Genomic DNA, 64,343 nt, shown 5'->3' with positions numbered 1-64,343 from the left:
ACGTCCCTCTCCCTACTCCACTCCCTCTACTCTCCCCCCAGGTGCTAAGCGGAAAAGTTTTGTCTCTGTCCCTTCTCCATCCTTCTCTCAATCTTCCCGGAACACACTGCCTGTTCACAAGATAACTGCTTGCAACGCACTTGCTATGGTACCCATCCTAGCTGCTTGGAGAATGTGTGTCTTTCTTAAAGCGTAGTCTCCCTTGAGTACTGGTCCGGCGTCCCCCTGAGTAAGTAGCTGTGTGGCTATTAATTGGGGATGGGAAGAACATTTCTTTGAAAACTTTCGAAATCCATAAGCATACGTACACATCACTTTAAAAGTCATAGGCTCTTACCCAATTCCAGGGCTCAGAGACCCTGGGGAACCCATTTAAGTGCACACACACAGGGAGAGAAGGAGTGAACCGTGGCGGTGCACAGCTGTCTGGGAGGATCCTTTACTTTCCAGCCGGGGATCTTCAGCCCCCGCCCCTCCCTGGGCGTGGCCAAGGGAAGGCACTTCCGGAGGCGCAGAGAAAGCTTGGCACCAGAGGGCGCTGTGGAGCCAGGAGGCCGCGGGCTGGTTTCTGGCCCCTCAGAAGAAAGTTTCTGCTACTGTCACTATTTAAGAGTTCGGAGATTCCCAGAGTGACTCAAGAGAGAGCCAAAATTTCGTGACCTGTGACCGAATATCTACTCTCGCCCACACCTCCACAAACCAGGCGCCATCACCCAAAATACTGTAATCCAGAGACTTCTACCTGGAGGGAAAAACACATCCTATATCCTCCCCGTTATCCTGCCCCCTGACCCTGGTAAATGTGAATTCGTTACGATTCAGACTAAAATCCAGACAGAAGGAAAGCCAGCTTCTCTTGCTTTGCTCTCCACATGAACATACAAAACATTCCCCCCTGAGATCTATAAAATGCGCAGCGTGATTTCCTTTTTTTTTTTTTTTTTTTTGTCTTTTTCGGTACCAGTGATTGAACTCACGACTGCCTGCTTGCAAGGCAGGCACTTATGCCGCTGAGCTAAATCCCCAGCCCCGTGTTTTCCTTTAGATTTCAGAAGGAAGCAGGGACTCTGGTTGAAGGGTAGACAAATGTCATAACCCCAGCTATGTTTCCTAGGAGGAGACTTCATCAGAAAAGCAAAGAAAAAGGCCCTTACAGACCTTGGGAACAGAATGAGCCATGGAGAAGTTATAAGCATTTGTTCTTGCTAGGATGTGAAGGTCTAGTCTGAGAACAAGCAGAAGGGAATGAGGTGGGAATAGATGTAGAGGTGGTGACAAGTTATGGAGCTCGGTCTTCATGCCAGGTGCCAAGGAGCTGGATGTCATGCATTTAAGTGGAGGACCAAATGTCAGGGTGACACTGTCAGACATGAATTTTTAAAACCCACACACATTGCAGAATAAAAACTGGATTGGAAGGTGAAAGAATTAAAAGCCAAAGTATCAATTTATAGCAATTACAATAATTATCATCGTCTTAGTCCATTTTGTGTTGCTACAACAGCATCCCTGAGACTGGGAGACTGTTGGCTCCCAATCTAGGCAGCTGGTGCTTCCAGGGCTGGGTGCTGGCATCTGGCAAGGGCCTCCTGGCTGCCTCCTCATATGGCAAAAAGGAAGAGTGCAGAGGGGTAACTGATTCCTGCAAGCTGTCTTTGAAAGGCATTAAGTCCCCCCTCCAAGGCTGGGCTGCATGGTCTGGTCACCCATGAAGCCCCCATGACACTAGTGCCTTGTCAATTACATTTCAACATGAGTTTCAGAAGGGCCATTCACCTGTAGCAATCATCGTCATCATCAAATATAACAAAAATAAGTATATATAACACACAAATATGTATAATAAAATCTAAAAAAAATTATAATAAGAAAAGTTGGTTGGGCTGGAGATGTAGTTCAATAGTAGAGAATTAATATAGCCCTGGGTTTATCCACAGGAGCACAAAGATAAATAATCTATGGAGTGCTAGGTCCAGGGGTGGCCAGCTCTCCACAACATGTATCACACCATGCCACTGCTCTGCTGAAAACACAGCTGCTAAACAAAGGCAAAGTTTAATATAACAAAAGACGGCTTATTTGGGGGAAAAGAAAGAGGAGACTACTATTGTGCATTGGTAACGGACTTTACAGCTCAAAGCCCAGGAGTTCTTATCTTTGGCTCCATTTACTGGGTTCTAGTATCTTTGTCATCCCTCAGGTGGGCACTGGTTGCTGTCTGATCTGTTCTCTTGATGGTCTTCTGGCCATTTGGTTTCTTCCTGTTTTTTGTAATGAATAAGTGAAGGTAAGGGGCTTACTAAGAAGGCAGCTTACTTAACGATGAAGTAAAGGGGACAAGTGTAATGTGTGTATCTGGTGTATATGCATAGGTGTGCTTTACATACCAAATAAGAGTTCTTAGAATGCTGTCTTTTATGGCCTTTGCTCAAGTGGGTGAGAGGAGCTGGCTTTCGGTAATTGTGTTGCCTGGTGCCTCTTCCAATCTAGCTAGCTTTTCCTTCGTTTGACTTTCTAATTATCCTAGTTGCAGAATCTACCTGTGAAGGCAGAAACTACTTTTAGTAAGTTTCTTTATTGATCTTAGTAAAGTTCAATGAGAGCTTTATCCTGTCTTTCCCTATCTACAGGGCTACCTGTCCCTACAGAAGGAGGACCTAAATTGGGCAGCAGCAAAAATGTAGGACAAAGGGGACAGATCCACTAGGCCACTAGGATAATCTTCAGCACAGGTCAAAGGACATAAAGCAGATACACAAAGGACCAAGAAGTACCTACAGATGCCCAATGCTCTAATCCTCAGAGATGCAAATCAAAACCACATAACAGTCACACTCGTGAGGACAGCCAGTATCTACACACAGGAAAGCTGGGCCCTGTGAAACATGCTTGGGCTCGCAGAACTCAGAAGGCCGAATTAAGAGCATTGTAAGTTGAAGGCCTAAGCTACATAGTGAGACCTTGTCTCAAAATAAAAAATAATAAATAAAAAAATTAAAAAGGATCTAAGAAACATTAGCCAGCCTATAGAGACATTGGAATGTTCATGCACTGCCCATGGAAATGTAAAATAATGATATAGGAGAATGAAACGCCCAATCTACTATGTCCACAAGTTCATATTCTCTAAAATTGAAGAATAAATTTTAGGAACAATGGAGATAAGAGTAGAATATATTTATTGAGAGAAAGAAAGCTTCTGTCTAAGAGACAAAAGAGGTCCTGAGCAGGTTGCCAAGGACTCTGTCTTTTCCAGGGACTTTTATAGAGTAAAGCCATGGATTCAAGATGGGGAGAAATTGGAAACTCACAAGGCAGACAGGGGAATAAGATGGGACATAACTATACTTAGCCAATAAGAGGAATAGTTCAGGTAAAATTGATTACATTAGGGACAAATGAAAAAACAAAGTAGGAAGCAGGCATTCTTAGAGCTATGACATTTCCCCAAGGGGGATGGAATGGTGACTCCAGAATGATAGGGAACTAATTATAATATCAGTCTTTAGGATGTAGATGCATTTGTTTGATCCTTTGTCTTGAGGCCTGGCCCACAGCAGAAGGTGTCTGTCTCCCCCACAGTTGCAAACTATCCGGGCTTCTGCACTGCCTCTTTGAGGACCTAGTCCTGTCTCACTGCCTATAATATTTCTGACCAACTTGGCTGCCTGCAACAGTAAGACTACCACTGTGGAAAATAGTATAGCATTTCCTCCAAAAGTAAAGGACAAAAGAAAAAAGTGAAGCACACAATTAGCGAGTGATCTAGAATTTCCCTTCTGGCTATGTACCCAAAAGATTGGAAACAAAGATCTTGAGATATCAGTACACAGGTTCACAGCACCAAGGCAGGAGCAACCAAGGGTCCATCAAGGATGAACCATGCACAGTGTGGTCTAGCATTGTGCCAGGACACCATGCAACAAGAGGGAGGAAACTCCAACCCAAGCTACTGTTATAACTCGGGCCCCAGTATAAAATCCAAGGAAGCAAGACACCAAAAATTTAGGTAGCAAAGGCTTTATTTTCAGGCCTGTCGACGAGTCTCCGGGAGCCAATTTGGAGACTGCCCCCAGAGACTGAAGGGAGGACTTTAAAAAGAGGCTGGAGGAAAAGTGGGCGGGGGGGACAAAGAAACCTGCAGAGCCATCAAACTTGTTGACCCGAATCTGGAAACTGTGTTGCTGTCCACTTAGCTCTGACAATCTCGGAAGTTCCTGGTGTTTCTCAAATTACTTCCATCCTACAGACTGACATTATCTTGGAGTGGCACATCTGCAGCAATATTTGGAGAAGAAAGTGGAGAGTTAATTATCCCAGGACAGCTCGTTTTCGCTAGTGGGTGCGAAGGGGTCAAGAGTTACAAGAAGCTGAAACTTAAGTTTTACAAAGATCTGTTATCTAACTCATTTGATGCATACAGAACAAAAGGAAAGCACCGATTGGGGTTTGGGCCATAGTATTTCCCGGTAATTTCTTTGAAGCTAAACAGTTCCTAAAATTGGGGCAGGCTCATTTTATGACAGATCGTCACCGGGTCGGGAAGAGGTCACCAGAAACCCTAATTCTTTATGGCCTAGATAGATAGGTGAGGGGAGAGGGAGGCAATAAGGCGCCATACAGAACAGAAAACGGCAGTTATGTTTTTTTTTTCTCTCTGGGAAGGGAATCAAGGTCAGGTAAAGGGTTAAACTCATAGCAAATCTGTCTGCACACAAGCAAGTTACTTCAAACAAGTGTAAATTAGTGGGCCATCCTAGTTTTCTTTAGCTCTTTAGCGGAGAATAGAGGTGCCTAACAGTGATTAACAACCCTTGTTAGCTTGTTTTAGCACAACTTCTGTAGTTTGTAGAGGGCAACAATGGTTAACATATCAATTAGGTGAGATTCTTGCAATTCTTTACAGAGGAGAGTATTGCTCAACATATCAATTAGGTCACTTAACATATCAGTTAGGGAAAAAGGATAAAAAAACACATTTAGTAAGCCATGTTGCAGGTTTGCTATAATACATGTATAAAAAAGCTATTTTCTTAGAGTACAACACTACCACATGGTGAACCCTGAGGTCATTGCAAAATAAGTCAGTCCCCAAAAGATAAATATTGTATGAGTCCATGAGAGCAGAGAGTAGGAAATGGGAAGTTGTTTAAAGGGTGCAGACCTTGGGTTTTGCCAGGTGAAGACCTCTGTGGATGATGGTGATAGTTACACAACAGTGTAACCACCTCTGAACCACGCACTTAAAATGGTGAAGATGGTAATTCTTGATGTGTGTAGCTTGTCTCAGTAAAAAATTAGTGAGCAGGAAAGAAAAAGTAGCAGTGACCAGATTGGCTCCAATAAGCAAAGGAATGTAGTTCCTGAGACAGGAAGGGAGATGTGAATGGGAGAAAGTGGGAATTTGTATTAATGAGGAGGTTAATGAAAGGATTTTGCCCTAGATAGGATACTACAGCAGTGGGAGGTGGAACCAAGGGGCTTTACCCGTGAGGTCTTCCCCGCCCCTAGGCAATTAACCTGTGGCTCGGAAATGAGTTCCAATCAGCTGCTGGTGCATCAGTAATGCCCCTTTAGGCACCACCCCAGATTAAAGCTCTAAGTATGCTCCCCACACCACGAGTCTGAGTCCTCTCTCTGCATCCTTAAAATAAAGGCCACTTTACTTTATATTCTGTCTTCTAACTGTGCAAAAAACTCTTTCAGATAAGAATATCCACATCTGGTCTGAGGGTTTAGTTCAGCAACATAAGTGCCTGCCTGGCAAGGGTGAGGTCATGAGTTCGACCCCCGGTACCAAAAAAAAAAGAGAAAAAGAAAGGGAAAAATATGCATATCCCAAAGGCCTTGACTCTCTCGGGGAAGAGACAGGTTAGCGTGTTTGCTGAAATGCAAGAAAGTGGGGTTGGGAGCAAGTGGATTGGGGTGTGAGAAGCCAGGGTCCTCACTCCGCGCATGCCTCTCTGGGTGCTGCCCTGGCCAAGAACAAGAGGAGGCAAGGCAGTGAGGGAAAGAAAACTTCACTGCTGAGATCCTAACCTCCAGGGATGGCAGCAAGAGGGGTGGCCTGTAATTAGGTCAGGAGGATAAGAAACCTCTTGCATGGGGTAGGTAGCCTAATAAAATGAGACATAAAAAATGATATTTCTCCTGACCATGTGAGGATATAACTGGAAGACGGCTAGAAGAAAGAGTCCTTCCCAGACAAGGAATCTGCCTGTGCCTTGGTCTTGGGCTTTGCAGCCTCCATACTATGAGGAGTCCGTGTTTGTTGTTTAAGCTTCTCTGCCTACGCAGTACTGTTACAGCAGCCCAAGTGACCAATAGGAGGAAAAGACAGGGAGATCTGCATGGCCCAAAGTCTGAGAGAAGCTAGGCCTGGTATGATGCTTGTAATCCCAGCATTTTGGGAAGCTGGGATAGGAGATTCTCAAGTTCAAGGACAAGAAATTCAAGTTCAAGGCCTGAGAAATTGATCAAGACCCTTTCTCAAAATTTAGAAAAATAAAGAGGGCAGGGGATGTAGTTTAATGCAAAGGTCCTAGGTTTAATCCCCAGCATTGCCCAAACACAGGAGAAGGAAGTCATCTCACTGGGAAGCTTTGAGTATTAGACAAATATTGGGGATTCATCCTACAGACAAAGACTTTCTTTGATTATTTAGGGGGATGCAGGATCAATGGATCTGACTTCCAGGAAGAGGTCTGTATGACTTGGAGCCAACACAGGTATAGGGAGGTAGGAGGAGCCAGGGTGATTCAGGGAGCTCCTGAGCCCTGGTCCCAGGCAGAGGCAGCTGAGGAGTGGGCGCTCAGATGTTTATCACTCACAGCTCTCTGCCAGTTTCCTTGGGGACTTCAATGTACTCATTCACACTTCAGTGTCAGTAGCCAGATGGGGCTGTTACTTTCCCTAGGGTATTATGTTGTAACAGGGAGAGCCCCACCGTGGAAAGACAATAGAAGCTAAGCCTTCCAACTGCTGCCAACACACTGGTTGACCTTGGGCCGATTACTTAGCCTCTGTGAACTTGAGGCTCAAGTCTGTACAATGGGCACCGTGATGCCATCAACACACGATTGTTGTGAGGACCTAATGGGTCACACCAGTGAGAAGAGCCTTTGTGAGTCATCAGAGCTCTGCTGTTCTTTAAGTAAAACCAAATGAATGAAGTGTTGGGGGTGGAATTTCCAGACAGAGGAAGAGAAACCCAGGCTGGTGCTGTTACTGTGTGTGCACATTCAGGAACCATATTCCCAGCCCTGTGGGGGATCCCAGGTCCTATACCAGACTAAGGGCTTCGAGAGATGGAGAGGTAGATTGAAGGCACATTCAGGACAGGCACATTCAAGCCCCAAGCCCCACTGTGAAGTAAGTACAGCTGATTTGTTATTGACAATAGATACCTTCTAGAAAGTCATCCTGAACAAGAATTAGCAAATTCTGACCCACAGCTCCCATGAGAAATACAGTGTTAGGTTCCTATGAGTCTCTGGTCCCAATCTTTTTTTCAACTAATCAGTTCATAATCTTGTGCTATGTGCATTTCGGTTCAAAGGCATCTTATTGAATATATATTATTGTTTTATTAACACTGAACTCACAGCCAGTTGCACTGTCATTCATACCTGCATGAAAATTACCTAACACATACATTACCCAACGCATACATTTTCTGTAAGCCACATTCCACACTGCTCACATTAGGGACACCAGGCAGCACCTCAGCAATCTGCTTAGTAGGAATTTGTAAAATCACTCACAAAAATCACAGAAGGATCCTTGCTTCCAGGATGAGAACTCGATTGAGAAGTCAGAGCACCACCTTGTCCAACCTCAGCTAATGAGTACTTCGGGCAAGTCCACTGTTCCTACACTAGCTGTCCACAAATGACTGCGGCCTCTGTGACAACTGATTTGAGGGCATTATGAAGAAACCTCCACATCTGGACCAATTCCCAAATACAGACTATGCTAGTAACAAGAGTCACAGGTATGATTGTCACCACTTTACAGTGAGGGAAACTGAGGCTTAAACAGCTGATGTCGAGCCAGTAAGTGGCAGAGCCAGGGTTCAGTGCTGTCATTTACTGTTCTCCAGGCCACACTCCTCGATGTACAGGTGAATTCCTGAGTCCAGGAAGGCTGCTGGATCACTGAAGACCACCCGGGTGCTGAGCCAGTCCAGGGGCTGAAGCCTGGGTCTCAGGAGGCTGTCGCTTTTTTCACAGCAGCAGCCGCCTTTCTATGAAGTCCCTGAATGGCCTGCATTATGCCTGCTCAGCCCCCACAGTCTCTTCTCTCCCTTCACCCAGGGCCTTGGGAACAGGATGGGATGTGGATTGGCTCAGATGTATCAACCTGCAGGACGTGGTCAGCCTGCTGTGTCAGCCAAGGCATCTGGGCAAGTGTTTGCATACTGAACCACCAGGGGGCTCCCCTCCCTCTCTGCACCCCATGCCCTTCGGCCCCACCCCCAACAGGCTCAGGGGGAGCCCTAACCAGCCTGAGTGGTCCAGAGCAAGGCAAAGGAACAATGAGGTAATTGACAAAAATGCACCATGAAAGACAAATTGTTCAGATGAAGCACATTCCGGGATCCTGCCAAACGCCCAGGGTGTGTGGAATTTCAAGGAAAAACTGAGTCGAGCTGGACTTGTCCGGCTGGGCCCCTGTGCCTCCCAAACCCAGCTTTCTGCCAGAGCCGCACCTTTCTTCCCTGGAACGCTGCAGGCTTGGCCTGAGTTCCCCAGGGCCTGCCGTGGCAGGTGGAGGAAGGAAGAGGGAGAGGATGGGCCAGGTGGGAGGAAGGGAAGGGGTCTCCGCTGGACACTGGCCTGGTGGACCCTGGTCCTCACCCCAGGTAGACCTGGCTTCCACTGTCCAGATGGGCTTAGGGCTCCTGGAACCAGAGCCTAAGTAGGCTTCTGTCACCCCCACCCATCCCCAGTGCCAACAGCAGGGTGATCCTAGAGCTTCCTCACACTCCCTAGTGGACTCAGGGAAAGCCTTCAGCCCTTTGAATCTCCGCCTGCTCATCTGTAAAATGTGGTAATGATCCGCCACATTCATCCCCACAAGTTGTGGTGACGATCAAATGAGAAAGGTCTGGAAACCTCAGCACCTCTGTTCCTTTCTCTCCAGATCAAGACCACTCTTGAAGCCCCACCAAAAGCCACCAATCTCCTTTGCTTCTCTCCTAGACTGCAGAGCCCAAAATGCATCACCCAACCCCACCCCTAGCTCCCTGGAGACCTCCAGGTGACCCTGGTCACAGATGCACAAGCTATCAGTTCCCCTCCCACCCAGGATCTGAACTTCCGACCACCCTCCAAGCCCAGGGAAGGAGGAGCAGGATCTGAAGCCCAGGCCAGCACAAGGGCTCCTTGTCCTGCCAGGCAGCCTGGCACCGGCTGTCCTGTCCCAAGGAGGCTCTCTGGGGCTTTTGTCTTTCTGTTGTGGCTTGGGGGAGGGGTAGATCAGGGTCCACCCTGGCCCACCAGGCTGGCATCTCCACCTGCCTCCTGGAAGGCCGGAACTGCAGGCCTTGCTCCCTTCCTCACACCCCACAATGGCGCAAGCATCTGCCAGTATTTCCTCTGTGCCATCACCCACCCTGTCTCCTCCTCACAGCACCTTCCTATCTTTGCTCCTTTGCTGGCTTGGTTAAAGGAATTATTACCAATTCATACCATGCATCTAGCAGGACTAACCACAATTAGCATTCAATAAATGTTACTGCCTCCACCCCATGACCCCAGGATGGAAAGCTCCTGAGAGCTTTTCTGGAGTCCTGCATTCCAGCTGCTGCTCCTATTACTCCTGCTGACTCCGCTTCTCCTCCTGGGCATCTGACCATCTTCCGGAAGCACCACCCAGGCCTGTTCTCCAGCCCCACAGATCTGAATGTTGGCGCCAGCTCCTGCACCACACAATTGCTGCATGATTTTAAGCACATTACTGAACCCCTCTGGATCTTCAGTTTTTTTGATCCATGGAGGGAAAAGAAATCATCTGTACTCTAAGCTACGGGGAGACCAGATAAGATAGTGTTCATGAAATATATTACCCCATGCAAATATATTACCAGGCCACACAGCAGAGAGATTGCTGCCACCACCCACATGATAATGATGGCCTTCCCACCTACCTGGAGATTAATATGTCCTGTTCCAACTTCTTGGAGACCCTAATAAAAACAATCCCTAGGTGTGTAATTGTCCTAACTTTACAAACATTTTTGCATCTTTCTAAGCATTATAACTTTCGAATAGATTCTATAACAGAAAAGAGAGGTGGGAAGAGAGCTGGAAACTTCCAGCATCCATTGAGTCATCTGCAAAGAATTTATATCTTACTGAGGTGGTGCACAACTATAATCCAACTACTCAGGAGACCGAGGCAGGAAGATCACAAGTTCAAGTGCTGGCTGGGCAATTTAATGAGAAAGCCCCATCTCAAAATTAAAAAAAAAAAAAAAAAAAAAAAAAGACTGAGATGTAACTTGGTAGTAGAGACAGCCTGGGTTCAATACACTAGTATTGCAATCAATAAAGCTAGGGATATGGCAGACCATCTCTTGTTTCAATCCGTAGAAGTAAAAAGAAAAAAAAATAGAGAGAACAAATTCTCTCCCAAAGATAAACAAAGCCCTGTCATCCTAAACATCTCTCAGCTGGGGAGGATTGAGCCAAGCAAATCACCAGCAGTCAGCAGCCCTGCCCCAGCCAGTGTGTGTATGTGCATTACTAGCTGGTCAGGATGCATCTGAGATCCCGCTATAGTCTGGTTCTGAACAAAGGCCTTTTGGATACTAGTGATGACCACAGAGGAGGCTCATGAGCCCAGACAACACCCTTCCTGCCGTGGCCCTTGCCAGCCATGCCAGAGTTTACCCAGCCGGAGCCCTTTCTGGCTTCTGCAGGATGGCAGTCTCAAGTACCCCCAATAAACAATCCTAGGGTCACTGGCTAGCATCCCATACAGGAGCAGAAGCCTTACTTGGACTCAGAGAGGCTTCAACTCCTCCCAGCTCAGCTCAAGAAGGGTCCACAGGCCTGGAAGGGGTTAAGTGCACAGGAAGTGCCTGGGACCCAGCTGTTTCCGTGGGCGGGTAGGGATTTACAGCTTCTCTCCCTCCCTGTGGGGCTGTCCAGCCTGTGCTGGGGAAAGATGCTGCTCTCTGCAGAGGAAGAGTCCTTGCTCTGTGGCCAGGCGCCCCTGTCACACAGCCAGGGCCTCCCACGCCGGCGCCAGTAGAAAGGAGGAAGCAAGACCAGGGAGCCAGGGGATCCAGGGAAAGCAGCCTGGGCTCTGGATGCCAAGATGAGCAAAGGCAGAACTGGCCCTGTCTGTCTGGAGCCTCAACTCCTTTAGGGACAGTAGTTAATGGCAGATAAGTGAATCAGTTTCCTATTGGCAACAGTTCCCAAAGGAAAATGTGATATGATGTTGTTCTGGCCTCAGTTTCTCCTCTCTGGGAACATCCTTTGAGAAAGCTTAATAATGGACCCCAAAACACCGGTGTCTGAATCTCCAGGACCTGAGAATATTCCCTTACATAGCAAGACTTTGTAAATGTGATTATTTTAAAGATTTTGAGAGGGTGAGGTGATTCTGGATGATCAAGACATCCAGAACATGATGTCCTGGCATCTAGACATGATGTCTGCATCATCCAGACATCATGATTGTCATCACTGTAAACATCATGACAAGCAGGAGGCACATGGAGATGATAGAAAAAAAGGCAATGTGACCTCAGAAACAAAGATTAAAAGTACCATCCCACATAATGGTTGTGCGCACCTATAATCCCAGACAGAGGACCACTGAGAATTTGAGGCCAGCCTGGGCTACATAGGGAGATCCTGTCTCCAACAAACAACACCCCACAAGCCAAGGACCCCCTGGAGCTACATGTATAGTTCAGTAAAAGAGCACCCCTTGGTTCTATCCATATTACCACCAAAAACAAGGAGAAAAATGAGCAAGGAGTGAGAAGAAGCAGGACAGAAATCCTAATCACAAGTGATGCCCATCCACTATTTTTTAATTTTTTTTATTTTAATGATAATGAAATCCAACAAAACAAAACAGAACAAAGTCAATCAAAAAAAGCAGCAAAATTGGTACAGAATTTTAAAGCAGGATGCTAGGAAAACAACAACAGCTACCATAGTATGTCTTGTTATCTTCTCGATAGTTGTCTATTACAATAGTGCAGCAAAATCAAACCAAAAACGAAACAGATAATACCAATCAAAACAGAATATTGAATAAAGCAAAACAGTGAGAACAATATTGGATTTCAAAGACAAGATAAAAGGAAATCCCCCATATTTGCTATACTGCATACTGTCATCCTCCCAAGAGATGCTCAGACTGCTGGCCCCAGGCCTGCAAAATCAACCAAACACTACAAGAATTTAATTGATTTATGTATCTTAGTTGCTATCAACTCAGCCTATTCTCCAAACCTACCAGTTGCTTATGGGTGTGGAGGGGCTCTCTCAACTTGCAGGCCAGGAGGCTCACAGGAGGTCTATCTGACTTTTCTCTTCCTGGAACCCATACAGCTTGTGTGGCTTACCAGAAAGGCTGGCTTGTTGGGTCCTCCCAGTCCTAGTGTGGCTGATCCTCAGGAAGTGCTGACTTTTCTCTTCCTCCATCCACTCTGTTGGTTAGGACAGTCCACTCTCCAGGGAGGCAGCTGATCAAAGGTGTGATCCCAGGAGGCAGAAACCCTTAGTGTCAACTGTCACCAAGACTCCAGAGCTGAGACTCAAAGTCGCAGTCAGGGAGACGGAGGGGGGGGGGGGGCAGAGACCAGCCCAGCGCCAAAGGCTCAGCAGGTTCCTGGGCTGCTGTTTGCTCCTTGTCACCTGCTGACTTCCACTGTGCCTTTGACCTTACTACTGCATCTGTCTTAGCCACTTTCCAGTCACTGGACATGATGTGTCCAGTCCTGACACACACAGCTCAAAGGAGTTCATTTGGCTCGTGGTTTCACCCCGTAGTTGGCTGGCCCCAAGACAGGCACAGAATGGCAGGGGGACATGGTGGAAGAAAAGGGGCTCAATCCATGGTGGTAAGAAAACTGAGAGAAGGGAGAGCCACAGCCCAGTGACCTGCTCCTTCCAGCCAGGTGCTACCGCTTAATGTGAGGCTTTAGGGGACATTTCACACCTAAACCATAAGAGAATTCCTGGGAGAAGGGAGGATTGTAGCTCCTAATCTACATTTATAAAAACTGAGATCCAAAATGTTAGCAGTCACTCAAAGGACGTTGTTTATTCTGGTAACAAGGAAAAAAGGATTTATTCAAATTTAGCTCCAAGATGACAAAAGAAGCTATTTCCTTCAAATAGCCATCTCACATGTACAGGAGCGTTGGGGTCTTAGAAAGACCTCATGTCCTCTGCTAGACGCATAGAACAGTGGGAAAGAACAGGATGAGACCACAGGCATGTCCAGGCTTGCGCCATTCTTCCAGGAAGGGCCTTTCCCTTCTTTGCCTAAGGCAATGAAATTAGGTCTGACCTTCTGGTGCCAGAACCTGCGGATTCTGTCCACTCATCTCAGCTGGGAGAGGTGCAGGTGGCAGTTAATGCTCTAGGCCTAAGGACATTTGGAGCAGCCACTTGTCTCCCAAGGAAAAAAAATCTTTAAGTTCCCATTTGAAGTGCTAGTTACAAAACCAGCAAGAATGCGGCCAGAGGCCACTTCACCCAGATCGTCTCCTCTCTGGGACATTTGGATACAGGCAGGACCTGACTGAAATCACATAAAGCACCCTAGGAGTCTGAGGAAGACACAGGAAATGGACACAGCAGATGCCCTTGCTGCTGCATGGACTCCCCGGGGCCATGGCATGTAAGCTTGCAGTGTGTGTGTGTGTGTGTCACTGTTCAGAAGGCTTCCTTCAATACATTTTCACCAAGCACCTGAGCCCTAAACCCTAAAGACAGGATAAGAGCCTTGATTTTTCTGCCCTCTGCACTCTTAATGAATATCACTGCCTATTAGAGATCACTGAGCTTGGTTTTCTTGGCCTGGGAGCTTCAAAATCACTACAGGAAATTACTAAAAATATGGATACCTGGACTCCAGCTCCAGAAGTTCTGGGCCAGTGTTCTGCTTTTGTTTGTTTCTTTTGGGTTGACAGTTTTTTGGGGAGGGGGTGTTTTGTTTTTGGTATTGATTTTTGGTTTTGGGGTTGTTGTTTTTGTTTTTGTTTTGGGCTGTATTGGGGATTAAACTCAGAGCCTTCTCACTGAGCTACATTTTAGTGAGGAAAAATGATATACTTCTGACTGGAATTAATTCTTTGTGAAAACCAATCCCAAACAAAACTAACTTCAAAAGTGTATATATAGGATCCTTTTTATTGGCCCGCCATCTGCCCAACCCAAGGATCCTTTTTAAATTTTTTATTTTGAGATAATATCTGGGTAAGGACTGAGGGACCAGATAATATCAGGCTAAGTCACTAAATTGTCCCAGCTAGGCTTGAACTTGTAATCCTCCTGACTTAGTCTCTCTGAGTGCTGGGGTTAGAGGCTGCCCCTACATATTGGGTTTCTGAGCTTTTGACAAGCACTCAGGAGCTCCTGTCCATTAGCTGGAGTGCTAACTTCTGACAAACATCTTTGCCTGGCAGGCAGCGGCTTACTTACCCAAAGTCATAGAGCTAGGTATGGCCTAACCCACATGAGGACCCAGAGTGCTGCCCCCAGCCTGTGTCCGCCCACACACAGAGGACCTGTGCCCTGAGTATTGGTCAGCTTGGGACCATTTACAGCACATGCATAACTTAAAAGAGAAGAGGTTTATTTTGGCTCACGCTTTCAAAGGTTCTGGCCCATGACTGGCTGCCAAGGCAGAAACTTCATAGAAGAAGAGCATGGTAGAGAGAATCCAGCAGCCCACACATATCATACAGCCAGAAAGAAGAGAGAAGTGGAAGAGCCAGAGAAGGGGCAAAGGACCAGTTATAGTCCCCACAGTCCTGCCATCATGCCACCAAACATACCACATGTATGCTCTGATCTGTGAGGCATCTCTCAAGCCAATCAAGCTGACAAGATTAACCATCACACCCTAGGAACCAGCAAGGCCCTGCCATACTACGAACACACATACACACACATGCACACACACCCTACACTCATAACTACATGTTCATTGCTTCCCCGAGTCTTTACTGAGTACTTGTTTAGCATTGGCCCAATGATCCAGCAGTTCCATTATAGCAGGGAGCTCTGTCCAGGGCTGAGATGAGTTCTGCCCAGGACCAGGAGCAGCTGAACAAAGGAACTGGGAGCTGGCTACTGAGCCAGCTGACCTCTCACAGGGTTATATGTGCAGGAGACCTGAGCTCAGGAAGCACTGTACCAGCAAAGTGGACCCACAGTCCCCTACATCTTCCTAAGAACTTTCTGGTATTCCCAGGGTCTCTTCTGTTGAAAACATCTTGGCCCAGTAATGAGTACTTGCAGTGGGTTCCAGAAGCCAACAGGACTTGCAGGCCAGCTTGCAGGCGACCCAGGAGTCCCCTGGGAGAAAGGGCTATGAGACATCCCCTTGTAAACTCCCATCTGGCCCACATGCATGCAGGCCACAGCCAAAGCATGGTGGGGGAACCCTTGTCTTTCTAATGCCACACTGGGAACAGGAACCCTGTTGGGTCAGGAACCCTGGCCCCTCCACGGCAAGGACACTTCCACCCACTTCATGTGGCTGTTGTGAAAATACACTAAGGTCCTATCTGAAGAATCTTTCACTCTGGGTAGGAACATAAAAGTGATGACGAACAGACAGGAAAGGGTCTCCCAGGGAGTATATATGCTGTCAAACTCCTATCTTTGGTTCCATGGAAGAAATCTGCTCTTCCAGGCAGGGGAGCCCCCCAATCTGTGTGAAACATTAATTGATTGTGTATATTTTAGAAATTGGTTAAGTAAGTGTAGGAGACCCTGATGTCTTCCTTTCAATAAATGGCTGAAAATTCCAACCCACAGCCCTGACCAATCCCACTCTCTTGCCGGAAGTATGTGAACTGTGAGTTAGAATCACCTGGTGCTGCTGGCTTTCTTTCCTTCCTTCTCACTTCCTTCCTTCTTTCCTTTCTAACAGTACTGGAGATCAAATTCAGGGGTGCACTACCACTAAGCTATGTCTATAGCACTTTTATTTTTAGACGAGGCTTTGCTAAATTTCTCAGTTTAACCTCAAACTTGTAATTCTCCTGCCTCAGCCTCCCAAGTGCTAGCATCACTGGTATGTACCAGTTCACCACTGGCCGTTGACAGCTACTTTCTGAGCTGTTTGTCTCTATTGCCTTGGTAGTGTACAGGCCACCTCTGCCCCCACACACTCAACAGGGAGTCAGCCAAGGGTCGCTTAGGGCCTAACTTGTACCTTCTCCTTCTGTCTTGGTTGGCGACCTGCACTGTGAACTCAAACAAGTTGTGCAACTTGCCCTCTATTCCCTGGCAGGGAGACAGAGGTGCAGAGCCCTGAGTCACTGCAATGGAGTCCTGGGAGCAGTGCTGGTGTAGAGCCAGAGAAGGGGCAAAGGGCCAGCTATAGTCCCCAGCCACCATGATACCAAACACACCACATGTATGCTCTGATCTCCGAGGTGACAGGTGGTACAATCTGCTGATAAAAGAACCTTGATAGAGCCATGCCTGCTCTCCATCCTCACTTCAAGTCAAAAAATTCAAATGCCAGGGAGACAAGTGAGGAAATGGGAAGGCTCACATAGATAGCATCTGAATCAGAATCCACTGTGGGCTACCATCTGTGTGTGGCTGGGGAATCTCAGACAACTTAACTTCCTTGGATATCAGGTTCCCCATGCGTAAGATGGGGATGCTTGCCTTGAAGGAAGGTGATTCTAGCACTAAGTCTGAAATATGGGGCTTGGTATTAGGTGAAAGTACTCAGTAACTGTTACTAATTTAAGTTGTTAATTACATGTAGTTTTCTAAATGGGGATTAGGCAAAGTCAGGTTGCTGGGAGGATTATTATACTATACTATACAAACAAACATTTTAAGTGCACTATCTGTGTGCTTTATCTGCTTTACAGGCATCCTCTCAATTACTGCTCATAAGGATCCTAGAAAGCAGGGCTATAATCATCACCATTTTAATGGGGTGCCAAGTGACCTGCCTGAGTCCCAGGGCCAGTATGAGACTCTGGGAAGTCACACTCAAGGCCATGATTGGAGCTCACATTTTTCACACTGCTGAAGTGCCTCCCTGTGGGTGACACAAGGTGCTTTAGTACCCACCCTGCAGCAGTCACTTACAAGCTGGTCTTGGTCCTATCACTGCTTCCCACCTCCCCTTTCATTCCCACCACTGAATGCCCTGCTCCCAAGGCCTCTCCTCTCCATCCTAATGGACTCCACTGCCCTCCATCCTAAGCACTTGCTCAGCACAGCCCTGTGCTCCCCACAAGGGTCCTGGCTTCTCATCATTGCTGCCTTCTATACTATGGAGGAAAAACTGAACCGACACCAAGGCTACTTGTACTTCCTGCTGCACCTCCCCTCTTCGTGTCAGGGAGTTTTGTAGCGGTCATGTCTTCCACCTGGCATGGTCCTCACCCGTCATGGTAAGGATCCTAAACTTCCTTCAAAGGACCCGTCTAGTGTCCCTGCACTCTGCGCTTATTTTTCATGGTCCTGTTCATATCTTTCTTTTGCTGCTATCTTGTCTCACCCACCTTGAGGCTCCTTGAGGCAAGGCCTCTGTGGGTGCTGTGAACACACTGAACACACAGTGCTAAGTGCTGAGCTCCACTGAATTGCACTGAGGAGAAGCAGTGGCCTGCAGACACATGCGAAGCAGTTAGAGGAGCCCACAAAAGACACTGGCAGCTTCTGGCCAGTCTCCTCTGCCATGCAGGAAACACTGCCAGGGCCTGCACCAGTGTGAGTGATGCCCCTGGGCTGGAGCACTGTTGTCCACAGGCTTGGACACTTTGTCTGGAGCACTACTGGCTGCTGAGATCAAGGGGGAGGGGTGTGTGACTTCCATCTCTGGGGAAGAGTCAGTGACCAGGGTCCCACAGTGTCCAGCAGAAAAGGCCTTCACAGTGTGTGGCACTTTCAACAGCAATGTTGGAGAGTCCTCTGCAAATTGGGCTGATGGCTCACGAAGCAGGGAATGAGGGCTGGGTCTACACCTCTGGAACCAGAGCTGCTGCCACAGGGTCACGGCTACAGAACCCTGTGTTTTGCATGCTGGGGTGACCCTGAGTCCAGATCTTGAGACAAACAGTGTCTCAGACCAGTACAGGTACATTTTGAGCCTCCAATCTCATTGGGTCCTGTAAAGTCCTCATGCTCCTTTCTAACCGGAGTCCCTACATTCTCCCAGGCCACCCCTGCCTGGGCTGTGGTCCTGTGGTACCCAGGTCCCCCAACACATAACGCAGGTCCGCTTCCATTATTTCACTCATGCTTCTCTCCATTCCCCAACCCACAGATGGTCCTTTCTCTGTCCTTACATGGTTGCCACTCTTCAGTGCTTACTCCCAGCCAGCTCATCTCTGAGCTCCTTTCTCAGCAAAACTCACTTATGCTGTAAGAATGAATCTTTTGGTGTTGGATTGATAACATCTGCCTACAGACCTACTGTGACCAAATCGGTTCCTGGCCCCACAACCTAACTGCCGTGTGACTGAACAAAATGTCATTTCTCTGCACTCCTAGGTCTTAATATAAAACATGGGTGTAATAACACTACTACCTGCTTCACAGAGTGCTGGAGTGTAACATGAATTAACACTGCGTACACAATTACAGCTCTCGGACCAATGCCTGACACAGAGAAAACTTACATGCTTTTGCTGTGATGATGATTATTATTAGGAATCTACCATATAGTTGAGCACGATGGCACATACCTGTAATCCCAGCACTCTGGGAGGCTGAAGCAAGAGGATCACAAGTTCATGCCCAAACTGGGCAATTTAGTTACTTAGGAAGACTCTATCTCAAACTAAAAAATAAGTAATAATAAAAAATAAATAAAAGGGTTGAGGGTTAGCTCAGTGCAAAGGCTCTGCATTTAATCCCTAGTGCCAGAAAAACAAAACAAAACAAAAAACCCTTCCATGTGCCGGATACTCTGGGGCACTAGGAATACACAAATGACAAGTCCAAGAAATCGGCAACTGCAAGGAAGCGTGACTAATGGGGAAGGTATGACCACACACAGCAGAGCCCAGTTACTCAACCAGCCTGCAGGAAGGGCCGGCAGGGGGGCTTCTAAGAGGCTGTGACATGAGAAAGCAGAGCCAGTGCCCAAAAAATATGCAGAATTGGGGTACAAAGACCTAGTAGTGTGAGGTGGCCCTTGCCAGTCCTGGGATGGGGCAGCTGCTTGCAGGGTATGGGGTGTGGGGAGTATGCAGACAGACAACTAGTGAGAGACCCACCACCGCGGCCACCGCCACCACCGAAGAGAGCAGCAGGGAAGCCACAGGAAGGCAGTTTTAGGGGAGTGAGTTGCACTCTGGACGGATTGCTGAGGTGGGCTGTGATGTGCAGGCTGCAGCAGAGACTGAGAGCCAAGCCAGGTCTCTGCAGCCTTGGGGCAGCCTGGCATCTAGCCAAGCATGGTTTGCCAGGGCCACAGTTCCTGGTCCCAGTGGGATAGCTGCCCACAGTACTTAGATGACAGTCCACCCCACCCTATAGGTCCACCCTCGGTCTCTGCTGCTGTACTTCCAGCCCACCAACCAGCATCTGGCTGTCCCTGCTCATCTCTTCTCAACCCAGCAACAGGCTTGCTCTTGCACAGCCTCAGTCCCAGCCCCGGCTCACCCTGGGCAGCCAAGCCCATCCCTTCCCCCTTGGCCTTTCCACCCCTCCCATTGTCAGCCACCCAGCTGCTCCGCTCGGACTTGCCTGGATCATCTTCCCATCAGTGACTCATGTATTAGGCGGGGGTGAGGCTGGAGCTGCCAGAGCTGAAGGAAGAGTTGGTGGCAACAGCCCCTCCCTGGCCTCTCAGCACCCAACTGAGCAAAGTTTTTCCATCTCCTACGTGTCTGCTGGCAGTGTTAGGCCTGTTTGTGCCCCCAAAGGGGACCTGACCCCACTCTGTGGTCCAGCCAAGCATCTAAGGGTGAGAATCTTTGCTCCTTCTTCGAAATTCAGAGTCATGTAACTCAGAGCACTGAGGACACCCTTGAATCCAGGAAACCGGGTGCCCTCTTCTCCATGGGGGGGCAGAGAGTCTTAAAAGGGTCACCATCTTTGGGGAAAAAACCCTATATAAAAGCCGCTGGGTTAAGTGACCAGTAGTAGCTCCCACCCCAGCCCACTCCTATGGTACATAGGAAGCCTTCAGCATCCCAGGGTCTGTGAGCATCTCACAGCAGTGCACTTCAGAAAGCCTGTGACTCTCTTAGTGAGGGGAGAAACCAAAGCACACTTGGCATCTTTTTTTTTTTTTTGAGACAGAGTCTAGGTATGCAGTCTAGGTTGACCTTGAACTCTATGTAGCCAAGGGTAGCTTGAAACTAGTGGTGATCCTCCTGCCTCGGTCTCCAGAATGCTGAGATTACAGGAGTCACCATGTCCAGCTCCAAAGCACACCTGGAAGCAATAGGGTTGCATGTTTCAAAAAAAATACAGAGTGCCAGAAACCATAGCTGGCCTCCCGTCCACCTGCCCCTCCCCCATTGACCTTTGCAGTCAAGCTCCAGGAATGATCCCTCCCACTGCATGGAGGCCAACACAGTGCTGCACAGAGGAAGTGTTGCCCAACTCTCCCTTGGATCCTTTTTTTTGTACAGGAATCGAACTCATGTGCCAGGTAGATGCTGTGCCTGACAAGCTATATGCCTGGCCATTCCCTTGGGTCCTCATAGGCAGGTCCATTAGCACCAGCTGGCAATGCTCCATCTCCACAGTAGGCTCTGAGCTTCCCGGGCCAGGGACTGGAAGCCTATTTTTGTCTCCACATCTCCAGAATGGAACACATTGCTCGGACCTCTAGTGGGTTTGACTGAAAGAGCAAGGGTTTACGGAAGGACGAAGTTAATCCTTTCCCATTAACACAGCTTGAACCAAGGCAGAGGTAGCAACCATCCTACCCTCACCTCGTAAGTACTACCATTCTTCCCATCTTTATCCTAAAACCCACGACAGACATCACAAATGGATCACAGCACCCTGGCTGAGCCCAGATCTTTCTCGGCACTGATTCAGGTCGATAGGTAAGGTGATGCTTATTTGCCATGATGGGATTCAGCTATTTATGTCGTGGTGTTCAGCCTAACAGGATCACAAATAGGATGTTTATAAAAGTTTCTTTGTAGTTTGTAAATTTTCATGCAGTCATGAAAAAAAAGTGTGTTACTTCTAAGAACCAAGGGACTGAGACAGGGGACAGGAAAGTTTTGATTGGAAGACAAGAGAAAAATAGGCTGGGTGCACAAAGAGGTGATTAAAGAGTCTTCAAATTGTCAGAGGGGGCTCTTCAGCTTTGCTTTTTCCAGAGACTGGAGGAGGCTGCTGCTCTGCAACATGAAAGGTCAGGAAGCCAGGAGAATGGCTGGCTTTGAGGCTCAACAGCTACTATATAATTCAGGGCAGTGGCCCTCAAGTAGAAATTACTTCTTTTAAACCATTCAGTAAGACACAATGTATAAATGGATAAGTCTAAACAGTAGGGGTAAGTCCTGCCCAGAAATCTGAGCCACCTCCCAAGATAGCAGGGAAAAGGAGTCTCTTCCTACCCAGGCTAGAGGTTTCAGGATGGGCTGTGCAAGGTGGAGGTAGGGAGACATGCTCCAAGCCCTGGTTCTTATGGGTTAAGAATTCACTCGGCAGACAGTGTGGTTACTACCCTTTGCAGGGCATCTTCATTCTGGAATAGGCATGAAATGGTAATGGCCAAACCTTACCCACACCCCCTCCAGGCCCAGCACCACAAGAGGGAACATGGGTAGAGGTGGGGAAAGAAGTGTGCAAAGAGAGGACCTGGATGGTGGGGGTCTCAAAAGGACCTAAGCAGCAGGAGACCCCCAGGTGTGAGTCTCAGGCCCAGCAGCTCCCTCTCCTCAAGATGAGTCCGAGGCTGTCCCAAGGTGGTGCATCTTCTGGATACCAAGCTGGCCTCTTGAGTCCTGAGCTGTTGGCTTAGCATCCCATGGGAGTGTACCCTCTTCCAGCCATAGAGCAAGGCCAGGGGCCAACAGCAGTCTGCAGAACTGATGGAAGGGCCACAGCTGGCAGAGAATTTGATGCCAGCTCACATCACAATACCGGGGGCCAGGCCTATGGTGAGAAGGCTGAGCTGATTATGTCCTGACAGTCTGTTTAGGAGCTGAATCTTCATCTTCAGCGCCTCACAGCTTTCTACTCTCCTTCCTTGGTCTGTCATTCCTTCAGCTCTGATGCCTCCTCCATATCCACGGCTTCTGCCTCAGACACGTGGAGCACAGTTATGACCCCCACCAGTGAAGGGATGCAAGGCAGCTGGTGAGAAAAACTGCAGTTAGTACAGTGTGTCCCAGTGTTGGGCGCCTTCCTATCCATCTCTCATCAGGACAAACAGAAAGGAACACAGCCATTCCTCATTACCCACTGAGGATTGCACCTACATGTTCAATATTTCATACAAAATGACACACTTTACCTAACACCTATGCACATGTCCAGGATACTTCAAGTCATTTCTTCTTATACTTCATACAATGCAAATTTATATAAATAGATGTTATACTGGATCCATGAACAAATACTGACAAAGGAAGCCCACACATGCTCAATATAACCTAGTTTGTTTTCCAATTATTTTCCATCAAGTATTGGTTGAATCCATAGACATGGAACCTGCAGACACAGGAGTGTGATCATATAACACACTGTGGCCAGTGGCATCTGCCTTCTCTCAGAGCTACCTATATCCCAGGCCTGAGGGAGCCATGCAGATTCATTCTCAGCACAGCAGGTCTGCTTTGTACCTGGCCTTTCTGCCAACACTCACTGCACCATGAGAGGGAGGTGACAATCAATCAGAGGGGCCATGGCACTGAGGGCCCCAGGCTCACTGGGACTCTACTGCTGAGGCAGCACATGAGGTAGATTAGGAGGGTACATAGGTTTCCACCAGCAAAGTTAGCCCGAGAGTGGCATAAACCCTTCCTCAACCCCGCTCCTAGTTCCCATGGGGAGGGAGTGCTATCTGGGGAAGAGGGCATGGGGCTGTGTGCCAGGGCTTCTAGGTTCTATTCCTGTTTGCTTCCCTGAGCCTGACCACTAATTCTCCCCCACCCCCGCCCGACTGCTCAAGGATTAAGACATCACAGATAACTCATGATCCTGCACCCACCCACAAACCCTGCTCCAGTGCCCCATCTCCCCCTCCCTCCAGCTTCTCCTCCTCTGGCCCATGTGGGTACTCACAGGACGGCAGACAGGCCCATCCTCCAGAATCAGTACCCCAGCTCAACCTGCCTCACTGCTCCTTCAGCTCTCTTGTACTCCCAACAGCTTGGTTTTAGAGCCCCAAATTCACTGTCCACAATGGACAACAGGAGTCCTCAGACCAGACCAACCAGCCCGCTGAGGAGCTTTGCTAACTAAAAGATCCTGTCTTTGTACATCAATTCAACGTTCACACTCTGTGACCAGCATTCCTCCTAGTAGGAGGTGGGTCTCCATCCTTCATCCCACCCCTCTTTCTCCTGCATAGTCCAGGAGTCCTGCCCTACCTTGAGGCCCAGTGGCCTGAGGCAGGGTCCCTATAGCTGATCAGGGTTCAACCAACTGTTGAGCAGGCTTGGCCTGGCTCCCCAACCCAGGGCTCCCATCTTCCTCTCAAGACACCTGAATCACAGTCAGACCCTCCTATTTGGAGCCAGAAGGAAAAAGCCAACCCTGCTCATTTTGGCCACCATCGCAGTCCTTCTATACGCAGTCTCCTGAGCGCCTATTCTCTCTTGGCCTCAGGAACCCTCCCAAGGTCTGCTTGGCTTTGAAGCTCAATGCTAGTCCCTGATTCCCTCGGTATAGGACAGAGAAGGGAAAGGAGAAAAAGAGGGCTCAGTCTGGACAGGGGCTCACCTGGCATGAACTCTGGATACCATAGAGGCAGGGGGCATGATAGTAAGATGGCAGCCTGTGGTTTTAGGACACGAGGGTTCCAGTCCCGAGGCTCTGCCGAGCTCTCACTGTCTGGATGGCCTGCTGGTTCTTGAACTTGACCAGCCCCAGGGTGATCTGGGCGTTCCAGCCCGGGTCTTCGAGGGGGCAGCGGAAGTCGATCTCACCACCGCCCTCGGTCACCAGCGTGAAGTAGATGTGGCGCCCTGTGCTCTCCACGCACTCCACGGCTTTGATGCGGGCGAAGCTGAGCTCCTTGGGCCGGCCGCCCGTGCCCTTGGCCTCGAAGAGCTGCAGCCCGCGCTCGGTGAGCACGCAGCGTTTGCGCTTCCACAGCTGCAGCAGCCCTCCGCTGCGCTTCTCCAGCACGCCCTCTTTGAGCACGGTCGCCGCCGCCGTCATGGGCAAACCGAGGTCCCGAGCAAGCGACGAGGCTGCAGCTGATGTGGCGCCTCTTCCGGGTGTGCGGCGCCGGCCAGCGCCCAGGCCCGAATGGCCGCGCGCCTTGCCCACCTGCGCCCGACTGTCCGGTGCGCCCGCCTGCGCGGACACAGCTGCCTGGGCAGAGCGTGCCGGTGCCCCTCGAGCGCCCTACGCCCGCCCGCCGCTTAGACCACCGCGCTCCTCCGCCTCGCTAGAGCCGCCTCGTGCGCCTCTTCCAGTACCCCGCGCTTGCCGGCCCGCACGCCCGCCCGCAGCCCTCCTGAACTCCGTCTGCGCGCTGGGCTGCAGCTCGCGGGATGTGCCCTTACATGTTCCACCGCTCACCGCCTGCGCCGCCGCGCATTCCTGCGCCGCCGCTCCCCGTCTCCTCCCCGCCCCTCCGCACAGAGCACCCGCCCCTTGAGAGCCCTCGGGGGCGGGGCGCTGCGGGGCTTCACCACCCCTGGCCAGAGCCGGCTGCAGCGCTGGGACGCAGTGCAGCTGGGGGTGGGGTGCGTGTTACCTAACAGACCGAGCCACCGGCCAGCGGTCTGCTGCTGGTTGGAACAAAAGCCCCCCAATTCTACCCCGCGGCCTTAGAGGGAGGAGAGGATGGGGGCGGAGGGAGGAGCATCTTTAAATTGGAGATAGTGGGCAGTGTCACTGGTTGCGGTTACATGGTGGGCTTCGGCCAGCTACAGGCACCTTCCAGGCTACAGGAGACCTGCTCCCCATCTCCATCCTCTGCCTCATACCCATGTTGAGTTCCTCCCTCGCTTATTTGTGCAGGGCCAAGAAATGCTGTCCCCAAATATCCCCAATTGAGACAATCCATCCCCTCTTTTATCCCTAGACTTTTACCCTGCTACAGAAGAACAGTGGAAAGAAAAGCACATTAGGGTCCCTCGTGGCCTCTCTCTCTCTTTAGTGCCCCCCCCCACCCCCCGTGACCAGGGGCTGTCACTATCTAAGTCCCCTTCCTGGCACACACTTACAGATGGCTGAGTGCATCCCCAGGCCCAGAGGTGCCCTTGTCTGCAGCCAGGTCCAGCTCCAGCTGCAGCTTTCTCTCCTTCCCTTCACTCCAACAGGACAGGCTTCTCCCCCATGAGGAGCTGAAAGCAGGACAGAAAGGAAAAGGTTGTTCTTTCCTGCCTAAAGAACGTTGTGTGGAGACTAGAGGAGAGGTTCCTCCTTGGTTGTATGTCCTGGCACCTCCTTCCACTTCCAAGTCTGTCAGAGGGGACAGTTCATTTCTTCTCATCCCATGGGGTTGTTGCAATGGATAAGTTTGGAACATCTGTGAAAGGGAGGCCTAGAGGAAAGGCTTGGCACTTGCAGAGATATCCCTCTCCTCTGGACAAGGGGCCTGAGATGAGGTCAGGCACTGGACCATGGCTGTCCTTAGTTCTCATCTGTCCCATCTTGGTCACCTCCTCTAGTCTAAGGTTTCCTAAAAGTCCATTTGTCAACAAGTTAATAATAGATTGTTCTGGGAATAATGATACTTGATAATGGCAGTCAGAAGACCTGTTTGTACCACACCCTGTTTCTACCCCTTGCCAATGAGCAGAAACTAACGGGCATGGGGAGGGTTCCATTGTGAATGAGGGGGTGCCTTTCCTGACAGCACAGCATCCAAGCCAAGCCAGGACCAGGCAAGGAAGACAGCCATAGCTTCGCCTAGCCACAGCGGGTACACACACACACACACACACACACCAGCTTAGACTGACTCACTGCTTCCAGGAGAGGGAAGGGACTGAGCTATAAGAGGAGCAACGAGACAAGTGTCACCCGAGGCCCAGAACACAGCACCCAAGCAGAGCTTGAATGACCACAGTCCTGCCTTAGGGAGCCCTGTCTGCCTTCTTGTGAGTCTTCCTTCCCTCATCCCTCAGTAGGCGGCTCCTGAGTACATGGTTGGGGGCACTCAGAAATCTCTCCTTAAGGAAATGGGCCATGGATCAGGCTTGCCCCCTAACTCTGCCCCATCTCTTTCTTTCTGCAAACTGGGCCGAGACTCATTCCTATTCTCTCCAGCTTCAAACTGACTCATGATGCAGACTTTCAAAGTTTACAGAGCCTTTGCACATCTTTTGGAGTCTCATGACAGGTAAGTATTATTAATACTATTATTGTGCTCGTTTTTTGACAAAAAAATAAGGCAGAGACATCACACAACTTTGTAAAGACTAAAACCAGGGTGAGAAGGTATGGTGAGTAACAGGATGCAGAATCCTTTGATGATCCCACCTGCCTTTACATAAGCATCTGAAAATCTTTAGACATGACCCAAATGTCCATGCTTTTCTCTTCAGTTGCTGGATGGAGGCTGTTAAGCTTTTGGACACAGGAGAAAGGGAAGAGATCAAGCAGGTGGAGAGCAGCTCAGTGGTGGAGTGCATGCCTAGCATGTGCAAGGGCCTGAGTTCAATTTCCCGCCAGGGAAGGATGGAAATGAGGGGTGGATAGTGAGCGGGCAAAGTGAGAAGGAAAGTTGGTAGGGTGACTCTACTGCTGGAAAGTTCTTTGCCCACCAGTCACTCAGTTCCTAACACCCACCTCTTCCTAGTAGCCTGAGTGTGTCCTTGGAACACGGAAGTCCAGTCCTCTAGTTTCATGACTTCCTGGGATAGGAGGTGATGATTCATTTTGTTACAATTGGCTTCTTGCCTGGGATCCCACTTGAACCCAGATTGGAGGCAGCTTTCAAGAGCTGGCAGTGGGGGACGTTGGCAGGTACCAGGGTAACCCTGCCCCTCCAAAGGAGCTAAAGCTCCCATTTAGTGTTCTCGGGGCACTTGGCTAGATAGTGCTGGGCGCTGGAGAATTCTACCCAATTCTTATTGACTTGACTCCATATCAGATAGATGGGTGGAATGTCCCCTGATTAGCTCCTCCCTCTGCCCAGCCCAAGGAGAAAGCTGATCTGCTTTGCCAGTCAATCCCAATCCAGCCAGAACCCGGTAGACTGTAAATGGTCCAAAGGAAGAGTGGGCTGGGAATGGCTCTATCTAGGTCTGTGCCACCCTATCCTGTGTAGAGAGGAAAGAGATCATGTGGAGGAGTGGGTCCCTTCGGGACCTCTGGTCTACCACCCTAGTCAAAGGGGAAAGAAAGATGCAGACAGAGAGACAAACGGGCCCCAGAGAGGGGCAAAATAATAAAGCTGTTTTCTATATCCTCTGACTAATATAAAATATGTTTAGGGGTAATAAATTGTTAGAAAAACTAAAGAAGAAGCATTGAAGATAACTTTACTAACAAAACAGGATTCTCTTAACACTAAAAAATTGAACTGAACTGGGCATGGTAGCACATGCCTGTGATCCCAGCATTTGGGAGGATGAGGCAAGAGGATCACTGCAAATTCAAAGCCAATCTGGGCTATATAGTGATTTCAAGGTCAGCCTGAAGTACATAGTGGGACCCCATCGAAAGAGAGAGAGAGAGAAAGACTGAGACTGAAGTTTAGCAAGACCGTGCCTCAAAATAATTACTACAAATAAATGGGCTAGGGAGCTAAGGGTGTATTTCAACGCAAAGGCTGTGAGTTCAGCCACCAGTACTACCAAAAACAAAAAATAAGTTTCACTCCTCTGCTCAAAATCTACCGGAGTCTCAGCCTCCTTTAAGTTAACTGTTAGTGATTCTGTCTTTGAGGTCCTCAGAGACAGGCCCTCTGAGACCTACCCAGTACTCTCGGACCCTGCCTCCACATCCTGAGCCCTGCCATATCCTCTCTACCAGTGTCCTGGTCAGGACCTGTGACCTGCTCTTCCATGGCACCCGCTGGTCTGCTTCTTTACCCCACGCAGCTCTTGGCCCAGGCAATCTCTTTGAGGTCTCCCCACACCCTGCTTCAAACCCCAACCCCTCTCCACAGCCAGAGGCATTTCCTCTTTGCATATGTTATCATCAGCAACTCTGTTTTCCATATTTACCACCTCTTTCCCACGCTGCACTGTAGGCTGGATGTCCTGGGGAGTTTTATCAGTTTTCTTGACCCATGTAGCTCCTGCACCTACAGCATTGCCCAACACTTAGGAGCACCTTTATAAATAATTTCTGAATGAGTGAATGAGATGGCAAGATACCTGACAAAATCAGGAAGTGGAACACAATGATGCAACCATTTCCTCTTCTTTTATTATGGAGAGTCAATAAATGCTATTGAGAGTCAATGAACTCATACAAAGAGGTCTAAGTATATTATTTTAAATGGTCATAGGAACCATACTTGGTTATAGGAGATGTTTAGGGTGGTGAGATTAGCCCCTACCACACTATAATGGCAGACATGACTTTAGGCATTTGTCAAAGCCCATAGAACTGAACAACGTGAAAAGAAAATAATATAAACTATAGACTTTAATTAATAATAAATTATTATTGCCAGGCATGGTGGCACATTCCTCACTTGGGAGGCTGAGTCAGGAGGATTGCTGTGAGTTTGAGGCCAACCTGAGCTACATAGTGAGTTCAGGGCCCTGTCTCAAAAAAACACCAGTATTGATATTATTAGCATTGGTTCATTAATTGTAGCAATATATCACACTAATATAAGATGTTAGGAATAGGAAAAAAGGAAAGAGAGAGGCCATGCCGGAATACTGTACTATCTGCTTTATTTGTAATACAGATGTAAGACTATTACAAAATTAAGTACATTAATTTTTTTTAAATTTTATTTAAGGAGAAAAAGAAAAAAAAACAGAAAAAGCGTACAAGTTATACAGAATTAAAAAAATAAACAGTAGGAAATCACTAGTTAATAGATTACATATTGTCATCTTAGAAATAGTTGTTCAAGTTATAAAATTAAAGCATATAAAGTGGACATTCAAACAGTGAGACTGCAAACAGTTCTGTTCAATGATCCAACAAAAACTCAGTAATATGGTTATCTATCTTATACACTTAAGTATACATGCAGTTATATCCTATAGAGTACTTTCTTTTCCTCTCTTTTTTACAATGACAATTACACATTTTGGGTTTATTACTAAGTACATTAATTAAAAAAACAAAAAGTTAGTAGATTATAGTAGTCCTTCTAGGGAAGGATGACAAAAGGAGGTAATTTTTCTTCCTCATTCTATACTGCTAAATGTTTAAAATATTATGCCTGCATTACTTCTGTTAAAAATATACTGAAGGCCAGGGGTGGTGGTACACACCTATAATCCTGACCACTCAAGAGGCTAAGGGAGGAGGCTCACAAATTCCAGGCAAGCTAGGAGAAACTTAGCAAGACATTGTGTCAAAATAAAAAAGGGCTAGGGATATAGCTGAGTGGTGAAGTGTCCCTTCACCACTGTCCAGTACCATGCACAGACACACACATTAGTCAAGTCTCCAGGCATGGCGGCATGCACCTGAAGTTCTAGTCTTCAACAGGTTGCAGTGGGAAGATCACTTGAGACCAGGAGTTTCAGATCAGCCTAAGCAGCACAGCAAGACAACTTCTCAAAAAAAAAAAAATCTGGAAAACACAATGGATCAACCCTCGTGCAGTGAAGCATATAAAAATAATGAAACAGGTCTGGGGATATAGATCAGAGGCACAGTGTCTGCCTGGCAAGCATAAGGTCCTGAGTCGATTTCCGGTACCAAAAATAAAGGAAGGAAGGAAAGAAGGAAGGGAGGAAGGAAGAGATCTATGGGTCTTCCTAGGGAGAGCTGTCTGGAATATGTGCTTTTGCACGAAACATTTCAGTAAGCAAGTATAACATGCAGTGTAGCATGAGCTCACACAAAGGACAGGCTGCATTTGTCCTGCAGGTTCTCTCTGAAGGATTCACACTGATCACTGATCTATGACAGTGGATGAACAGCAAGAGGATGCCTGTCACTTTATAAGCATGCTGCTGGATGGTTTGGAGAGCACACTCACATATTACACACATGCATTTTAAAAATACAACTTGAAACAAAAGAGATGACTTGAGAGAAGGTATTGATTTGGAGACAAGGATGCCAGCTGCTGGCCCAGGGTAATCATGAGACACCCAGGGGTGGGCACTGTAGAGCCTTCTGATGTGGGATGTAGGCATCTTGCCAGGCAGATCGCAGGGGTGAGCCTGTTATATCGCTAATGCTTCTCACACACACCCCAATCTCAGGATACAGAAAGGAGACAGGGCCCCAACTGGCCCTTGTACATCCATCTCATTGTCCCCTGGCAACTGAGGTCCAAAGCCCAGTCTACACAGTGGGGATATAACCCCCCAGGCCAGAAGTGGTGTATAGCATGGACCAGTGCTTCTCAGACTGCAATGTACAAATAGATACCTGGGAATATTATACAAGCAGGTTATGATTCCTTAGGTCCAGGGTGGGACCTGAGGCTCTGAATTTCAGAAGCTGCCCAGTACCCCTGTTGCTGCTAGGCCACAGACTTCGGATAACAAAAGTTAAAGCAGAGGTGCTCAAAGTGTCATCAGGACCAGCAGAAACAGAAAGGCAAATTCTACTGAGTCAGAGACCTTGGGTTTGGGGCCCAACAATCTATAAAGAGCAATCTGTCACAGTCCTTAACCAGCTCTCTCATGACAATGAGAGGCCCATATAAATGTGTGAGCCACTGGTGTAGGAGAAGGAGACAGGACCCTTTGGCCCCAACTTGGTGACATCTTGGATAATCACTTCCCTGCTCTGCCTCAGTTCCCTCATCTGTAAAATAAAGGCCATCAATTTCTGCCTTGAAAATTGTGTACAGATTGCTAAGAAAGCCCAGCTACTTCTTAGGGGCTAAGCAGTTCCCCACATAGACAGAAAAGAGCATGGCTACTTCCGCCTTAGCTAACCTACATTCCTGACTCATCAGGCGGGGCAGTCCCTCCGCACTCAGATGGGCCAGGAAAATTGGCCTGCTCACAACCCCGCTCCGTCCTCCCTTGTGCTGCTTCTCAACTTTTGCACCTTCCTTTCAGGCCAGGGGTCCCTCTTTGCTTTCCTTTCCCACCCCTCCCAATGACCCCTTCATGTGACTTCTGACCTTTTCGTACCCCTTTGATGAAACACCCTTTGTTGGAAGGCTTTGAGGTGCCCTCCAATCTCTGATTTTCTGAAAACCAACCAAGGTTTCAAATCTCTAATAACTTGAGTTTTATGAGCACCATTGCGACACATCTCAAGTGGGCAGCAACCCTGCTGCCAACCCGCCCAGGCTTGCTCCTGGGCCTGGCTCTCTCGGTGGAAATCCCCTCCCACGCTTAGCCTTTAATCACTTTCCAGCCCAGTAACTTCTCTGATTCACCAGGGATCCCTTTCGTCTTGCAAGCACCCACACTGCCCCTCTCTGATGGGGCTGAGTCTGGACTTGAAGACATTTGATCCCGCTTGGGTCTGACAAAGTTTGGATTTGTGGGTTCGGGGTTCAGGTTAGGGCCTGCAGAATTTTCCTTTTCCCATACCACTTTTGCATCTGGGTGTTCATGTCTCAGCAACAAAGGGATGCCCTGGAATGACCCTCAGGGACACTGAACCAAAAAAATGAACCTAGAGGAAACCAACTGATGCCCAGGGAATTGCAGTAATATCCTTCACCAGTCTTCCAGCCAGGGCCATGCAATTCCCAACACACCAACTGCTTTCTGTTGCATAGCTTTCTCTTTTCTTTTAATCATACTAATGTGCTTTAATATGCAGCCACATATTGCTTAAGGACAGGAACACATTCCTCGTGCATTGTTATATGACTTTGTCCTCCTGAAAGGGCACTGTTAGGTGATTCTGTCATCCTACAAACACCACAGAGCATACTTATATCACCTTGAATGGTGTAAATTAATCAGGGGACATAGCCACTCCCTGCAATCAAGAGCCACAGTGAACAAGGCTGAGTGAACACAACATGGCTGAGGCTGCTACTGGTGTAACACAGTACACTGTTTAACAGCACATTTTTTATTTATTGGTACCAGGGATCAAACTCATGACTGTGTGCTTGCAAGGCAGGTGCTTATGCCACTGAGCTGAATCCCCAGCCCCCAGCACTTTTTTTTTTTTTTTTTTTTTTTTGTCTTTTGCTTTTTTATCGGTACTGGGAATCAAACTCACGACTGCCTGCTTCCAAGGCAAGTGCTTATGCCACTGAGCTAAACCTCCAGCCCCACATTTTTTTTTTTTTATAAGTGGAAAGAGCACAGTCTAAAATCAAAATAGGGCTAGGAGGGTAGCTCAGTGGCACAATGCCTGCCTGGCAAACAGGTCCTAAGTTTGATTCCTGATACAAAAAACCAAAAAGCACACACCAAAAAGTATAATGTAATAAATACATAGATCAGTAACATGATCATGTACTGCACATAACTGTAAGTGCTATGCTTTTGTAAACTCAGTAGGTTTGAAGAAACCAGGTAACAGATATACAGCTCCATCTAATTTTTTTTAAAGGCAGGGTCTCACTTTGTAGTTAGGCTGGGCTTAAGTTCACTATTTTGCTCAGGCTGACCTTGAACTCATGGTGATTCTCCTGTCTCAGCCTCAGTGCTAGAATTACAGACATGTGCCACCACAGCTGAGATTATTGACTTTATACATCTGATATGTAGTTCAACACTGACTGACCAGTGGCTATGTGGTACATGACTACATCTGAATGCACTTCTATTGCAAAAGATTGAAAACATGACAGTATCTTTATAGCACTTATCTATCCCCAGGACCAATAATCACTTATCTTGCTGTGGGCCTTTCTAGACATTTATCTTTATTTTTATTTACCCAGAATGACATAAAGCAGCATTCTTACTGGAGACATAAGGTTGGCTGAAGGATTCACAAATCTCCTTCTAGCTCTGACATTCTGCATATGAGTTTGGTTCTTTCTTCTTCTAAAGAGCAGTCTTTCATAGGATCACCCTAAAATTACAGGGGTAGAGGTATATCATGGAAAGAAATCAGGAGGAAAGAGAATAATGTCAATAAGCAGTTCCTTCTAAGTGAAATTACAGAGGATTTTTTTCTCTGCCTCTGATTTTCAAATGTTTCATAGTGAAAACTATGAAGAATCTTTTTTTCTTCCCTTCTTTTTTATTTTTTTATTTTTAGATAAGATCATGCTATGTAGTCCAGAACAGCTTTGATTTCACTATGTAATCCTGGCTGACCATGAACTTCAGATCCTCCAGCCTCAGTCTCTTGAGTACTGAGATTACATGCATGGACCACCATCCCAGCTTGTGAGAACTATGAATTCTTACATGTTACTTTGGTCATAGGGAAGTTCTTATGCAGTGGCATTCTCAAGGTCAGGCAGAGAAGGAGGCTGTGACTCACCCAGCCTGAGAACAGGGTCAAAGAGAAAGGAACAGGTGAGAAGAGGAGGAAGGCTCACAGTGCACCCTCAGACACGAATGACAGGAAGACCCGTGGACAGGGACTTCAGAGCACGTCCTATCATGCGCACTAAGCATTCTGCAAGCCAGGGTTGGGGCCAGGCTCTAAATGAATGGTGGAAACAAGTTCCCTTCATGGGGACCAGAAGGACAGGGAAAATTGGGGTTCATACCCTCAGGGGATCCCCCTCTGCCCTCAGCAAGATGTTCCCACCTATGGAAGAAGGATTCAGAGGTAAGACTTGGATCCTTGACATCCACAGTCCTGATGTGGCATAAAGATGGGTTCCAGCACTGGACACTGATGAGCCAAGGTAACATATTCAGGTCATGGCTGACACTGGTACAAACACTGCCAGGATGAGCTGGGCTCTGCTACATGGATGAACTCCCTGAAACCAATGCTATCCCACTCATCCCCTGCAAGGCCCTGGGCTGGCAGGGGAGGCTCTGCATAGTGTGATACACACTGATCGAGGCTGATGGAGGCTCCATCCTGACACCTACTTCTGCCCTCCTGCAAGGGGAAAAGGGAATATGAGGACTTATATGGTAGCTCTTAAAGAGTTCTGTACAAACTGACATGAGTCACTTTGATCTCAATTTAGACACCACAGCAAGCCATGTGTCCCCATCTAACTTCAAAGAAGGAGGAGAAACTTAACCCTACTCTGTGCCCATAAGATGGGAATATATGTGAAGAGTTCTCTAGGACCACTGTGGCTGCCTGGGGACTAGCTGGTGCCCCTAGGAGGCAGGGGCATGGGGACTTCACTCTTCTAAGGAGGCAACAACTCCCCTTGGCTCAGGACCAAGCCTCTGAAGCTTCTGGAGGTCAGGCTGAGGTCAATAGGTTGGAAACAGCAGGCTCAGGGGCAGGTGCTTCAGAAGAGGCATCCAGGGCTTGTCTGGGCACAGAAAATGCCCACTAAAAGCTTTGTTCACACTAATCTGCTTCCTGGGTTTTCATGGCCTTTGGGGCGACTCTTCCTGGGCCCATAAACTCAGAACATCAGAGTTGGGTGGGTCTTCCAGAGTCTGGTTGCTCCAGTGTGGTCCCAAGATCCGCAGCATCAGCACCACCTTCCCTGGGAGCTTGTGAGAGCCATCCAGTCTCAGGCACCACCCAAACTACTGAACCAGGATCTGCACTTTATGAGATCCCCACATGTGAACGCTCATTACAGCTTGAGAAGCACTTCCCCAGAACTAATTGAGGCCAACATTCTCATTGCACAAATGAGGAGCTGACACCCAGAGGGGAAGAGGCTGGCTCAGAGTCCCACAGCTGGTTCCCATCCCAGCTCAGTCACTTGCCAGTGACTTTGCACCAGTCACAGTCACTGAAGCTGTTTCCTCTTCTGTGATAAAGGGGATTGTAACTATTTCTGAGTGCTTATGTGTCCACCATATACCATATGTTTAAAAAGTGTTAGCTACTGCAATGAGGGCCTAGCTCACTGTCCCAGAGCCACTCCTGTATCCCTCCTAGTACATGGCAGTTTCTTGACAGTGTTAAGTACAGCAGGGCAGGGATGCCTCATGGGCCAGCGGCTACTGCAGATCCTGCTGTGCTATTTGACCTAAAGTTAGTTCCTGAATTGTTCTTGGTTCCTAGATTTAGTTTGATCATTTGTAAAGTTAGTTATGTCCTTGCTTTGTTGGGTTATTGTGAAGATCAAATGAATCCATATAGTAAGATATTTGCACAGTTTCTGGTACCAAGTAATCCTACTAGACGAAAAAATGTCCAAAACAAGGAGGCAAGGGTGGAGAATGCAGGGTGTAGGTCTTTCCCAGATGGAGCTGCTTCTGCTCTGCCCTACTTACAAATCCACAGTCTTTGCTGTACCACTGAGCTACAGCCCCACCTTCCCAATCTCCTTTTTCTTCCCCAAATAATACAAAGGACTCTCTGGGCTCCTGGGGAGCCACTGAGATGCCAGCAGGTGTTGGATGTTCATGCTGAGAACAGCCTCAGGCTGGAGGCAGCTGTCTGCAAATCGTTGAAGCCTGTCACCCGGGACAGGGATTAGACCTGTCTTGGATGACTCGAGGGGACAGAAATAGGAAGTTCTGAGAAGTCCTCTGGAATCATTAGAACTGTTCCCTGCAGCCCTAGGGGCCAGGTGGGGGCTAAGCTGAGCATCCCTAGTGGTTATCCCTTCAGGCAGGTGAGCTTCGGGGTGGGAGTGGGGGTCTCCCTGGGTGAGAGGCTGCAGGAGCCCACAGATTCTCAAGCCTGACCGAGTTTGAATGTCAGAATCACCTTAGGAATTTTCAAATACAGATTTCCAAATCTAGATTTCCAGGCCAACCTGATCAGAATCTACGGGTGGAGTTAGGGGATCCTTTTTTTTTTTTTAAATCAGGAACAGGACTCAGGACTTTGCGCTTGCCAGTCGGGCGCTTATGACAATGAGTTATACTTCCGGCCCTGAGAATCCATTTTAAAAGATTCCTCTCCCTCAAGGACTCTAGAAGGGAGTGGGTTTGGAGTCAAGGCCAGGAGATAGGGTGGGAGAGAGGGCATGTGTAGAGGTGGGGAGTGTCCAGAGGAGCGCGGGGGCGCAGGGGGGGGGGCGTTACTAGGGGAGAGGACCAAGGGGGCAGAACCATCCAGGGAGGAATCCCTCAGGGCTCCTCACCCCTCTCTTCTGACTACCACACCCTCAACAGGTCTAGCTGTGGGGTCTCTGGCCTCTTTGGGTTTCTACCCCAGCCGAAAGTTTCTGTGCTGCTGATTAGGACATTACTCACCTGATAGCAGCTATAACACCCAGATCCCTCCTCCATCTCTGTCCTTACCCTGCAGTCAGGCTCCTACTGGGAATCCCTATTCCTCCCCCAGCCTCTCAGGTGACCCAAAGAGATTGCTAAGGCTCTTGGAGGAGGCAGAGGGCTGGGCCCGCCACTCATCAAGAGGGACAGAGCTTTCTCATCACACCCTAGAAGCTCAGAGCCACTGCCGCACCTGGGCGTTGCTACCACCATGCGTTCCCTTCAAGGCGCCCTGACGGAGGCCCTGCTCCGAGACACAAGAACCCGAAAGGAAACCCACATGGACGTCAAGATCTTTGCTCGCTCTCTTCCTCTGGGTCAGTCCATAGGTGAGCAGCGGGCTACGAGAGCGCGCACAGCCTTAGGGAGCAGGCGCCTCCGGGACGCGCGCGCTAGTGCGCCACAGCAGAGTCCTGCGGACCCTGGGGCGAGCAGGAACGCGTGGATGCGTGGACAGCGCGCGGCCTCGCGCGTCGGTCCCACAGCGCCACCTGGTGTTTGGGCCCAGCGCGGGCGCGGCGCTCTCGGATCCCAAGCCTTTTTCCTTTTCCTCCTCCTCTTCCTCGCGGCGCACCCTCCGCCCCGCTCCGCCCCCAGCCGCCCAGCCCTTCCGTGCCTGGCGGACGCTTCCCGGCCCAGAAGCCTGTGACGCTGGCCTTGGCTTCACTCCTTGGAGCCGCAGGCTGGCCCTTTTTCCACCGAGGGGCCGGGCTGGGAGGGCAGAGGTCCCACAGTGGGACCGCAAGAGGAGCCGAGGCTGGAAAGGGGACTGGACCTGTTGCCCGCGGAGCAGCCAGCAGAGGGCTGCCCGACTCCACCTTGGGCCCAGAGGCGCCCGCGGTTGGTCACTTCTGTGGGCCCCTCCCGGAACGGAAGAATTTTTCTGACTTTTGGAAACCACTGATTCTCTTGGGCTTACTGACTTCTCGCACAGCCCTCCGTGGGTCGGATCCACTGATAGGATGAAGGTGAGGAAGATGCCCAAGTTCAAGGAGACCTTGAGCCCCCTTCTGGGACTCCAGCTTTCACTTGTCACCTTGCGCTTTGCTACTGCTCTGCGCCATTGGCTGATCTCACAGGTGTGTGTTCATTCCTAGAGGAGGGCAGGGTTCTGTCAAAGCCACTATTGATCTGGTCAGCTGGACAGGGTGCCCACGAAGGCTTCCTGGAAAATCCACAGCGTGGACACACTTTCAAGGACTGAAGCAAAGAGGTCCTGCCTCAAGGCATCAGCCAAGTGCTGGTAGAACAAAGGACACTGCTACTGCTGCCTGTTCGATGGGGCTGTTTCGGAAAAGTCTGACCTTCTGTGGACTGAGGAGGGGGGTGTCACAGTGCAACACGCTGAACTAGGCCCTCCACCCCTAGCCTCTTAGGCAGAAGCGAGCTTTCCGGATTTGATGTGAAAGTTCCTCTGGTCGAGTTTCCATTTCACACTGGGACTTTCCTAGCTGGGAGATATAAGCAGAGTTTGACTGAGACCCTTTATTGCCAATGTGTAAACAATTCCCATGTCCAGATATGTGTGAAGCCAGACAAAGCAAGGCACTGTTGTGCTGTTGCTGGGGTCCCTTCATTAGTACTGCTACTGAAAAGCAAGGTGTCCTTAGAAAAAGCAGGAGCAAGCTGGGCCTGGTGATAAACATCTGTAGTAACAGCAGTTGAGAGACTGAAGCAGGAGGATCATGAGTTGAAGACCAGTTTGGATTATAGAGTGAGCTCAAATGCAGCCAGAACCACAAAAAGGAGAAAATCCCCTTTGATTCATTTTCCTAGGCCTCCTTCGGATGTGACTGCTGGAATTCAGTTTCCTGCTCATCCCCCAGTGTGTGGCCGTGCTCCACAGACAGAGACATCAGAGTTTGAAACAGCTTTATTAACCAGATGATAAATCAGCTTGAGTACAGCCCATGCCTGTGGCCCTTGCAGTTGATAGCTACAGTATTGACCTTTTAGCCACTGGGAGAATACAGACCAGGTCCCTCCTTCCACCTGCTGCTCCTGACCAGGGTCTTGTAAGGAAGAAGGGCCTTGTTGCTAGAGAGGCTCCCCAAAGAAGAATGGGGTAGAAGGGGCAGAGTCCAGGCTATGGGGGAGGTCCCCATGATTGGAGAAGGAAAGGGGTATTAGAAGGTGAAGGGTAAGTCTGCCTCCTTCCACATCTGAGGAATATTCTATCAGGCATGGCTAGAGCAGAGCACTGATCTGGGCTGCACTGAAACAGGGACAGGGAGGAGCTGTTCCTGTAGCTTCAGATCCAAGGTTAGGGCCAGGCTATGGACCTAGGCTTTGGACCACTAATAAACACACATGTAAATCATTCTGATCTCTCTCCATCAAACAGGGAACTAGATGACTGAGGAGGTCAGGCAACTTCCTGTCTTGGGTCCCCACACCTGGAATGTTCTCCAAAACATTCCAGAGGGATGGACAAAAGGGAGGACACCAGTTCCACAGTAACTCAAAGGCAAAAGCCTAGAGAAGCAAGTGGCTTTTTCTGTGCCCCATGATGGAGTGACTTCTAAGCTAGGACTGCTCAGGCTTTTTCTGAGAGGCACCAAGGAACCCACCCCCTTTCCCACAGAGAAGCATCTCTGGGATCTAGTAAACCATGACCTCCTCTCGTCCCATCTCAGCCCTGCTTCCCTCCTCCTCGGGCCAGTCTGTTACTGCTGTCTGTTCCTCTGGGTTTCAACGTGGGGACTCAGGAGTCCTGGCCAGCTGAGGACATGGAAGAGGCTGGGGTCTGTGCAGTGTGGTGTGGGGAGAGAGCCTGGTCCCATTTAAGACTACAGAGACAGATGTCTCCAACTGGTGATGGTGTCAGATGCCAGCAGGGGAGAGCTCCTTAGTGGGACTGGAGCTCAGGCAGACCCCCAAACCAAAGGGAGCCAGAGGCCAAGTTCAAGTCATTAGTGATGTGCAGCAGGGCTGAGTGAGAGAATCCTGGTGGCAGAATCCACGGCAGCTGGAAGGAAATGGCGCTGGAAAGCACAGGAGCAGGCGGGTGCAGCAGGCAGTGGTGGGAAGCCTCACTCAGAGTGGACCAAGGCCCCAGCTCCTTGTCCAAAGCCAAAGCCCTTGGGCCCGAAGTTTTTAGCATAGCATCCTGCAGAGAGAAGAGAAGGGTAAGGATATTTGCTCAATCCTGCAGGTATTCCTGCCACACCCATGCCAGGTCTCTGGAGACGGGAGGTCCACTAGTGCCCCCCGCCTATTCTCAGCAGGCAGTAGACTCTTGACTCCACCCTATGCCCATTGCCCCTGCATAGAACTGAGGGAAGGAGCATTATCTGCTGAAGAGCACTGGACTGAAACTCAGGAGCCCAAACCATAGCCCTGCCCCACCCTAATTTTTCATTTGACTCTGCCCTAGTTGCTTCCTCCTTTGGACTCCCTTTCCCACCTGTGATGTGAAGGAGTCAGGCTAGATGCTGTGACTTCTAGATTCCAAGGCTAGAAACTGGTTCAGATTCGGCAAAGGACTAAATGCTTAGTTCCCTTGTCACCTCAGACTTCCAGATCTTCAACCAGAAGTGAAACTACCCACCTTTGCAGTAAATCTCACCATCCTTGTCTGCCAGAGTGGTGGATTCGAGGCCTTTGCCACACTTGGCACATCGGAAGCAGGATTTATGCCAAGACTAGGTAAAGAAGGAGAGAGTTAAAGCTGCGGCCCACCAGCGATTACAACAACCCACACTCCAGCCCACGCCCCTTGATAGATCCATGGTGGAAGGGCACTTCTGAAGTCTGCTGGGCTAGGGTTGCTTCTGGGCTAGGGTTGCTAGGGTTGCATGGTGATGGGCCATGAGGGGAGCAGGCTGGGGACCAAGCCCAAAATGCCTCACACTGCCTTCCATGGTATATTGCAACAAAGCTTCACAGTGGTTAGTAGCACCAGCTATACTGCAAAGGCAGCTGCTAGCCCGGAGATAAGACCAGACAAGCCCATTCTAGCTGCAGATTAGTGGTGTCATCCAGGACTCTGTATTTGTCCTGGCACTGCCACACACTAGGGGAACAGCCTCCCTGATGTCCTCTGGGACACCTCTTTGTCCACTGAGCAGTATGGATATGTGGACTCAGTACTTCAACATCAGGTGCCTGGCTGCAAAGCCAGGGGGTGTCCTGCACCAGCCTGGCCCCTGGAACCCTAGAACTGGGAGCCTCATTGGACAGTAGGGGGCCATAACTAGGTAGCTGTCAAAGTTAAGTGACTGGACTAGTGTTGTTTCACCCACAGGGCCAGGCATAGGAGAAGCCCTGAGTCAGTGCTGCCCAGTATGACCCTGGAAGGGTCATGGGTCTGTGCAATGCACTGAACTTGGCAGGAACAGGCCCAAGGAATGTAGCTTCTCAGGGGCCCAGAAGGCCCTTTGGGGTTCTAAGAGGTGTCCCAAGGTCACACAGGACAGTCTCCCAGGGAAAAAGGTACAGCCCAGGTTTGTTCAGTGCTTGGACTCCACAGAGAATGCAGCTTCTCCACAGCTGGCTTCCATCAGCAGCTGCTCAGCAGGCCACAAGGCTGATGTGTAGACAGCTCTGCTAACTCAGGGAAAGTAAGAAGCAGGCAGCAGCCAGATAGGGCAAAACAATGCCTTTTAAGGGCAGCAAAACCTCCTCAGAACAACTACCCAGTGTGCTGGAGCTACCCAGACTAGAGGATGAGAAAGCAAGCTGATCTCTTTGGGGTTCCTGGTCACTTGACCTTGTCTACTGCCTCCTCCTTATGTGTTCAAGGGACAGCAGAGAGGTTCAGGGAGCTGGGGGGAAGCCTGGGTCTTAGACTTCCCTTCCCTGTGTGGTTTCAACAGTCAACCAGCTTTCACTTCCTCTATCTGGAGAAATTACTACCTAGCCACTTCCTCTATCAGGCAGAGACCACTACCCAACTCTCCAGTCTGGAGGAGACCTGACTTAGCTGCTTCCTAGATAGATGATCTGGGCCAGTTATTCAATCCTGCTGAGTCTGTGAGACAGGGATAATAATTCCCATCTCCAACTGTGATTGTGCGGGTTGAGATCCCACTACGGTCTAGTCTTAGCTTAAGTGTTAGCTTTTTGTCCCATTCTTCCTAATCACCTTCTTTAAGGTCAAAAACTTTGAAAGCAGGGCCAGGCATATAGCTCAGCAATATAGTGTCTGCCTGGCAAGTGCAAGGTCATGAGTTTGAATCCTAGTACAAAAAAAAAAAAAAAAAAAAAAAAAAAAAAACCCACAAAAGCCAAGGCTCAATTCCAGGGAGCTAGAGATAGATTCAAAGACCATCTGGGCTATCGGCTTGCTGAGTGATCTTGGCCACGTCACTCCTCCATTTGAGGCCTGGTGTGATCAACAAGCCTTCTCTGGCCACAGTTTATTAAAGATACTTCTTCTGTGATGTTCATAGAGGTCTGAGACTATGAACCCTTAAAACATGTATTCTGTGCCTTCTCTGCTGCAGCCTACATGAAGGATGTAATGGCTATTGTTTACAATAGTCAAGTTGCTATGGTGATTCTTAATGTGCATTGGTGATTGGGGGCCGCTATCAGAATATCATGGAGGAAGGGCAGGTATGGCAATTATAAACAGCATAAAAATTCTCCCTGGGAGCTCTAACAGGCCTAAACCTTGAAAAATTTCGGCCCTGGGGTTGTATGGATATGTTTCTGGGGGAACCCATCCTTTGAAACAGAAAATATATTTTTGAGTAATTTTGGGGGTCTAAAAATCTGATGAGAGCTGTGTATCTTCTGAAAGAGACACCTGCAAAACTTTGCAAGTAACTTGAGGGACTTTGCAGACCCTCTGCAACTATTTCAACACACCTTAAGCTCTGCTCTAGAGAACAGACTGATCTTTGCAACTTCCTGTGAACTGTCTATAGACAATCCAACAATGTTGGAGGTATAACTATTCATCAGTAATAGGAGCTTCTTGGAAACTTGGATAAGTAACCCTCAGGAACAGAGTTACACCTTCTCCAGATGGAAGGATAAATTTCAGTGCTCAGGCAGAATTCCAGAGTCCACAAGTTAGGAAGGTCTCTCCCCTCTCCCCTTGTGCCCAGTAGCACCTTACCTTCCCAGCCCCGATCACCTTCTCTGCAGCATAGACTGCCTGGCTACACCGAGGGCAGCGCTCAGAGCCACCAATCTTCTGGGCAAACTTGGATGCATTGGGGTTGGTGGTGGGCCTGTGGCCAGGGGCTCTGCATTGGAAACGGCGTGAGGTGAGATGACATACTCACAAATACCACAAGCCGGCACTGCAAAGACACCACCCCAACTCCACCATGCCAGGGCTGGGGGCAGCTTTCCAGAGTCACAAAATCTAGGCCACCAGGGAGTCCTGCCTGGGTCATTCTCCTACATTACCAATGGACAGATTAAGGCTTAGCACAATATCAGCTTCACTGAAGAAGCACACTTCTCAACTCATTTAATACCCCATTTGTTAAAAATCACCCTCCCTGACCCCTCATTTCTGCAGCTGGTCTGTTATCAGATGCTTTCTTGGAGAAATGCGCTGACCAAGCATTCCCAAGGGGCAATGATCTTGGCTGAAACTAGGTAAATGGCCCAAAATTCCATCCATCCCCCAAGAGACAAGGAGCTGGCCAGGCTTTCTGAGCCTAGAATGTATCCATTATGGGGGGAGTGGGAATTCAAGGAAGAAAAACCAAGAAAAGGTGGTAGACGATCTTGTACTCACTCCTCATGCTTGATGCCCAGTGACTCCCCCTTGTCAGTGCTCAGTGTGCCTGCGCCCTGCCCATAGCCATAGCCTTTTGGCCCATACTTCTTCCCATAGCAGGACTTGCAGTATATCTCTTCTCCATGCACGGCCACAGTGGTGCTGTCCAGATTCTTCTTGCAGACCACTGTGAAGAGAACATTGGAATAGCAAGATGCAGCTGGGAGGAGCAGCTTGCTCCCTGGGTGCCCTGCAGCTGGAGCTCTCCTAGCACTTTATATATGTACTACCCTGAAACCTTGAGGAAGGGATGTGGAAATGGCATCCAGTTGCATAATCAAAGAGCTGGAGGACAGAGGAGTGGGATCTGTGTCCTTGATTCTAGGTGGCCAACCCCACTTCCACGAATCTGTGTGTCTCCTTCAGTCCTCCCCCCAAGCTGTGGGACACCCCAGAATTCAGAGGCAATGGCCTTCGCTGACTCCAAGCCACAGGATGCCAAATGAAGCTCTGCCCTCTGCCCTTGATAAAGAGACCATATGTTCTAATAGGAGCGGAGAAAACAGAAAGGAAGGAAAAAGGGCAGGGCTTTCCTGCCTCCAACAATGGAAATGACAGGAGGTGATCTGTGATCTGTGTATGCCAATGGAAATAGGGCGGGGCGTGTGCCCTGGAAAGAAGTTCAGCATGTGTGAGGTTCCCAACTCAGTGCGCTTTGTAGGGAGGTGCAGGTCAATCTAATGACAACTAGATTTGAAGTTTCTTCTTTCTCTATCCTCCCCTAGTTGTCTTTCCCCTCCTTCTCCTCTTCTCAATGGTCCAGGGTACTGGCAACCACCTAGGGAGACCTGAGCTACATCTCCAGCTCTTTATTTTTTCTAATTTTGAGACAGGGTTTCACTAAATTGTCCAGGCTGGCCTCAAACTCATGACCATCTTTCCTTAGCCCCCTCACTAGCTGGGATTATAGGTGTAAATCAGCATATCCAGAAGCATTTGGAATATCTAACTTTAGAAATCACCTGGCCATCTAAAGGAATGAGGTTGGATACAAGGAAGAATCTCCTGACTCCTGGGGTAAGAGAGATGGGATAGGCAGATGAGCAAGAAAAATTTGTGGACCTCAGATCTCAGGGGAGCTGTGTCAGACGTCATGCATAGAAAGGTCAAGTTCCAGCTCACTCTCTGTCCCTAAGTGTGGCTTTGGGCTAGTTAGTTTGTCTTTCCAGCCTCCATGTCCTCATTTGTAAATGCAATTAATAACATCTGCCCAAAAAGGTGGTTGAGAATCAAATAAGAACTTACACATGACATACTTAGCACAGTGCCCTGCACATAATAGGTGTATAATATACGTTTGCTATTTTTCTTAGTATTATATGAAGTTGTTACCACAGAAGGGGAAGGGCAGGCTAGGCCTCACAGGATCATATGCCAGCTACTCTACTGGGACAATTTTAAGCCATTTATTTTGCCTTCTTCCTACACTCCCAGTTAGGTTCTATGATATCCCTTAAAGTTGGTGTGCCCAATTGGACTGTGTCCTCAAACACCTCCTTCTGAAGTCTTCTCCAGAAGTCTAGAGACACCACTGAAGAAGCCGCGCCTCTCACCTTCCTCAGAGAAGACTCTAGGCTGGATCCTTGCAGTCTGGCATTATCTTGCCTTTAAAGGGTCCTTGGCCAGCTCTTCTTCCCCTAAGCCCCAGGTTGGAGACTTCAGGCTAAATAAGGACCCTCTTGTCCTGCCCTTGTCTCCACCCCATTCCAGAACTCTGGGTCACCCAAATAAGGAACCTCCCACTACCTCCCCTGGGCTCCTGAGAAGGAGGGTGAGGGAACAAGAAGCCACTGGCTCCAACATTCCCTTCTAGGGCAGGAAGTCAGGAATTAGCCTGAAATTGTTTCCCCAAAGACCTAAATTGAACTAGGAATTCCAAGACCAGAGGCAAGACAGAAAGCAAAGATAAGAGTGGTTGGGGGAACAAGGCCTCTTTTGACTAATTCTTCAACAAGAGGCCCAGAACCAGCCCAGTGGAAACCCATAAGTTGATACCCTCCAGGTGGTGCTCCTGCTTTACTGGTCACAGCCTCCCCACTATGGCCCTCTTTCCAGCCCACACAGAGACCCTCTATCCTTCCACCTCCATCCAAGTGATGTAGTGGGGACCTCAGCTCATTTGTAAGGTTCTCCAAGGATTCAATCAAGGGGAATTTCAAATAAATCTTTTATTTGAGGAAGAACTGAATACATTTCTATCAAATTATGTTAAGAGAAAAAGAAATGAGGGAGTGCACTGGTGGAAAAATATACTTCAAATACAAAGAGGCAGCTCCCCCAAACAAGCAGGGGGTGATTCTCTCTGCTTCTGCAAGAAAAATGCAGGCCACCCAAAAAACTCAAGAGTTAGCCAGAAGCAGGGCAGGCCAGACCCAGTTCCTCACATCCAGACTTGGTTTTCTGCAGGCCATAGCTCCTCTAGAATATGCCAAGCATGGGAGGCCCAGGGCAAAAGGGTAAAAGCTGACTTCAACCTTCAGCTTAAGGATCAGCAAGTGTGCAAGACTTCGAGGCTTTCTCTGTGCTCCTGACTCTTGTGAACAGCCTGGGACAAGCCTGCAGCCTTTGGTCTATCAGTCACTGCCACAGGGATAGAACAGACTGGACCTACTTTTCCCTAGACTGGCTGCCCACTTTCACTGTAGCCGAGAGCCAGGCACGGTCTCAGGGTAGCTCCTACCTTGGCTGGGCTCTCCTTCCAGACTCTGAACTCTGCTAACTGGAACTGGCTGCCCTGTTGAGACTACCACATGTACTGCTAGGGCCTCTGGATGCTGGTTCCAGGCTAAAGGTAAATCTAGGAGGAGGTGGTTCCTGCCTGATGTTGCCTCTTACATTAATCCCAGCCTTCCTCTTGCTCTTCCCCCACCCCAAATTTGGAAAGAGAGTATTAGTGCCACTCAGAGGTGAACTCGGATATGCTCAAAAGAATTTCTTATAGGGACCTACATGGGCCGGGCCAGTAAGGAGGGGCCACTCAGATCTGGACCCTCAGAGGTTACTTTCTGTGGGTTACCCTGAAATCAAGCTGGGCACATGACTCACTTGACTTAAAAAAGGAAACTACATTCCTTCCATGCCTCAACAAGTCTTCGTGGAGAACCTACCACGCACTAACACTGCTCCAGGCACTAGGAATGAGCATGTGGGGTGATGCCACATAATGCTGACACAGACGGTACTACCTGGCCCATTTGGGATTTGATACCCAAGCACTGACCAGGCACTAAGACCCCAGAGACTCATGACTGTTCCCTACGGATGCCAGGTACATAACCATGGCCACACTGTTCCCCAGCCTGACTCTTTGCAACTGTTTCTAATCCCTGGCACCACCCTGTGCCCCAGGCCCTGCTCTTTCCTTCCAATGCTGCTCCCTGAATTCCTGACTTGCCCCCACACCTGACCAACAACTACTCTTCCCCAGCAGGCATGCAAGTAGGCTCCAGCTGACCCCTTTTAGTCCATGGTTAAGCAATATTTGAGAGCAAAGAGACGGGCCCTTCTAATCCCAGCATCCTGGACCCTCTTCCCAGCCAGCACCAATCTCTTCTCTTACTCCCTCTCAAAAAAGAATCTCCCTAAGTGCAGATAACAGGATACTGCTGTGCGCTGCTGCCTTTTCAGGCTGGAAGCCAGCAAAGTTCCACAGAAGCTTGTTGACTCCCCATTCATCAGAAGAGCTCTGGGACTGTCACTCCTAAGACCTGGGTGGTGTACAGACCCTGCTGCCCTGCACTGAGTGGCTTTAGACTGCCCTGCCCTGCAGGAGGTAGGGAGCTGGGGAACATCTGGTGAACAGGTGGCCTTTGGTCTATCTGGATCCTATTTTGGAGGTCAGAACACCTGGGAACAAAGGAATATCACATCTCCCGACTGACCTCATGGGAGGCACTGTTTCCTAGATCTCCCAGGTGGGCTGGGTCTTCAACCCCTGAGAGCTCCTTCATAACACACTATCTTGTTGCAGGCCCCTTAGCAATGAGCATACATATGTGTATGTGCATATACAAACATACATGCATAATGTGCCTCCCGGGGAAACCCAGACATCCCACTGCCTCCACTTGGCCTACTCTCAAGGAAACACATCTTGTCTAAGTTGCACCCCCTTCTAGAACAGTCTCCTGCTCTGATCACAATGAACATCACTTAGGAATCTCAGGACAGGCTTTTCCAATTGCCAAGGTACCAGCCAGTGCAGCACCAGAGTCAGGGTCCCAGGGTCCACCTGACTTCTCTCAGCTGCTGGGTGTCTTGTGCTTGTGACTGCAGCATCCCCTTTCCAGATTGGTAAGAGCGGAGAACAGTGAAGTCTGTACCCCATCCTCCTCCTTTGCAGCTGAGAGTGGTGCCAAGTGAGAGACAGCCGGTGGCCTGGACAGGGTTGAGGAAGGAGAGGCCTCTCTCCTCCTCCCCACTGACCTGCACCATAAGGTTGTGACCTCCTCTGCTGTTTAGTAAGGGATAATTTTGGCTTAAAACTAGTGAAACTTTGGGCCAAAAGTGCGTTCCTCTGAAATCACAGGACCATAGCTCAGAAAGGGGGTGGGGATAGGGGGTGGGGGTGGCGGGGGAGTGTATCAGGGAGCCCAGTGGAAAGTTTTCAGAACCAGATCTTTCCAATTTGGCTCTCAGCCCCTGCACACCCGCCACCCCCACCAGCTCAACAACTTCACCCCTCAGAAAGCAGCTTCTGAAGGGAACAAAGAGGCCCTTAAGTGTTTCCCTTCCCAGCTTGCGCTTCAGCCAAATATCAGGCTATTTACATCCCATGGGACCAGTTCCCTGGGGTGTCCACAGCCCCAGCGTGTAGGGGCAGCGACAGGCTGGGTCCTTGTCTTCCTGGGAGTAACAGCAGCCACAGGCAATACTCACTGCACAGGAAGCAGGATTTATGGAAGCTGTTGCCCTCGCACTGGACCTCTTCGGCAAAATAAACCGTCTTCTGGCACACCCCACATTTCTTGCCTCCTCCCCAGTTCGGCATTCTGAAAAGGGACACAGAAAAGGGAATTAAGTTCAGAGAAACACAGACTGCCCATGAAAGAAGAGGCAGAGACAGTGGTACAGGCAAAAGGCAGGACTCCCATGTAGACTGCCAGTCCTGGTGGATCACTTCCTACTTGTACTCAGCATCCTCCAGCTACTTAGGGGTCCGTCTCCCAGTTCATTCTGGTTACCAAGCAGCTGCTAGGTTATCAGCCCCAAGGTAGGCACTCCCAAGGGTCTGACTGAGCATGTGATCCAGGCTTTATGGAGGACGCTGCAGAGTGATGCCACTGAGCCATCTGTCACAACCTACATCAATGTGGTGCACCTCACAAAGAAAAAGGACCAAACAAACAAAAAAGCAAAGAGAGTGGACACAAAACAGGCTGATCAACCAGAGTTCCTGAGACACAAATCCATTTGTGCAGTGTTCACGCATGAGGACAACTCCTGTTGCTGCGGGGAGCAAAGGTATTACAGAAAAGCAAGGGAATGATCACCTCTCTAAGATGTGTGGTGGGGGTCACTGGGGATGCTGTGGAGGTGCTGGTTGAGTTCTTTCTCTTAACTTGGGTGGTTGTCACACGCAGATTTCCTTTACAATTACTCTTTGAACTCTACCTGTAGGTCATGTACATTCTTTCATATGCCTGATACAGCTTTAAAAAAGATTTCAGAAAAAAAAAAAAAAACACAGAAGACAAGGCACTACTCAGACTTTAGGGTACCTTAGGATTGGCTGTAGAGTTTTGAGAAACCAGATTTTGTAATGCCACCCCAAATCTGATGAATCGTAAGTTCTGAGAATGAGACACAGAAATCTGAATTTTTAATAAAGCACCCCAGGTGAATCCAAAGCAGGTGGCCTCAACTAACTTGGTGATTCTCTATGTACTGGTTCAGAACTGGGGTCCTGGTATCAGACAGTTTGGCCCCATCTTGATTCAACCACTCATTAGATGTGTGATGCTAGGCAAGGTATTCTGCCCTTCCATACTTTTGACTTCTGTATCTGCAAAATGGAGATGAAAATAGAAGCCACTTCATAAAGTACTTTTGAGGATTAAGTGAGGTATGATATATCAGAGGCCTGAAATACAGTGACTAGTAATTATTAACATATAAGTCAATGACTATAAGACAGGTGATAACCACAGGTCAGTGCCTGATTTGGCAAAAAGTAGCACAGAATGTAAATGCCACAGGAAAAAAAATAGGAAGTGTATAAGCTGAAGGGATCTACTCCTCTCCAACACACTTATGACTGAAGAGGAAAACAACCCTTCCAGCTCTTTCCACAGAAACTCATGAAGGGAAGGGCACTACCACCAAAATCAGAGGGCAGGAGGTGGGTACTGTGGCATCCCATGATATGGTGAGTGGGTTGTGCAGCGCACTAGGAAAGGGACTTGCCCCAAAAGGCAGAGGCTTAAGGAGAAGGCTCCCCAGACATGCAGCAGTCAACGTCAAAGGTGCACGACTCTCCACTGGAGAGCTTCCCATCTGACATGGGCCTCAGCTTGGGAAGAGAGGCCAGGTTGTCCTCTATGATCTGCCAAGCAGCTGACACACAGGTGTTGAATAAATAGCTGAGGAGTGAATGAAGGAGGTCTTGCTACTGAGAGCAGGTGTGTCTCTACAGAGTCTGGAACCTAAGAGAGATGACTGGTGAGTGTGTACAGACTGAGAACAGCTGTAAGGTCTAGTGGTGGTACTGGTGATGCCAGTTCACTGCTTGCTATTGGGGCCATTACCAAGGGAATAGGAGTCTTCAGCAAGATTTCACTGGAGCAGAGGAGAGATACATTTCCACTTCAATTTTTTTTTTTTTTTTTGTCTTTTTCTTTTTTATCGGTACCAGGGATCGAACTCACGACCGCCTGCTTGCAAGGCAGGTGTTTATGCCACTGAGCTAAATCCCAGCCCCTCCACTTCAATTTTTAGAATGTGGAAGTTCCCTCCAGTCCTGGCCCCTCCCCAGTCTCCTACTGTCACCCCCATGAGGACCCATGTGTCAATGGCCTTATCCTCTACTCTAAGCCTAAACTCACATTTGCAATCTCAGGTGCCTTGATTCACATAAGAGCCCTCCAGACTTGCTTCCTTTCTCTACCTTGTTCTTTCTCCTGATTTCTGCATTTCTGCATGTGACCATCATCTCCCTCACTAAGGATTCTCACCTCAGGCCTAGAACCAAGAAGGGCCAGTTAGCCTCCCGTAGCTATATCCCACTGTGTTCCCCTTCAACATCACCCCAAAGCCCCACACTGAGCCAAGCCCTTGGGTTTACCAGCTGTTAGGCACCTCTCCTCCCTATTCCTCTTCCACTGCCCTCTACCAGCTTGATGGCCTCTTGCCTTTCCCCAGGTGGTTGTAACAACCTCTTGCCGAGGATTCTACCACATTCTCCTTTCTTTTGGGGACTAGTCTCCTTTCAGCTATGGTTCTGGCCTGGGCCTAATCCAGTTAGTCAGGGTTATGGGCTCCTGGTTGTGTAAGGCCAGAGGGAGAGGAGAAGGGACTTCCAAGAATGCTGGAATGGAAGCAAAAGCATCCTGTCTTCTGGGAGAGCTTCCTGGGAGCCAGTACCCTCCCCCAACTCCAAGCAGACAGAGATGTACAAAGGGCTCTGGGGTTGTTGCCATGGCGGGGTGAGACAGACAATCCTGGCATGAAGCTGATCACCAAAAGACAAGGAAAACTGAGTCTTAAGGACATGGGCTTAATTAACTTAAACCCAGATTTGATCTATTTCTGACCTCTAGTTAGCCAATGTGACAAACTCCCTCTACTGTTTAGGCCTGTTACTTTATAGCTGCATGGGACACACACAGAGCGACAACCTGGAGCCAGACCTCGCTGGAAGGTTCTCCTAGTCCATCCTCACACAGCTGCTGCCAGATCTTCCTCAAGGAGCTCAGAACCCACCAGGGACCCCACTGCCTGATAACAACCCCACTGCCCCCGGGTCCCTGCTTGCTGTTCCTCGACCTTGGTTCCTAGACTGGTGACTTAATACCTGTGTTCTGCCCCTGACTGCCCAGCTCAGGGTGAGGCACATAGGAAGCCTGAAGTCACTGCCATGACAGAACTAGGGAGGCCACACTGAGGTCGAGTCACACTGTCCTTCCCTGCAGGAACTGGAGGAACCATTGTCCACTGCAGCAGCCCTGTTTTCCCCTTTCCATATCCTGAGCTGACCGACTTCAGCTCACATACAGGCAAGATTTCTCTAATCACAGGCAATATCCTGTAATTTGGGGCCAGTCCCCATTCCCAGCCTCTGATGTCCTGAGCACTCCAGGGGCTAGCTGTCCTTGCCAAGCAGAACTACATGTGATGTGGGAAGCGATTCAAGAGGAGCACCAATGTGTGTTACTATCTATTTGGCCATCAGCCACCACTCCCTTCTGCAGGAACCTCCATTCTACTCAGGTGGCCACTCCCTAAGTGACTCAGTGCCACACCCCTAAATCTAGGGACAGAGCCTGAGCCACGGAGGCCAACCACAGGGACCATATAACATCCTGCTAGTGGCTGATTAAGGAATGGGCAGAACCAATTCTAGCCAGTGAGACATGAGGGCAGGGCAGCTTTGCTTAGGAACTGTGAGAAAGTACACTCGGTCACATAGGTTTTCTTCCCCCTATAAGGTGCCTGGACAGAGCTACTATAGCCAAGATGCCAGCAATTCCTATTATGCACCAATATATCTACATTATTCCATTTCATTTTCATTTGCTGAAGATGGTGAATATATACCTGCTTTACAGCTAAGGAAAATAAGGCTCAGAGAGGTTAGGTAACTGGCTTGTTATCACATAGATGGAGGAGTCAGAAGTAGATTCTGATGCAGGTGTCCTGAGTCCCAGTCACTATCTGGGAGCTGTGTTCCATTAAAAACAGCTTCACATGGCAGGCACACAGCTCGCTGATGCTGCTTCTCTTTCTGGCCTCCCTTTCCATCACCCTGAACAAGCAGGGGCACACTCATGCCCCTAGGGACACCCCTAAGAGAGGAAAGTTCCCCAACCACGTGGTGGGAGCTAGTTCCAAGCAGTATTTTATTCCCAGAAACAAAAGCCCTTCTCCCTCTGGGGGAGACCCACAGCTCTGCACAGGCCTCCCCTTGTTCTCCCTGGTCCCACGTCAGGGGCCCACATCCAGCAGGGGCCCCAGGGAATTGGGAACATGGGCGGAGAGATGGGTAAAGCCCAAGGAACTGTCAGTGGGCAAATCTGCTCAGGATGCTTCCTGGCTGGGTCACTGTTCCCGTGAGCCTGGCGTCTGGTTGGGGGCCTCTCTTGGGAGTGTGGCGACAGGCAAGGCCTCTAGGCCTCCAGATAAGAAGCAGAAACACTGTCCACAGCTAGGAAGAGGTTCGCAGGCTCTGAAGATGGGCTTCGTGCTCCCTCTGCCAGATGAGGATCCTCCAGGGCACCCACTTATGGAGGACAGTCCCAGCTGTCCCTTCCCACCCCACTCCTGCCTAGCCCCTTTTTTCTGACAGCTAAATTCTGCCTGTGAAGAGGCTGAACTGCCTTAAAAGGAAAGCTGTTCCTCAGTGTTTGGAAAGCCTACAGGGATGCTTGACTCCTTTGAAGTTCTGGGGGACAGGAGACCTGGGAAAAGCTACGGTCAAAACAGTGCAATTCAGTGATTAGGAAATGGAGCTGAGTGCCAACAGATCAGATGCACCCCTTCCAGGCACAGTGATCGGAAGCAAAGGAATCCTTTCTGTGCTGGCTTAGTTCCTTACCTTGAAGATGGAGCACTAACTTTCAAATCAGGCCTGAGGGCTGAATGAGAACATATGGCAGTGATGGCACACAGGCTGGCATGTTGCAGGGATCATAGTTCTGACTACCATGAGCACAGCTGGTACAGCCAAGTGGTTGTAATGCCATCCTGCCAGATGTGGGGCCAAGTGGTTACACTCCTTCCTGCTCATCCACATCTGAGAGGAACAAGGTTCAAGAACAACAGGCCAACCAAAAGGGACAGTAATTCCTGATCAGCTGTCGGCCCAGCCAATAAGTCTGGAACAAGCTACTTGTCCTTCTTTGGTACTTACTACCCCCCCGCCCCCCGCTACCTGACACGACAAGCAGGGACATGAGTCCTATATCAGGCCCTCTTCATATGGCTATGGGCAATCAAGAGTCATTACTATTTTCTGGAGTTACTTATCTACAGTAGTTTTCTTCTGAGAGTTACCGTACTGCTGGGAATTTTTGTGTGTTCTGGTTTGTCCTTCCTCACTGTGTTGATCACTGTGTGTATCACTGTGTTGATAATCTCCATATAGTAGAATTCGAAAGTTCTGCTGCATGACTGGAAACATAATCTCCGGTTAGTGGTTTACATGAAGTGTCAGAGTCCTCAGAGCTGGATGGAGATTAGACACTAACAACTGGCCTCTTGTAAGGAGCAACTAGCAAGAGTTGGCTTCCTGATCCAGTTGTCTCATTGAGCACTGAATCCATATCCTCAGTCTTGAGAAGGGAGATCCCAGACGACGGCTCTTACAGCAGCTGAATAGGGAGTGGACACAAGGGACAAACTCTCATGCTTACCTCAGATGCCCTGAAAGATGGTAGAGGTGAGCCATCTTCAAGTCAAGTTAAGGAATCATCTCAGGGATATATAGTCTTCAACTTGCCAGGAACCAATAAACAGAAAGAGGGCCCCCTTACAAGCCCTTGACAAACCCTTCCACATCTTAATTTTACCAGTGGGAAAAATCCCATCTCTCATTCCATAATTCTTGTTCCCTAGGGCCAAAGAGTAACTGATGAGCATTCTTGCTCTGGCAGAGACCTATCAAGTGTTTATCTGGTTAGAAATGTGCTGCCCAGTTGCCTGAGCTATTTACTATCTACCAGATATGCAAGAGTGCTGCATCCTTTCCAACCCTCCTCCCCCACGCCCCTACATGTCCACAGAACAGCCCAGAATGCAACAGAAAGGAGGAGGCTGCTGAGTTACAGCCCGTAGTGCTGGCATCTCTGAGGTGACACCTGACACCCCAGGAAACTGACTTTTCCTAAAGGTAATGGTTCCCCCCACTCCGGGTGTGCACTTGTGGTGGCCAACAGGGAAATAGGGCAAGCTCAATCTTGGCTTTGTAGGTCCCAGTACATGATTTCTCTGGAGCTCTGCACATAACTCACCTCTCTGAAAAAATCAACCAGTATCACTGAGCTAGGATTATTTTATTCTAGGCCCTAAGGACCCCAGAATCTGCCTGTGATGTCAACCCAGCCCTCTCTTCCTCTCTCCAAACCAGGACCTCTCTCTGCGAATCCATGTGCCACTGTAGCCCTGTAGGATTGAGCTGCTAAGGCCATGTTACATCTCTCTGTCTCCCCATTCGTCCCCTAATGCCTTTTATGGCAGAGCTCTCCGCACTTAAGCATTCTGAAATCTGAAGGTTATGTTGAGGTGGAAATGGGAGTCTATAATTTTTTTGTTTCTTTTTAAATTTGCCTTGTTTGTTTGTTGTTTTATTTTTTGCAATGCTATAGATCAAACCCAGCCAGGGCCTGGCACATGCTAGGCATATGCTCTACTACTGAGCCATACCTCTCCAGCTCTATGACTTTCTTTAAGTACTGCAACACTGGTACAGGAAATCCTATATAGTCAGGCTTCACAGACTAATTAACAGACTGCCTTTCTTTGCTTTTGTCTGGGATGACGTCAACTTACAGTGGTAACAGTTGGATAAATCCATGTGCTGAACAAAAAGGTCTGAGTGATTTTTCTCTGATTAAATTTTTAAAAGTAAAAATAAACGAGCACTTAGGATCTACAAACAAAGGTTGCTTGCAGCTGACATCTCAGGAAGCTCCAGCCCACACCATCCCTGTGTGAAGAATGCTAGGCCCCTCCTGGAGCCCCTTCCCCCACCCTCACTTCTCCTGAGCTCCAGCTGTGACCCTTGTCACCACAGAGGAATCAGACACTGCTTCTGGTCTTTGGAAGCACTGGAAATGCCAGCGTCTGGAAACACTTGCTGCCTCCGTATTTACACACTTTACCATACATGGGAATTACTCAATACTGGCGTCAGACAAATTCCTGGGAAGCTGCGTAGTACAAGCCACGTCATTACCATATAAATCCCTGACATCTGGAAACAGCAGACAAGGCTTGGTCAGAACTCAGCACCCACCTTCCGTCTCCCCTTCCCTAAGCAGCTTTAATGTCTGCCTTCTCCAACCCCTCCCCCAAGAAACCTGGCCAGGTTCCAGGCTTCTTTTCTTTCCTGCAAACTTGGCTCCAAAACACAAACATCCATCAGATCTCATGAAGGCATATCTGAAAACTAACTTGTAGGGTCCCCTACCCCAACAGCCATGCAGCAGAGTGAGACTTAAGAGCTCGTGAGTGCTAATCCAGGACCCACAGACCCCAGGCACACCAAACTTGACCGGAACATATCCACCTTTAACTCGTTTATAAGCCATCATGATGCATCCTGTAAAGATAATGTGTCTCACAAAGCTGTTTCCTTAATGAGTTGAACTGGAAAGAGAAAATGTAGAGGAGTAAAGAAAAATAATAGGTTGTGGAAACAGACTACATTTTATTTGTAACTCCACCAGGAAAGGCTAAGATCCTGAGCACATTCCTTGTACCTCTGGGCCTCAGCTCCTTTATCTATAAAACAGCAAGCATCAGCACTTAATTCCTAAATTATCCAAGAGGTTATACATGAACTATTTAGCACTGTCCTGGCCAACAGCAAGAGCATATGTCTGTCTACTATTCTCTTAAGGAAAGGCCACTCGTAACACTTGTTCATGTTTGTGTCACTAGATGTTTGCCAACAAACTTGCATAGTGGCACATGGCTGAGCAGGAGGAAAAAGTCTTTTTCTCACTAAATCTCAAAACGTTTAATGCAAGCCTCTTCAAAGTCCTCTAGCAAGCCAACTTCTCATAATGAGCCAGACTTACTTTAGCAAACCCCCAGAAAGCCTTCTCAATTTGTTTTCCCCAGCAGGAAATCCACAATACAGAAAAAGTCTGCCAGTCAATGCTACCCAAAGAAAAAGTGGCTGCAAGGCTTATGAGTTCCCAGTCTGGCATATCTGGAGGAGAGCCCATTTCTACTCCATTTATTCACCAAATGTTTACTGATCACCAACCGTGGGTCAACATTACCTTCACAGGCTATTCCCTGGCACAATGAGGCTCCCTGGCAGATGTGTGCAATTATGAAAAAAAACTACCTGGGCCAGGAAGACCCGTCCTAGGGAGACCAGAGGCAAAGAGGCTGAGGCACCCCTGTTTTGCACATTTTCTTAGCAGTCCTTACTCTTCAGCTTTCTCCTGCATTCTCCCCAGACCCTCCATGAGGGACAGGAAGGCTTGGGGGCAGTTCTCCTTCATGTTCCTCTGGGCCAGGCCACATCATACCCTCTGTAGAATAAACTTCCTTCCCAGCCTGACTGTCCCCGCCCCTATATCCTCAGGAGGCAAAGGCTCCTTCACTAGGAGACTGAGCAGCATGCAGTGCTGATGGGATAAGAAGCACCTAGAAGCAGCTGAGGGCTCAGGCCAGTTTCTCCTGAAAAGGGTGGTCCTGGCCTCCAGAGCCAAAAACTGGCTTCGGGATCAGGAAGAAGCAGCTGAGCAAGAGCACCAGCCCCAAAAAGAAACTGAGACAATGACAAGTTGTCACTTGTCCATGGTCACATGTGTATTAAGTGGGAAATCCGAGAGACTGCCTGCCATCAAGATTTTTATCTATCTCTTCATGATGAAAGTTCTATTAGAGCCCAGCAGGCTTCCTCCGTGCCACTGTGACAGCATCCCAAGGCAGTGGCCTTTCAGTATTCATCCTAGGGAGTGGAGGGTAGGTGCTGGAGTCCAGCACCTTAGGGAGGGCCTGAACTCACACTATTGCTCTAGTCTAGACCCAACCTGGTTAGATCATAACCCAAGGACCAGAAGGGCACAGAGTACACTCAGGCCTATGCCACTAGATAAAATACTTTCCTCGTGGGCTGCTTGTTGGGTAGCATATAGCAACTTGCTTAAAAGTGCCCGAAATACTGCAATTTGTTTAAAGGTGTTCAGTATCAGTTTTTTGGGACTGAGGCCACAGAACACCGTAGGCTCCCACAGGTTTCAGTCATTGATCCCCACCTAGCGCTGGGTGGGGGAGGTGAAACCATGCAGCTTCCTGTCTTTAGGAAGAAGGAAAACACACCTGCTTTCAGGGCCACAGATGCCCAACTACGCCTACGAAGCCATTTGTTTCCCTTGCTACACCCGCGGGCACTTTCTCCCCAAGGAGGAGGGTGAGGGAGTGGGGGGCACGCATGCCCTCATCCTTCTGTCGTACAATGGGCGTCAGTGACGGGCAGAATCGCCAATTGTTCTGTCGGACCTGCAGGCTGTGGGGAGAGCTGGCTCACCCTGGGTCAGGCACACGCGGAAGCCAGCTGTGTCCAGGAAGCCCCAGAGTGGGGAGGGACCCAGTGCCTCCCCGGAAAGAGAAGCACCGCCCAGGCTAATTTCGGGCACGTCTCACAATTCCTTGCTCCCGAAGACCTCCTGGCTCGTGTCACCTTTGCTTTAAACTTTGCTCACAGCCGCCAGGGCCGCGGCGGGGTAGAAAGGACCAGGAGGCGCTGGGTGTAGCCTAGCCGCGGGCAGGCGCTGGGGACCTTGCCAGAGGACTATCAGACTGGGGCGCGTGGCCTCGGGTGCACTCACCTGGCAGCTACTGGGCGGCGGCGCGCGGGACAGGCGCTGTAGGAAGCGGTGGTTTGGGTGAGCCCTGCCTGCGCGCCGTTTTGTTCCGCTCCCGGAAGGCGTGTCCCAAGCCACACCAACCAGTAGGCTTTGCACACTGCACCACGACTGGCCGGGCTGATGTCACGGGCGAAGCCCCGCGGCGTTGCCCCCCCAGCCCCAGGACCCGGGGGGGGGGGACGCCGGAAGGCGGGCGCTTTGTGGGCGTGCCGGGAGAGACAACCACCCCGTGGGGGCTTCCCTGGGGGCTAGACAAAAAGGCAGAATTGTAACCTGAGACCTCAGATCCTTGATAAAATTGGGCCCCTAAGGGAGAAGGGAAAGGCCTCACATTGGCGCGTCCTGGTTTTACCAGTCATTTAGGTGCATAGCTCGGGTTCAATTAGTTTGCTCTTCACTGACACAATCGAAGGAGACAGTTTATCCTGGTAAAAAGTAAGAATATATTCAAAGCTAGCTCCAAGGAAATGGAAGGGTCTATTTCCTTCAAAACACCATCTCCCAAGGTACAAGTGTGTTAGGGTTTTTTATGACAAGAGGAGAGAATACGATGAGATCATAGGCACTCAGGCTTGTCCCATCCTGTCCCCAACTGGACCTCTCCCTCTCTTGCTCAAGGGAATGAAACTAGACTTGACCTGGTGCCCAGCACCTGCAGATTCTGTCCATCTCTCTGCTGAGAGGTGGGAGTAGCCAGCTGTGCCCCAGGGCTAAGGACATTTGGAGAAGCCACTTGTCTCCAAAGGAAAAACAAAATCTAACTATTAAAGCTCCATTGTACAGTGCCAGTGGTGAATATAAAGGACATACCTTGGTTGCCAGAGAAAAACAGGCCTTACAAGGCCCTGAGTCTGCTCCCCAATTCCCCACTCCACTCGCTCCCGGCTCAGGTTTACCTAAAAGAGCCATAAGCCATAGGGGTGCTGTGGTGCATTGCAGGTGAGGTGGGAGCACTAAACCTTTGGCAGCACCCAGCATGTGTTAGACAATAAATGTGAACTCCCTTCTCCAACAGTGCTTGTTGTCCCAAGGAAGCAGTTTTGAAAGGAGACTTTTCTAAGGGCCTTAACTTTCAGTAAGACACACAGGTCCAGGTCATTGAAAGCTGCCTCTGAGGCAGTTAGCCACAACTATGCCCACCACATGCCCTCACCAGATTCACAGCCCTTCCTCCAAGGAAGAGGATGCAAAAGCTGGCACCAAGTAGAGCTGCTGCTGGGCCAGGAGAAAGCCTTACCCAGAAAGCCAGTGCTGAAGACCAGAACGGCTCTCTAGGGGCCTAGGACCCAGAAGGTCCTGGTCGGGGAGCAAAGCCAGGCTTTCTACAAAGGAACCATTTCCTCCCCTCTGCCCTAGCCAGGGATCCTGGCCTGCTCCAAGCAAGGAGCATCACCTTTTGTGTGGAACTGGTGGATTTGTATTTGAAAGAACTTAAAGAATCTCCAAGAGAGACTGTTCCCAGGAATAGGAGGACCAAGGAAGAATCATGGAAACATAGCCCTTCCTTCTAGTTTATAGGGTTTGGCTGTGGCTGTTGTTTTAAGGCAGGGTCTCACTACATTGCCCAGGATGATCTCAAACTTGCTACACTTCTGCCTCAGCCCCCTGAGCGCTGTGTTTATAGGCATGCGTGTTTGTAGTTCTTTGTAATTGTTTCACTATACTTCCTTATAGAAGGGCAAAAGCCTGCATTACCTTTTGGATCTGGGGTTGTCCTATCTGGAGTTATGGGTCTGTTCATAGAGTTCCGTGTGAGGGAACACCAACCGGTTCTGCGAAATGTTCTTAGAAACAGTCCAGGGAAAGGAAAGCAATAATGGAGTCGCACGTGGATTTCTCCCAGAGGGTTGTAGAGCACCTTGTAAAGGGAGTGACTGTACAATGCGTCATTAGAAGGGAATAGTTTGGGTAGTGAGTCATGTAGTGATAGCCCACAGCTACACTAAGGCAGCAAAACTGTCTCAGGCAGTCCCGACGTATGCATACATGGTCACCCTGCTTGTCCATCCAGAGACTGTGTCAGTGCAAGTGTCTCAGCAGCTATTTAGGAGATAAAGGAAGACAAACATGGCTTGCCCTCTCTGATGTTTTCCCAGAATCTCTCAACTTTTGCTTCTATTGCCCTTCCTGCATGCTGCCACCCAATAGGCTAGGTTTTAGGTGACCCATTTGCAGATAATAAGCATTTTGGGTCTGAGCTGAGGTTATCACCACGCAAACAAATAACATGAGCTTTGTGTGGAAATCACAAAAAGATTGATAAACATGATTCATATGTGGGATGTGAAAGGTTCTTGCCTCAGTAGAAATTATGGCAGTGGTCTAAACGAGGTGGAAGGCCAAAGTGAGAACATCTAGCACTTCCTGCTTCTTCCCCAGCCTTAATTACAACTCCCCCTCCTGTTTGCACACAAAGAAAATTCCAATCCGCTGCTTGAGTGTCAGCAATGCCTGCCCTAAGTGCCACCCCAGTTGAAAATTATTTGTATATCCCATGTCCCACGTTTCCAACGGAGAAAGCCAGGCTGCCGGCCATGAAGTTCTCTCCGCGTCCTTGGAATAAAGGCTATTTTTTACTTTATATTGTCTCCTTCATTGTGCTGAAACTCTTTCAGGATGTCACACATGCCTAAATTTTATCTCCTCAGAGATACCTGTGCTCCTTAGATATCTAACTGTGCCTAGACTGGTCTACCCCACCAGCAGCACCCACACCTGCAGAGACAGTGAAGTCAGAGTTTGCTACCAAAACATTCTCTGTTGGGGATTTTAAAAGAAGACAGCTGGGGACACTTATCAGCATGCCTCCCTCCTCTCCTCTCTGTGCATTCTGCTCAGTGCCTCTGGGCTGCTGCTCACTGGCTCCTGGGGGTAGCGTAGCACATGTTATAAGTGGGCGTTTGGGCTCCTGCCCTCCCACTTCCAACTTCTGTTACCTTCTCTGGCATTTTCTGCTCTCTTTCCTCCCCTATCAAGAACCTGATGTCACATGTCATGTTGGGAAGTCTGTTTTCTTCCCACTGCACCAAGGTAAGTGGAGTCTGAGTGTAAGGCAGAGGGAAGATGAGGGACTATGGCTGGCTTATCTCTGCCCATCATCACAGAGAATTTATAGATCCATGTTGGACCAGAGATTTCTCACATAGCTATCCATGCATCTGTCTACCCTTCTGCCCATCTATCCATTTCATTTAGCAGACATTCACTGAGTTCCTATTCTGTGCCGGTCATTGTACTGTAGTTGTTGGGAATCCTGGGAGTATATGATTTGGATCCTGACCTGAAGGTATCTGTAATTTTTTTTTTAACTTTTTATTGAACTCACAACCGCCTGCTTGCAAGGCAGGTGCTTATGCCACTGAGCTAAATCCCCAATCACCAGCCCCAGTATCTGTGATTTAATCTTTATACCTTTATCAAGGGCCCAAAGTCTTTCACGTGCAAGCGTGAAGGAAGTGATATCAAGGACACTAAGTAGTCAAAGGATGGATACTTGATTCTTTTTCCCTGGGTGAAATGATTCACAGTTGGTTAGGAAGTAAGGAGAAAGGGCAAATTGTTGTCAGTGGCCACCCAGCGAAGTCAAGGAACTCATCCTTCCCACCAGGGAAGATGGGTGACTTTTTGTTTATTTTTTTTTTTCCATACTGGAAATGAAACCCAGGGCTTTCCACTTGCCAGGCAGGTGCTGTGCTGCTGCTGAGCTGCATCCCTGGCCAGAGGGCAAGTTCTTGGGACACCATTGTCTACCAAGGAACTGCAAGTTTACCAGCAGAGCTGACACTTAGGATGAAAAGACAGAGTTCCATCAGAAATGGGACTGACAGGTAGAGAGGGACTAGAAAAATACAGCAGCTATTATAAACCATGTGAAGGGAGTGGACTTTCCCGAGTGTTGTGGGCATATTGAAGGCTTTTAAACAGAGAAATTGCAGTTGGCTAAGAGAGAGATGATGGCCAGCAGTAGCTGTGGGAAGTTGGTGGGGAAGAAACCATAGTTTGGAGAGTGCTGAGGAGACAGAATCCACCAGGCTAGAGGAGCAGCTAGAGGAGCAATTAGCTTCTGCAGATGGGGTGCAGAGGACAGCAGAAATGGAGGGGTGGCTTCTGGTTTCTGGATTGGAAAACTCAGCAAACAGGTCCTGAGACAAGCTACAAGTCGAGGAGCAAGGGAGATGATGGAAGGAGTCTAACACAGACTAACCAGAGACCACCTTAAACCTCTTCCATCTCACTGTACTTTGATACCTGCTAAAGATGCATAATCGTGGGTTAACAAGGCCTACTAAGCACAGCTACACCTCATCACTCCCATCATTCTCCAGCCCTGCTCCTGACAGGCAACCCCCACTCCTTGTCCATTTTCATGCCTTGTTCCTGACAGGGAGCCTGACTCCTTTCCATTACATTCTCCCCTTCAAAATTCCCATTTTGGGCTACGGATATAGCTCAGCCGCACAAGTGCCCGCCTGATAAAAGGTCCTAAGTTCAATTCCTGAGAGCCCTCCCCCCTAAAAATTCCCATTTTGACCTTTTAAAAAAATTTTTCTTGACCCTATGAGAGTATGAGAGTTACTAGCCTTGTCTAAGTGCCAGAGCATCCCTTCTCAGGTTTTTTTCTGGAATAAACCAGTCGTGTTAAGCTCGTACCTATGTATTTTCTTCCTTTTTTCCAACAATGAGGAATTCTGTTCTACTGGATTCCAGATGCTCATGGAAAACCCAAGTAGAGCAATCCAGCAGGTAGTTGTGCCCAAACAGCAACAAGGGACCAGGGCTGAAGACAGAGACTTGAAGTCTGCCATGGAAAGAGAGCTTGGGAAGAGAAGCAGGCTCAAAACCTTAAGGGATGCTAAAATTTGAGGGTGGTTGAGAGCCCACAAAGGAACTGAGAAATAAAGATCTGAGATATTGGATACACCCATGACTTGGGGCCAAAGAAGAGAAATTTGGGGGTTAGAGGGAACCAAGATGCACAAGCTAAGCCTTATTCTTGTTGCATACTAGGGGTGATCTAGTATTTTAGTTATTTTTCTCATTGGTGAGACAAAACACCTGACACCCAAAGTTAAAGGAGAGAAGGTTTTTTTTAGCTTACAATTTGTAGCAGTTTCAGTGCATTAATCAGCTGGCTCCAGGGCAGGGTGGCATGGCAGAGGGGCATCATAGAGGAGAAACAATTCATGGCTGGAAGAAGGTAGAAAAGAAAGCAAATGTTGACCACAGTTCTTTTTATCTCATATCTTATCTAGGCTACTTAGGGTAGAGTAGTACTCACATGTATAATCCTAATTGCCCTTAATCTTAGCTTTGCACCCAGAATGCATCCCAGTTTCATACTCTCTAGATCTAACCACATGACCACATGAGACTTTGGAGGTGACACCTAGACACAAGTCAACACCTAGGAAGTGTGCAGGTGCCTGGAGAAGAATATGAATGGAAGGACCAAGAAAGAGAAAGGCTGGTGAACTAAAGCATTAGTATTTCTTTCTAAATCATCCCTTTAGCACTAAGTCCCAGAAAATGTGTGGCTTGTTTCCCCAATTTATTCTATAGATCTAAAGAAATCAGTTTAGGGCATATGATGGGTCCAACAGTAAAGAACTCACTGCTCAGGTCAGACACTCATTCCCTTTCATGCTTCCTGCAGAGTCCTCAAAGGCATTTCATAGGTGAAATGGACCCCAAAGAAAAGTAAGTTCCCTGAGAACACCAGACACAATAATGCTATGAAAGATCTAGCACTAAATTGTAGTTTGCATCTCAGCTCTGCTATTGATAATTAAAATACTATTAGCAATAAGGAATAATCATTGAGTTCTTACTACCTGTCAGGTACTTAACAGAACTGTCTCCCTTATTCTTTATAGTCACTGAATGAGGTAAGGACTTTTTCATTCACATTTCAGAATACAAATGGCACTATGCTTTCTGCATTTTTTTAAATTCTCACTTCTCCCTTCAAAATTATTCTCTTTTTGAAAGGAAAGGGAAGCAAGTCTTTCATTTCATGCTGTTAGAAAACAGAGTCACAGTACCCTGCTCACCTGGTGAAGTAAAAGAAATAATAGAAAACTGATATGAAGAGGCCACCCTTCTAGTTTTACCTGTCTGGTAGGGTCATTCCTGGCCAAGTGGGCACCAT

General features: G+C 48.8%; 2 protein-coding genes across 2 annotated transcripts; both read right to left on the bottom strand.

Moving 5' to 3' along the window:
* Positions 1–21,869: 21,869 nt before the first annotated feature.
* On the bottom strand, positions 21,870–24,952 carry Phlda3 (pleckstrin homology like domain family A member 3). The gene is made up of 2 exons (XM_005005910.4): positions 24,102–24,952; positions 21,870–22,511 (listed from the first exon to the last, which is right to left on the bottom strand). Exon 1 carries the CDS (start codon positions 24,540–24,542, stop codon positions 24,165–24,167), a length of 378 nt encoding a protein of 125 aa, XP_005005967.1. The 5' UTR covers positions 24,543–24,952; the 3' UTR covers positions 21,870–22,511; positions 24,102–24,164.
* Positions 24,953–38,546: 13,594 nt separating this feature from the next.
* Csrp1 (cysteine and glycine rich protein 1) lies at positions 38,547–58,347 on the bottom strand. Its single transcript, XM_003474841.5, has 6 exons — positions 58,157–58,347; positions 48,312–48,424; positions 43,392–43,560; positions 42,759–42,888; positions 40,242–40,335; positions 38,547–39,800 (listed from the first exon to the last, which is right to left on the bottom strand). The coding sequence occupies exons 2-6, from the start codon at positions 48,421–48,423 to the stop codon at positions 39,724–39,726; spliced, it is 582 nt and encodes a 193-aa protein (XP_003474889.1). The 5' UTR covers position 48,424; positions 58,157–58,347; the 3' UTR covers positions 38,547–39,723.
* Positions 58,348–64,343: the final 5,996 nt, after the last annotated feature.

This window comes from Cavia porcellus, unplaced genomic scaffold, assembly GCF_034190915.1.
Source record: "Cavia porcellus strain 051 isolate PalLab524CR breed Dunkin Hartley unplaced genomic scaffold, mCavPor4.1 scaffold_29, whole genome shotgun sequence".
Taxonomy (NCBI): domain Eukaryota; kingdom Metazoa; phylum Chordata; class Mammalia; order Rodentia; family Caviidae; genus Cavia; species Cavia porcellus.
This window is presented reverse-complemented; position numbering and strand designations above follow the sequence as displayed.

Excerpts from the sequence above, each read along its gene's own strand:
- Phlda3 (XM_005005910.4), bottom strand. The coding sequence starts at position 24,542 with ATGACGGCGGCGGCGACCGTGCTCAAAGAGGGCGTGCTGGAGAAGCGC.
- Csrp1 (XM_003474841.5), bottom strand. The coding sequence starts at position 48,423 with ATGCCGAACTGGGGAGGAGGCAAGAAATGTGGGGTGTGCCAGAAGACG. Across the intron at positions 42,889-43,391 it reads CTGGGCATCAAGCATGAGGA|AGCCCCTGGCCACAGGCCCA; the intron begins GTGAGTACAAGA and ends TTTCCAATGCAG. Across the intron at positions 39,801-40,241 it reads TGGTGAGATTTACTGCAAAG|GATGCTATGCTAAAAACTTC; the intron begins GTGGGTAGTTTC and ends TTCTCTCTGCAG.